At 39.2% G+C, this 72,089-nt stretch overlaps 1 pseudogene; it reads right to left on the bottom strand.

Moving 5' to 3' along the window:
- Positions 1–25,716: 25,716 nt before the first annotated feature.
- LOC101087317 lies at positions 25,717–55,970 on the bottom strand (annotated as a pseudogene).
- Positions 55,971–72,089: the final 16,119 nt, after the last annotated feature.

The raw sequence follows: 72,089 nt of genomic DNA, 5'->3' as shown, positions 1-72,089 counted from the left end.
AATGCTAGATCCTGTGTGAACTATATTGTGTGGTTTTGTGAGGAACAAAGTGTGAGTAGTTACTCTATTATCTCTTGGCTCCACACCCCCCAGTCTGTGCTCTGTTGGGACTCTGCAATTTACGGTTCTCCTTTGCCAGCTGGATCCTTGTAAGGTCTGAACATTGGAAGACTGAGAGGGACACAGGAAGGATGGAGGGGAAAGGGACACATTTCATGCTGTTTGCCTGTTCTTACTGTCAGCGTTGCCCCCAAAAGGCACTTTGGCTCCAGTGGTTTTTTTCAGCAATCCCAGAAGCAGCCTCAGTCATACCTCTCAGAGGTCCTGGTGCCAGTGGACACGACTCCTTCCTCAGAGACTAAGCTCCAACTCCTCTGTGTCCCTCCTCTGTGTTCCTGGCAGGCAGTGCCCCCTTAGAGGTCTAAGTCTCAGGCTGGCAAGCTCCTCATCCGAAGTAGCCATTCCGAACATCAAAACTTCTTTCCTTTTATCCCCAGCCCTGTGGTTATTACCATGGGCTCTCCCTCAGTGTTTCCTTTTTGCGTCTTTAATCCCCCAAACTGTTTAACCAATTCCCTGTATTAAAGTCTCTTTGTTGAAGTATCGAGGGTCGTATTTATTTTCCTTCTGGACCCTTGCCAATATAAATCGCTTGTTGGGTTTTCTCTCTCATTTTCCATTTGGAGAAACTGAGGCTCAGGGAAATTAAGCAAGCTGCCCAAAGTAGAATTGTAGAGAAACTTTTAAAACTCTGATATATATCATTCCAGATTCCGTCTTCTGCTTACTGTCTCATACTATCTTTCTTAAGTATATGCTGCTCTTCCTTTCCAATCTTGTTTTTCTCTTCACTGTGAAACTCTCATACTCTAGATATTAATTAATTTTCTTCCAAATACCTTTCTTAAACTCCAAGAATTTTCAAGAAAGTTTGTGTGAATTTTCAGTCTTTCTGCAGAACTGGAAGAAAGGTTTTATCATAATGAAGTTCTGGAAGGAAGCCAAAGTAAAACAAACCCAGGTCTTGAAATTACATTTGTCACTTTTGGTGAGGAGAGAGTGGCGCTAAGTGTGAGGGGCTGGCAGAGCCATGCCTTCATCTTAAACACCAGCTGCCGTTATTGAAGATCTATGAAGCGCCAGGCATGGGAACACCTGCTTTACGTACTTGGTCTCGTTTACTAACATGGTGCAAGGTAAGTGTGGCAGAATTGCAGCATACAATCCTACATGCATTTAACTTAGGTGCATTTAAACTTGCATGGGAGAAGGAGAGGAAGACAAAGTGGCAGAGGAGGAAGAGAAGGAGGAGGGAAAGGAAGGAGTTTGCATAGTGTATATTTCAATAGTGGATTCAATTTTGGTTAGCTTTCTACTAATCAGTATTTGGCTTAGAGTAACCCAAAATGGACACGTGAAACCGTTACTCTCTGAAATGTCCTCTGTTTCAAACGCTTCTCATTTGAGGAGCGTCAGCTATGCTGAGTGCAATCCTGACGTTTAAACAGTTCCCATTCAACACACCCCTCAACTGCAAGCCAACGGCTTCATCTGGACTTTGAATGAAGAAGCAGACACCTCTTTCAACCCTGGGAAAGAAACTGGCTCTGCTCTGCTGGCCTAAATGAAGTATATAGTGGCACATGGACTCCAAAGTAGCAGCCTTCCTAGAGATTTAAAAAAAAAAATCTGACTTTTGCCTGACAGTCTGACTAGAGTCAAACTGCTGAAGGTGCCCCATGAGTATTGTTTTCTGTAATCCTGAACTGCTGGAACTGATGCCCAGAAAGGGAACAGATCCACTTCCCCGAAGTCACACAGGGAGTAGCGGCTGATTTGGGCTGAGAGCGGGATTCGAGCCCGTTTCCCTCCCTCCAAAGCTCTGTTCTTCTCTGTATCTGCTGCCTCATGCGGACTATAGAACAAAGGTTGACAGGTGTACTTTGGTTGCCAGAGAGGGGAGAAACCATGCCCAGGTTTCCCCAGGGTCTGCTAGCACCAAGGTGCTGAAATGACCTAACAAAGCTGGATTCAAAACCAACATCACTCATGTAAAACTCTTGAATTTTAATCTTTGCAAAACCAATCAATTTCCTTAGATAACGCTATTCCCTTGATGGAATATCTTCTAAGGACATGTTTCTCTTCCCTTAGGGAAGATAGTGAATCCCCTAGAAGTAAAATCGGCATATTTGTCACTCGAAATGACCTGGTGACTTAGAATAACAGTGCTTATTTTTGCAATTTGTCTTTCCCTTGCCTTCACCATGGTCATCTGGGTTTAATATCCTGGGTGGTGGGAAATGAAAGGCAGTGTGTATTTTTCCTTGATATTTTTGAATTTGAATTTCCTGCTGTGAGTGCTCTTACTGCTCAGTTGAAATTAGAGCAGGATGAACTTCTTGAACTGTCACCAACTTGGCCACAGGCTGACTCCAGGACCTCCTGCAGGGAAAGTTCCCTGAAGGGACAGCATGAAATGTCTCTGCAGGAGAGATTAAATGGTTTAATAATGTCCTATTAAACCCACAGCTTTCGAATAAAACTGAGTCTTTCAATACCACTAGTCACTCTAAAGCTCCTATTTAAGTGATTTTAATCTCAGATAAAGTTTTTACTATTAGAAAAGAAGACACTGGCAGTATTATCATTTTTTTAGGTTTTTTTGGAGTATGGGATGGTGAACTTTTGTCAAATTCTTACAAAGCATGTTACAGTGGTTGCCTATGTGTATAGGAGGAGAAAGGAGTTGGTGTTGGTGAACAAACAGGTATAAATCATAATAAGGGGTGAATCCAGCACCAATGATAACAATATGCCATGAACTGAGAAGTTGGATTGCTTTGCCTCTGTTCATAAATTAAAGGAAGACACAGAACAAAATGAAAGAAAACAACAAAGCAGATACCACCAGAATAGAGCACATCTGCATTGTTTCCATTCCCAGTGAACAAATGAAGTTTCAAAATTAAGTGTGTAATTCTATCAGGGAATCAGCAGAGAGATTCCAAGTCAATTTTTGATGTTCCTTATTCCCACTGTCTTAGAGTGACTGGGTATCACAGTCTTCTTTAAACTACCATTTTTGTTCTTACTTTAGCCAGATTACTTCTTAAAAATAAAAACTTTTAATTTATTTTTTTAATAAACTTTTAGTTTTAGAGTAGTTTTAGATTGCAGAAGAATTTCAAACGTAGTAAAGAGTGTTCCCATATGCTGTACCCTGGTTCTCCTACTATCAACAGTTTAGGTTGTTTGTCCATACTTCATTCCTATTTCCATACATTTTACCTCATGTCTTCTTCTGTTCCAGTATCTCATCCAGGATCCCACATTACATTTTGTTGTCGTGTCTCCTTAGGCTCGTCTTAGCTGTGACAATTTCTCAACCTTTTTTAAAAATTTTCCTTTTGATGACCTTGGCAGTTTTGAGGGATACCTGTTGGGTATTTTGTATAATGTCCCTCGACTGGAATTTGTCTGATGTTTTTCTCATGATTAGATTGGGATTATGTGAATTTCAAAGTAAGATCACAGAAGTAAAGGGCCATTTTTACCACCTCTTTATCTCTCTATATTGATCTCTGTCTCTATATATGTGCATATATATGTGTGTGTGGAGGCATACCTTGTTTTATTGCACTTTGCTTCATTGTGTTTTGTAGATATTGTGTTTTTTATTGTTGTTGTTGTTGTTTTATGTTTTTACAAATTAGGACTGTGGCCACTCTGTGTTGAACAAGTCTTTTGGCACCATTTTCCCAATAGCATTTGCTTACTTTGTGCTTCTGTGTCACATTTTGGTAATTCTTGTAGTATTTCAAACTTTTTCATTATTATTACATCTGTTACAGTGATCTATGACCAATGATTATTATTCACTAAAAGCTGAAATGATGGTTAGCATTTTTTAGCAATAAGGTATACTTTAATTAAGGCATATGCATTTTTTAGACACAATGCTATTGCACATTTAATAGACTATAGTATAGTGTAAACACAACTTTTATATGCATTGGGAAACCAAAAAAAATTTGACTCACCTTATTGAGATTATTGAAATACTTTATTAATATGGTCTGAAACCAAACCTGTGATATCTCTGAGGCATGCTTTTATATATATATATATATATATATATATATATATATATATATATATATGATTATGTCTATATCTATCTGTCTATATAGTTACAAATAGATACCTTTGCTCACTCTATCTATCTACCCACCTACCTATCTAGGGAAGAGACAGATTTTAAGGAATTAGCTTTTACTATTGTGGAGATAAAAGTCCAAAATCTGCAGGGCAGGCCGGCAGGCTGGAGACCGAGGGTTGAGCTGTAGTCTGAGTTAAAAGGCATTCTGCTGACAGAATTCCTTTCTGCTCAGGGGAAGTCAGTCTTTTTTATATTAAGGCATTCAATTGATTGGATGAGGCCCACCACAGTTTCCAGCATAAGCTGCTTTAGTAAAGAGTCCACTGGTTTAAATGTTAATCTCATTGAAAATAACCTTCACAGAAATGTCCAGAATAATATTGACTAAATACCTGGGCACTGTGGCCCAGCCAATTTGAAGCATAAAATTAACTATGAGAAGCAGACTCATGAAAAGATGATAATAATTTCCTCTTGTAGCCCTTCTCCAACCACAGACTTGTATTATAAGGGCCCAAGGGAGAATTCATAGGACTTTGTTTCCATTAAGAAATAGAGTTTGATTTTTTGATGAGGAGCAGGGGGGTGGTCTAAAGATAGAGAGTTGAAAGTTACCTGAGTTTACAAGTAGAGCAATGTGTTCCCCAAGACTGAGGATTTGAACATCTTACAGTTTCTCAGTGTGGCAAGAGTCTATGCCTCACTCCCATAAAGCTCCTGGAGGTGGTCAGATGGAGTGAGAAGGTTGTGTGGGCTGGAAATAAGATATCTGGTAAACACTGAAAGAATAGACTGTCACCCTTCTGGTGGAACACAAGAACATGGACACTGAGTACCTCAACTGCAGTCAGGATGGATTGAAAGCCAGAGGCTTGTTTTCATTTTCTAGATGCCATTCAAATATCTTATAATTCTTGTTGAACCTTGGGGAGCCTGGGTGGCTCAGTCAGGTAAGTGTCCGACTTCAGCTCAGGTCATGATCTCGCATTTGTGGTTTTGAGCCCTGCGTCAGGCTCTGTGCTGACAGCTCAGAGCCTGGAGCTTGTTTCATTTTCTGTGTCTCCCTCTCTTTCTGCCCCTTCCCTGCTCACGCTGTGTCTGTCTATGTCTCACAAAACAAAACAAAACAAAACAAAACAAAACAAACCCCACAATTCTTGTTGAACCTCAGGAGGGAAGAAGATAGTGAAATAGGAAAAATGATTGCAATTGCCTTTCTTGGTACCCTGATGAATGAACCTCAGGTTAAGCAGGATAGCTATAATTCAGAATAAGTAATGGGCTGTGCTTTGTATCTCAATGTATGGAGCAAACCATTCCATTATAATAACTTTAATCTTTATAATTTTTCTCAGTGGTTTTAAATGACTAATTTCTATTGAAATAATATTGAATTTTTAAAACATAAGGAATTTGAGAAATTCTCACATGCAAAAGACCTTTCTTCAGTGATGAGAAACATGACTTGATCAGTCACAGAGTGAAGAGCAAAGGCAAGACTACCACTCAGGTGTCCTAGTCCTCTGTTGATGCTTTCCCTCTATTTCGCTGTCAGAAATCTGGTACTTTATACTATATAGCTCAATTATTTCATTATTTAATAGAAACTAGTTTTTCACTTTTAGAAACTGTTATGGACTGAATAGTGCTTCTTCAGAATTCATATATTGAAGCCCTAACCCCCAAAGTGACTATATTTGGAGACAGGGCTTTTAAAGAGTTAATTAAGGTCAAATGCAGTCATAATGGTGCAGCCCTAATTCAATAACACTTATGTTCTTATAAAATAAAAAGGAAACATTAGGGACATGCACACCCAGAAAAAGCCAAGTAAGGACACAGCAAGAAGGCAAGAAGCTTGCAAGCCACGAGGAGACACCTCAGGAGAAACCAAACTTGCCAACACTGTGATCTTGGACTTCCAGCCTCCAAAACTATGAGAAATAAATTTCTATTGATTAAACTACTAATCCTGTGAGGATTTTTATGGAAGTCCTAGCAAACTAATACAGAAAACATTTTCTGTATCACATTTATTTTAAAGAAAATTTGATTAAAGAGAAAAAAATCACCCATAAACCCATCACCACAGAACAGTGTTTCCTCTTTGCACGTTCCCTTCTAGTGATGTGAAAAGTTGGGGTCCAGGAGCAAGCAGTCAAGAAAGAATTCTTGAGATGTCTTCAGTGAAAAAAAAAAGGCGGTTTTATTAAAGTACAGGGACAGGACATGTGGACAGAAAGACTGCACTGAGATTGTGAAGAGTGACTGATTATATACTTTCAAGTTGGGGGAGGAGGTTAGGGATAGCATGAATCTCTAAGAAATTTGGAAGCAAGGTTTCCAGGACCTGAGGGGTCATTTACTACTGTTCAGTAAAACCTTAGTCTTGAGACCCTTCAGATGTGTATCAGTAAGCTATATGTTTAGAGGATGATTGATAACATGTATCTTGGGGGCGTAGAGATAAAGGAAGTTTCCAAAGGGATTTTCATAAGTGAAAGGAGACTATCAGGATCCTGGAGGTCTGGCTATTGGCTTTCTGCCTCTAGCAAAGTATTAACATTGAGGCAGCTAAGTTCCTGGAGGATGGTCACCCTTTCTGTCTTAAATACTTGTCAATGGGCTGTAATGGAAATTTAAATTTTTTCTATATTTCTTTTGCCTTTGTTCTCCATATCATTAGTAGTCTCTGGTAATACCTATTTTATAGAGAATTTACTTCTAAAACTATTTATTTGTGCTAGACACTGATCTCCTCAAGGGCCTCCTTAAAATATTTTTGTTCTTCCAGCTGCATTGTTTTGTTAGTTTCTGCTCATGTTCCACGTTCTGTTCAATCTTCTCTGGATTTTTGGGGAGTGTCATTTGCCCCCCAACTTGCTATTTGGGGCTAAGGTCCAGCATACTAAGGTGTATAAGTAGCAGTAGTCCCACTGTTCTGGGCAGTCTAGGCACTGTTCTGGGCAGTCCAGGACCCCTGTCAATAATCAGAAGGAAGTTTCTCTCTTTCCTGGTTCTTCATGTGCATGAGCTAAAATCTCGGGCACCCAGCCTTATAGCCAGAGAGAACCCAGTGTTCCAATGGTTTAGCTGCCCTGTGGCTACTGCAGGTCAAAATATGTATTTTTTCATATTCTTCAACCTAGGTGATCGTGTGAAGCTTTCCAGGACAGGACAGGAATGTGGATACTGTGATTTATAGTAAGAAAGATATATTTGCTCTTTGTTCCATTTCTGGCACAGAGTTCCTAAAACCCTTGGAATATCCTAATGAGAGCAAGGCAGTGATAAAGGTATCTTTTGTTATGTTAATGAGGTGACTTTCAGACCCAGAAGGGGACTGGTTGCCAGGAGAACCAATCTTGCGATTGGAGGGTATAGGTTCATAAACTTGGGGGCTTACCTGGGTGACATCTGAAACTGGCATCTGTTTGTGGAGGACAGGGAGAGACTGAAGAAATAGGCCACTCCCGAGTGGTAGGTGGCAGGGAACTTACATAGGAGGCAGTAAGATGTATTGTCATGAGTGGCAGTAAGATGAGTAGATCTCTGCACCTATCCACCAGAATCTTAAAAGCTTATAAAGAGACCTTAAATGGATTCAGCCATGTATATCACATGTAGGTGTTCTCCACCCCACATCACTATCTCAGTGCTATGTCCTTGAAAACAGTGAGGGAATGGGGGACTGCACATCCATTTCAAGGACAAGGGAGGGGCTGAGGAACCTCTGATTGCTCTCTTCAGCTCTCAGGCCAGTTGGCAGGTTACATCCTCTCAATGACTTCTGGCAGAGGAGGTTGGGCACTGTCATTCCCAACCACCCCCCTCCCCCGCCCCGATTTCCAGGGAGGGAAGAGGGGCTAGAGGTTGAATCAATTGCCAGTGGCCAATGATTTAATCATTCACAGCTATGTAATGAAGCTTCCATAAAAACCTAAAAGGACCTGGTTCAGAGCTTCTGGGTTGGTGAACACATAGAGGTACTTACTGGGAGAGTGGTGCACTCAGAGAGGGCATGAAAGCTGTATGTCCCTTCCCACATACCTTGCTATACACACCTCTTCCATTTGGCTGTTCCTGAGTTATATCCTTTTACAGAAAACCTTGTGCTCTAGTAAGTAAAATGTTTTTCTGAGTTCTGTGAGCCACTCTAGCAAATTAATCAAACCCAAGGAGGGCATCTGGGAATGTCTGATTTATAGCCAGTCAGTGACAAGTACAAGTAACAGCCTGGGCTTGTGACTGGTGTCTGTGTTCAAGGAGGGGGCTGTTGGAACTTCTACGCTATAGCTGGTTTGTCAGAAGCATAGGTAATAATCTGGGCTTGGTACTGATATCTGAGGTTGGTGGGGGTGGATCTGGGGGAGGTCTTGTAGGACTGAGCCCTTAACCTGTGGTTCTGATGCCACCTCTGGATAGACAGTGTCAGAATTGAGTTGAACTGTAGGACACCCAGCTGGTGTCCAGAGTATTGCTTGTTGGTATGGGAGAACCCCCTTCCCCCATTGGGCCCAGGAACCTATAAAGAGAGTGGGAAGGACATTTCAGGCTGGGGAAAATATACGAGCAAAGGTAGGAAAAAATCAAAGATATCCTCGGAATATGGAATAAATTAATCTGGCTATAACTAAGGCCCATATACTCATAAAATCACAACCCATCTGTTCTACAAAATATATCATAAGGAACAGCTACTTTGAAAAATCCTTGCATATTACCTAATTATAACTATATAAGTACACATAAATTATATACACATACATAAATACACATAAGTTTATATTATATATTAAAGTGTCCATAAAATTCTTGTGAAGTTTGAATTTGTAATAAATTTGTTTCTACATAGGATGTGAGCAATCTGCAAAATGAGACAGAGGGTTCATTCAGATTTAAAATATAGAATGTTGGGGCGCCTGGGTGGCGCAGTCGGTTAAGTGTCCGACTTCAGCCAGGTCACGATCTCGCGGTCCGTGAGTTCGAGCCCCGCGTCAGGCTCAGGGCTGATGGCTCGGAGCCTGGAGCCTGTTTCTGATTCTGTGTCTCTCTCTCTCTCTGCCCCTCCCCCGTTCGTGCTCTGTCTCTCTCTGTCCCAAAAATAAATAAACGTTGAAAAAAAAATTAAAAAAAAATATCGAATGTTAATATATAACAAGTCTACCACCATATTGGATACAATTGGAAAGAGCCATTATTATACATAGGGCTTATTACCTATAAAATGGAATAAAGATATTAAAACAAGTTAAGAGTTTATTTAAATCTTGAATAATTATCCTCTGTTCTATTTTGCAAATTGCTTTATGTTATATAATTGCTTTATATTTATTTATGTAAATAAGTCACAGACATGATTTATTTACTATTCAGACTGAGCTAGGACTTTATGTACACCTTGTACTTATAGGGCGTGCGTGTGCGCGCGCACACACACACACACACACACACACACACCATTAGTTCTCAAACTTGAGTGTGCACCAGAATTACGTGGCTGGCTTGTTAGGGACACAGATTGCTGAGTTCCATTTAAGAGATTCTGATTTAGTTGACCTTGGGTATGATCTAAGAATTTATCTTTCTAACAAGTTTCCAGGGATGCTTATGCTGCTAGTAGATAACCACACTGAGAGAACCACTGGTTTAAAAAATCCATTGAACAAAATACACTGGGGGTGATAGGAAAGGATCCTAAAAAGGATCCTTTAAAAAATTTTTTTTAATGTTTATTTATTTTTAATGGAGAGAGAGAGATGGGTGTGAGCAGGGGAGGGGTAGAGAGAGAGAGGGAGACACAGAAGCTAAAGTGGGCTCCAGGCTCTGAGCTGTCAGCACTGAGGTCCACTCGAACTCACAAAGTGTGAGATCATGACCTGAGCTGAAGTCAGACACATAAGCTACTGAGCCACTCAGGTGCCCTGAGAGTTCTTCTTCCCTGTCTCTTCTCTTTCATTCCTTCCCTCCCTCCCACCTTCTCTCCCTTTCTTCCCTCACTCCTTAACCTGCTTTTGCACTCTCTTTCTCCTATGTATGTATGTATGTATGTATGTATGTATGTATGTATTTCAGCCCTCCTCAGGTAGGATTGATTTGGTACGATGATTGTTGCCAATTTTTGGTGACCCTAGATAATGGGAATGACATGATCACTTATTACCCTTTGTCCTATAGGTTGCCATGGTCTCTTTTCCTTGCCTCCCATGTCTGTTTGTCTGATTCTTTCCCTACAGAGTTGCCAGTTGCAACTGTCTGAAAAACAAGTCACTCCTCAAAACATCCAGTGACTTCCATTGATACTCACCATGGAGCTGGAATTCAGACTCAGCTCTACCTAACTTTGAAGCAAGTAACCCTTTTACCTACTATAGCTTGTCTTCCTCACATGTGTGAATGGAATGGATAATTGAAACATAGGTCTTCCTATTTCAGGAAATAATTTTGACCTTATTTCTCATTAAGCTCTTAAATTCTGATCTCCAAAGATATAGTTTGTTTGAAGCCCACAAACAATTAATAAGCCCTTATGATGGACTCAGCATTGTGTGGATAGAGATATCTTTCCTCTTCTCTGAACATGCCTTTGGGTTTGAATAATGTTATGACCAAACAAACAAAAAATCCAAAGTAGGGGAAAAAAACCAAACGTCTTTATAAAACACAAAAGTCAGCACATGAAAGGGAGATGGGGTAATCATTCCCTGAGATTGCAAAGGATAAGTGCTTTAAAAAAATTCATGAATTCTATCTCTTGTAAACTCAGGCACACCTATCCAAAAAGAAACTCCGGAAAACTAGAAATTATTTTATTATAGAAATGCCCTCTATCTAGCACTGGCTCTTCTTAAAACAGTCTGTGTGTCTTTAATTAATTCACCTTATTTCTCTGTTCCTTCATCTGTAAAATGAAGGGCTGGACCCAGGTGATCTTGGGAGTTCTTTGCAGTGCCAATATTCTAGGATTGCAACGTTCAGTAGACAAACACACAAAGCAGTCTTTAATTATAAGTTTGCAAAGGCATCTAGGGGGCCAGCTCCATCTGCTCCTGAAGTCTTAAACCTTTATTAATTGCTTGTTTCTCAAGGCCACCTCTGTTGGTGGGAGGGGCAGAGAAGCAGAGAAACCCCTTGGACCACAGGCCTCCCACTCTGGTTTCTCACTGCAAAATATTCCCCGGGATTTGGGGGCCAGATGGCAACATTTTTGAAGATGCACTAAGGATTTGAATTCTGGTTCATATTAAATATCACATGTAAATTATTAATCTGTAGCAGATGTAAATGTATATTATTATACTGCATTAAACATTAATGTTGCAGCGACAAGCCTGTGGACCACGTGCAACTACTAGGGGACCACCATTGGTCCTCTGACTAAAATCCAGATTTAGAATCCAAGTAAATTAGGCACAAGTTTTTAGAAGAAAACCAAAGAATATGAGCATTGTTCCAAAATAAATCATAATAGCTAGCATTTATTGAGGTCCTATTATATGCCAAGTAGTCTTCTAAATGTCTAACATATACTGATAAATTTAATCTTACTAACAAATCTATAAGGTAAGCATTATTACTTACTGTTAGGGAACAACCTTTATTAGACACCAACTATGTACCAGGAACTGTTCTAGATGGTGGGGATACAGAGGTGTGATAAGACATTTTATGGAGCTTACTTTCTGGTGGGATTAGACAGACAGTATAACCCCAAACTAATAAATGAATAAAAATAATTTCAGAGAAGGTTAAGTGTCATAAATTAAATGCAATGGTTATGTGATTGCAGTAGAGTAGGAGGGGGTTATTACAGATTACCTAGTCTGAGGAGGAGACATTTAGGCTAATAGTTCTAGGTTAATTGGCTTAACAGCAATTTCCTAAGAACAATTGGACACATATCAGTTCTTTAAATGACCGTTGTGTTGAAATACCAGTTTGCCAAAAATGTGTTTTAATCAACTATTTATCAATTTGATATAATTTCTTGTTTCTCCAAGGTCACTTAAGGTACAGTGTGTTTTTAGAATGACAATCTCCTGAGTATTGTGTACTTTAGCTTTTGGTTGTGCCACTGATATGAAGAATGTTATAAACAGTAGTGTGGGTTTCTGTTTTCGAAAGCATTTTCTATACAGGATGCAGCGTTTTTCTTCTCTCAGTTTCATCTCTGCTTAGGTTATTCCATTTTCCTGTTAGGCCTAAGCTTGTCTATGAATGGCTTGAAATAGTTTGTGGAGAGACAAGCTGGGCAGCTCCAGTGTAAAAATGAATATAAATTAACTGGAATAGATATATTGTTTAGAAATGGCTGCTGTCACTTTAGCCTCTCTTCAAGTCAGCCTCCCCTCCTCTCCCAGGCTACCACTACTAGGAGAATGACCTTGTTATTATCTCTTGAGTATTTACCGTCTTTGGAGCCCTCTGACCCCTTTCCATGCCTTCGAAGCTAGTCAAGCCCCTACCCCAGCTCTCCTCAGTTTTTATCTCTGTTTACTTGGTAACTACTAAAGATCAAAAGCTCTTAGTTTGTTCCCTCAAAACTCATTCCAACCAACTTGGATATTGGTTTCTTGTATTATAGAGCCTGAAGAGCCCAAACCAACATTGCTATAAACTTCTTTGTGGCTGGGGTGTAGGCACATGACCTAGGATCTGCCAGTCAAAAGATCTCCTCATTTGGAGGTGAAACTAAGTGAAGGGAAGGGGCAACATGCCATGAAGAGGCCAAAATTTCTAAAAGTTGTGCAGAAGTATCTAGGGCAGCTGGTGTGGTATTTCTAGTATCCAGTTCCGAGTATTATACATGCATTTGGAACAGTGATGGTTTCTGTAGGATAGTTCCATGGTGGGCTAGAATGGGTTTTCTAGATGCATTTTACCTAGTTGCATCTATGCTGGGTTAAGTAGCATAAGTGTGGTAATTTGGATCTCACAGAGATTCTATGAACCACATAGTATCTTTTACCAAATTACTTTATTCTTAAACTAGCTGGAATGGATTCTCTTGTCTTTGAGTAAGAATTCTGATTAGCATATCTGATGTATTTACATTTTATTGAATCTTTGATGATGGTATGGTGCCTTAGTCCGTTTAGTTATCTGCTATAACAAAATACCATGGACTGAGTGGCTTATAAACAGCAGTTTGTTCCTCACAGTTCTGGAGGTTGTCCAGGATCATGACACTGGCACATTCCATGTCTGGTAAAGGCCTTCCTTCTAGACTGCTGTCTTCTTGCTGTGTCCTCACATGATGGGTGTGGCCAGGGAGTTTTCTTGGTCTTTTTTTATGAGGGCATTAATCTCATTCATGAGAGCTCTGTCCTTATAACCTAATTACCTCCCTAAAGCCCCACTTCCTAATATCATAACCTTGGGAATTAGAATTCAGCGTAAGAGTTTTGGGGGATACAAACATTCAGACCACAGCAGATGGAGAAGCATGGGAAGAAGGATGCTATAATGGTGGAATGACTTGCACTGAAGTCACTTGGGGGATCTAATTCATAGATCATGTTCAGGGGGGGAGGGGTCACTCACTCTTTCTCCTCATAAGTTTAGTTGCTTTTTCCTTCTTTCTTACATTTCCATTCTTAAACATATGCTAGTTTCCTCATTTATAAATTGAGAATCATAACTGTAACTATTTCACAGGTGTGTCATTTTGAGTTAAATAAAATATTCTATGGACCTAGAATAGTACTTAGTCCATAGATGTGTTTAGGAGTAAACATTGGCTAACATTTTTGTTGGTATTAGGAGGGACTGATTAGTTCTGCCTAGGATAGCACCAGAGTCGATGTCTTCAAACAAAGAATAGCAGGTCTGGGAGAAAGGGACAGGGAGAGGGAGCAACATCCTCTGAATCAGATGCACAAAAGAACATAGCATGTTCTGGGAGCCAGAGGGTCTTCTGTATGACTAAATCCCCTAGAGCAGTGTAGGGACTGTTGGAGGTATATTGCTAGTCCCTGTGGTGGGACTGGGAGAGTCAGGTAAGGGCTGGACTGTGCAAAAACTATAGACCCTTTTCATAATGAGCCAGCCCTGACCTCAGCCCCTTCATCCCAGTTCTGGTGAAAGGACTTCCTCCTTCTACAACATGAACTCATTTAATCACCTCCAATTTCAGGCCATGTGCATAACCCCTAGTTAGCTACCTAGGGGGCAGGACCCTAATCTATTGACCGAATTTGCTTCCCTGAAACATTGATGAGATGGGGCTAAATGTGTGCTAAGGCTATAGCAGGGATAGGAAAAATTATTTTTAAAACTCTTGGATAAATATATGATTGAAAAACTTTGGTAACTGAGAGAGGTTGGATCACTCTGGTAAATTCCCTCATGCATTTATGCCTTAGTAAAACACACACACAGACACACATACAGACAGACAGACAGACACACACACACACACACACACACACACACACACAGATATACCCCCCCCCCCCAAACCCAACAACAACAAAAAACAAAACAGAAAATACACTTTGGGAAAAACTGTGAATTCCACAACAAAACAATCTTTCTGATGCCAGAGTCCAGAGAGTCACTTTTGGACTGATTAATTCATTGATTTGGTGTAATAGTTCTAGAATTTTTTTTCTTTCTTACTTTCCTCTTCCTTCCCCTGGTCCTCCTCCTCCTCCTCCTCCTCCTCCTCCTTCTCTTTCTTAGTTAAACCCAAATTCTCTCATGAGATTTAGAATTGACATCTTGGTGCTTAATCTGGAGTTAACTTTTGTCAGTTTCTGGAAATAATCTTTATTCCAGATGATTTGTAAGGAACTATTTACTTTATCTGAGGCTTGCCTTGCCTTGTAAAATCAGCCCATTTTCTGCAACTGCTCAAGTACAATTAGCATGAAGAATAATTATTTCATATAAAATAATAAGAAAAACTAGTAGTCATCAGTGACAGGAAAAATGGTCACTTTTATGGGGCAGGACAAATCCAGCCATGATTTTTGTTTTATTTATTTTGTTTTTGTTTTTGTTTTTTTAATGTGTTAAAACTGAAAACATATTTTGCCAGCCACCTCCTCCCTTGCCTGTTTGAAAGTCCATATGTTATTCAAGAGAAAATTGAATTCAGCTTTATTTGAGTCTTCGCAAAATTTTAAAGAGCCATTTGATGTACAAGATTTCTAGGTCTTTAGAAATCAGATCTAAAGTCAATTGCTTGGAAAAAACTCAAACTGTGTTTTTTCCAACACTCTGAAAAAAATATTTGGGTCAGATTCAAAAGCTCAATCTTCTGCTACTTGGAAGTAGATGCACACACTGCGGGGCACATTTACACATTGCCTATTTTCCAGTAGACTTTAGGAGGTCATAAATTTTGTCCACATTCGGTATTCAGTTATCTACATTCACATTCAATAAACATATTTTTCTTTGAACTAGCATCTGGGTGTAGTAGCTTTAGGCTTCCCCTCTTTTATGGGTAGAGTGGGTTCTTTTCCATAGTAGAAGAATGCATTGCTCTATGTGAGTCAAGCAACTTTGAGAGCAAATAACCAGTTGAGGATTGTCAAAAGGATGGGAGTCTCTTCAAATCTATTTACACTTGCTTTGAATTGAGCAGGAGCATGATTATCACAGTGTTTGAGTCCAGAGAAGGATACCATTCAACAGGGTGAGGCTAGTGAGTTGAATTGGCGGTTAGGAGGAAGTTGGGTTCTAATCCTTGGCTTTCTCACTGCCTGGCTGTGTAACCCCATGAAGGAATTTTTTCCCCCTTGGGACTGAATTTCCTTATTCTAAAACAGCAGAGGATAGACCACAGCAGTATTTTCAAATTGGGCTCTTCAAACCCTGTGGTTCCAGAAAGCTGTCTCCAGAGCTCCCTGGCTTTTATAGGCTTTATATATGAAGATTTTTTCAGAAATTGTTTTAGATTAAAAGGATTCTGCTGCTATAAAACAAAGAGATAATTCTTAACTCTAGTGTTTTAAATTGTTAGGTTTATTTTATTTTCGGTTATTTAACTTAGTGAGCAATTATTATTTGTTGTTATGGCTTTTAAATGAACTAGAGGAAATTATACCTGGATCTTGGCTGAGGAAATGGAAATTTGGTTTTACTCATTGACACTGATCTCTTACATCCCAGGGAACATGAACCTAGAGTTGCTTCTCTGGCGTTCAAAACAGACTACTGGGTTTAAAAAGTGACCTATGTTACAAGCACCTTGGAAAATCTGGGTGATAGTATCTCTTATGGCTAAATATATATATAAGCTATGACCAGAAATATTATTCCTAGATAAATACCCTTAGAAATGTATGTGTTATGTTCCCCAACAGACATACATGCACAAGAATGTACATAGCAGCACTGTTAGTAGTAACTCTAAATTAGAGACTCAAATGTTCATCAGCAATGGAAAGGAAAATAAATTTGTGTTGCACTGTCATAATGGATATTTACTCAGCAATGAGAATGATGTATCTACAACTATATAGCATAGATGAATCTCACAAGCACAAAAGAATACATAATTATGAGTTCATGTATAAGACACAAAAACAGGCAAAACTAATCTCTGTTGTTAGAAGTAAGGATTATGGATATCATCATAGGGGGAGAAAATGGGAAGGGATTATGAGTGGGGAATTCTGGAATCCTGATAATGGACTTTCTTAAACTGGGTGCTGGTAATATGTATGTGTTCAGTTTGTGAAAATATACTAAGCTGTATCCTTATGATATATACTTTTTTATATGCACATTATAGTTATTAAATGTTTTTTATAGTTACTAAAATTTTTTAAAACTTCCTTTAGATTATCTTCTCCAATCTGTTTCCTAAGATTAGTTAGTGCAAAAGAAAATAACAATATCAGTTCTGGTAGTGCTTTATATCATGGGCAAAAGGACATGTTTTCCACTTCAAATTATTAAGTTGAAATAGTACTTGGCTAAAGGGATTTATCTAATCATGCAAATGATTACATGCCACCTTTGTACCTGTGGATGTTGGTCATAGTGCTTCCGCCAGTTGTATGCTTGGAAGGTGCTGGTTTGAACTCTTTTATGTCACACAGAAAGACTGTGTTTTTCTTATTGACTGTTTAAAACCCAATTCCTAGAGTCCTCTGTTTCCTCTTCTGAAAGATTACCTGCAAAAGGATTTTCTCTCCTGCCATAAACAACTATAATTGGGAAAATTATATGAACTAATGATTTCCAGACATTGGGCAACAGGCAGTGCAGGACTGTGATGCCTTAGAGAAGGGAAATAGACATGGGAAGCCGAATGACTGTCCCAATTTACTATCTGAAAGAGGAACAGAAACAGGATTGGTGGCCTCACTGAGTTGAAGAGACAGAGATTGAAGTTCAGGGTAGTTGGAGCAGCTAAAATCTGAGGAACAGAGATGAAGGAGTAAGCAAGTGTGGGGGGGAAGAAAGAAAGAAAATGAGAGAGTGAGATCTACAGAGGAGTCCCTCTAATTTTTTACTAAGTACTAATAGGTACATGTATGAAAGGAAAATACTTGAGGCAGGGAAAGAACCTCTAGAAAGCAATAGGCTGAAAAATTTCTGATGCTCGCACAGGACTGAGAATAGTTCATATTTCCACAAACCATAGCTTGTCATTCTAGGGCATTTGGTAGAGTTCTTAGAAGGATTGTACCTTAGTAGTGGGGTTAAATTGGACCAAGGTTACTCTGGACCTGCCATAATAAAATTTAAAGGCAAGGATTGTAAGGATTAAATTTGCTCTTTAAGTAATTAAAAGGGCACTGTGGTAGGCTAAATAATGGTTCCCAAAGATATACAGGCCTTGATCCTTGGAAACTGTCTAAATATTACCTTATATGAAAAAAGGAACTCTGAAGACATATTAGGGTCTTGAGATGGGAACATTATCCTGGATTATCTAGATGATGTCTAAGAGGGAGATTTAACTTTAGACGAGGAGAAGGCAAGGTACTGATGGAAACAGAAATTGGAGTGATACAGCCACAAACTAAGAGAATTCTGGCAGCTACCAGAAACTGAAAGAGGCAACAAATGGATTCTCTAGGAGGAGCTAGACTTGCCAACACCTTGACTGTAGCCTTGTAAGACTCATTTTGGAATCTGTCTTTCAGAACTGTAAGATAATAAGGTTTTGTTGTTTTAGCCACTAAGTTTGTGAGGATTTGTTATAGCATCAGGAGGAAACTAATACAGGGGCTAAAACAAAATTCAACAGTATTTAAGGAACACAACATAATTAAGCACCCAACAATGTAAAATTTTCAGTCTGCCATCTAAAAAAAATTACTAGTCATGTGAAGGCCCATTGATATATGACCCATAACCAGGAAAAAAAAGTCAATCAATAGAAACACATTTCTAAAATGAGAGAGTTAGTGGAATTAGACAAAAACCTTAAAATAGCTATTATAAATATTCTAAATATGCTCAAGGATATAAACATTTTAAAAGCCTGAATATGCTGAACATAGAAATGAAAGGACTAGAAGAGACACAAATGGAACGTTTAGAGATGAAAATACAATATATAAAATAAAGTATTCACTAAGTAGGATGAAGAAATTAGGTTAAGACTAACCTAATTAGGTTAAGCCCACCAATGGGCTTCAAATATGAAACTTGTCAGGACTCCTGTTGGGAACAGTAGATGGCTGTGGTGACTTTATTTGGTTCCTGTGCTTCAGCTCAGTGCCAGGTGAATTGAGAATACCCTTCAATTCTAGAAAATGCAAACTAACTTATGATGATAGAAAGGAAATGAATGGTTACCTGGGGATGGTGGTGGGTGGCAGGGCAATATCAGAGGGAGGGATTTCAAAAGGGGATGAGGAAACTTTTGGGGGAGATGTATACGTTCATTATTTTGATTGTGGTGATGGTTTCAGAGATGTATACATTTATCAAAACCTATCAAATTGTACACTGTTAGCACATATAGTTTACAGTATATTAATCATACCTCAGTGAAACTATTTGCTTTCTTATCCTAGTTGCTTAACCAATAACCAATTGACATTGCAGACGTGGCTGATGATGCTTTCGTTTCATCTTAACTTTTCTGAAGTTGAACTTGGAAAGTTGCAGGCAGTGAGATGGTTTAAGTGACAGAAGAGGCAAATTAGTAATTCAATTTAGGAATCCCTCAAATTCCAAAAGGTAGGGGGAATTTTTTTTTTTTGAGAGGGTGCAAGTGAGTGAGGGACAGAAAGAGAGGGAATCCCATGAGGGGCAGAGAGGGATGGGGAGAAGGAGAGAGAGAAGTGGGGCTCACCCGAAGCAGGGCTCGGGCTCAAAGCAAGGCTTGAGCTCACCAGATGTGGGACTTGAACTCACAAACCGTGAGATCATGATCTGAGCCGTGACCTGAGCCAAAGTCACAAGCTTACCGACTGAGCCATTCAGGCACCCTGAAGTTTGAGTTTAGATCCTCACATGGGGAGGGGCAGCTTCTGTTGTCCAATTTTCTGTTCACGTCTCTATCTAGGACTCTGGGCACTCACACTCATGTTTCTGGCATCTAGCTGGCTGGGCCGCCGCCCCTCCCGGTCTCTACCCTTTGTTGACCTAGAATGAACACATGCAAATCACATGCAAATGAAGAATATTCACACATTTAATTATTTTCCAGTGAAATATGGAGTTGTTTACTTTTTGATAAGACTATTTATTATAGTAATAAAAATTCTCAGGCTTGAATTTGAAATTTATTATTTGCCAGAATACTATCCTATTATTGAAACATTCACTGAAACAAGGATGGAAAACTTTTTAAAATTAATATCGCTTGGTCCCTTTGGAATGTGAAACATTGGAAAAGGCAGGGACTTTTAAATCAGATGGAAGTTCAAATCTTTCACAGATGAAATTTATAACAGTGGGTAAATTGTTTAAATTTTGTATACTGCAGCTTCCTTCAGTGCAAAACAGAGATAATAATAGCTTTCTTACAGGTTTTTGTGTGTGTTTGTGAGGAGTAGATAATGTTTGTAAAGTGCCTAGCATAATGCCTGAATGAACACTCAGTAAACAATAAATAATAGTAGACTACTAGTTTGTAAACACAACCAGATTTCATTAGCGTTTTGAAGGTACTTTTTAATGATAAAATTAAGGCCAGGTATTTTGACTGTGTTTCACCCTCCACACTCACATCTATATGCATACCTGTTACAATTTCCTCAGGCCTTTTTCACTTTCCAAGTGGAACATCAATTTTAGCTTTCCTAAAGTTTCTGGTAAATTCCCCTTGTCCTCCTCCCCAACCCAGGTCTCCCTTTCCTTTGTTTCCAAGCCAAGACAAAAATGTTGGCTATGGGAAATATTTATTGGGTGCCATTTAGACAAATATAAGAATCTGATTGAATACTCTCCACAACTGTCGGTTGAAACTAAACATGGAGTTGCCATGGATACTGGTTGCTTGGCCTCTGCTCTAACACATTAGAGCCTTTTTAGTTCAACAATGTGCAAACCACAGATGTTGCCATGCATTGTATTCATAATCAGCTTGGATCTCTTCGCAGAGGAATATCTTGGGTTTGCTTTAGCAGAGAAGGATCTAAATACTCAGAAGGAAAACAGAATGCCCTGTGCCCTTCATTGTGCTTTCAGGATAGGTACTAACCTCTGCACACACCATTTTTACCTTTCTCTGCTTCATTAAATCTAAATAGACTACTCCTCTCTTGATATTTATGTGGAAATAAGAATCTCTACTGCATATATTGTGAAACACCACAGAGCATCTGCTAGGAAAATTTTACAGAGCTTTGGGTATAGGACTAAAAACAAGAAATAATCAAAAGAGAGAGAATATAAGAAACTCCCAGGTTGTATTTCAGAGCTGGAGTGGAGTCACATAGAAGAGGTCCCAGGTTGATTCAACAAGTTCTGGCTTTGCCTCTCACTAGCTATGTGTCCTTGGGCAAATTAAACAATGTAAACCTGAGTTTCTTCATTTCATGTCTCTTCCACTTGTAAGGACTTTTGTGATTACACCGGTCCTTCTGGATAATCCAGGATAATTTCATATTTTAAGGACAGTTGATTATCAACCTTAATTCCATCTCTACCCTTAATTTCTCTTTGCTATGTAACATATTCACATGCTCTGGTGGATCCAAAGATGTGTAGACATCTTGGAGAGGGGGACATTATTCAGTAATCCTGTGGTACAAAAATGTCTATATTTTGTTCCTGAATTCCTTTTCCACTGTTAGCAAAAGGAAGCAATTCTAACTATCTGTTTTAGGTTTTCCCAGCCTCTTTTTTTTTTTAATTTTTAACGTTTTTTATTTATTTTTGAGAGAGACAGAGACAGAGTGTGAGTGGGGGAGGGGCAGAGAGAGAGGGAGTCACAGAATCTGAAGCAGGCTCCAGTCTCCAAGCTGTCAGCACAGAGCCTGATGCAGGGATTGAGCCCACGAACCGTGAGATCATGACTTGAGCTGAAGTTGGACGCTTAGCCGACAGAGACACCCAGGCACCCCCTGCCCCCGCCCCCAGCCTCTTTTTGATAAGTATTCAGTTTAATTCCTATCCAGGGCTGTTTGTCTCCCTTCAAAGATTCATTCATTTCCTGTCTCCCTCTCAAGTTGGTCTCTGGGCATTTAAAAGCTTAGGTGACTTCATGATGATGGTGTGGGCATTTGAGCGACAGCACTGAAGCAAGCTGGGGAGCACTCTCACCCTATCTGTGTATAGCCAACACTACTATCTTTACTCTGCTGAGACTGCCTGGCCTTATTACAACTGAGAAGCATTTTCTCTTCTAATGCATATGGTGTGTAAAAACTACTTTATATTGTTGAGCATCAACTTCTAAAAAATGCTTCCAAAAATAATATGCTCTTAGCAACAAGACATTAGACCCAGAAATATTTTGTGCAAGAAATATTTCCCTTGCCCACTCCCATCCAGATGGAGTTTGATGTCTACAGTCCAAAATTATGGTCTTGTCCTAAGCCTGCTCTAAATCACTAGATATGTCATGACTAAAAACAATGATAAGATTTTCCACCTTGTTGCTGAAGTAGACAATTAGGCAAATAGAATTCCAAACTGAACAGTATTTACAGGAAAAACTGATTGCTCTCCTAAAGAAATATTTGTGGTTATTATAAAGAGAAGGGACAGCCAATTCCCTTTACTGAAGTCAAGCGGTCACAGGCATACTGGAAACAACATGATCCAAACATCTTCTCTTTCCACAAATTTCTGGTTGTCAAGAATAATTACAAGTGAAAGAGTTGCCTCAATAGCACTGTGAGCCACTTTCATTTGATTTTTTCTTCCCCATCGAGCTGCCTCACAGTGAATAGTGCATCATTTATTGTTAGCCATAGGCAGAGCTCATTGTTGAGGAGAGGTAAACAGAAATCAAATTTGTAAGTAGCCCTGGGTAAAATATGTGGTGAGCCAAGTTTTGTGATTAGTGACTCAGGCTCTCCTACTCTGGTCCCCCACAATGATGAGACAATGGTATAATTTGAGGAAAATGTAATTGTTGATTTCAGCCCTAGGACAGTGTGGCAGTGATGATGTTGAAGATAGAGGGGAAAGGAAAATGGGAGCTAACTTTGAACCCTGAGAGGGTGATGTGCTAGATTCTTTCACAGAAAAGCTTTATCTTCCCCTACAACTCTGTGGGCTGATAGTACCATTAGAGACACAGAGATAGTAACCGACTCTCTTTTTCATACTCCCCACGCTCATCCATTGCACATTTTTTGAAATTTATTTATTTATTTTGAGAGAGTGCATGAGAGAGAGTGGGGGAGGAGCAGAGAGAGAGAGAGAGAGTGAGAGAGAATCCCAAGCAGGTTCTGTGCTATCAGTGCAGAGCCTGATGAGAGGCTTGATCTCACAAAGTGTGAGATCACGACCTGAGCCGAAATCAAGAGCAATACGCTCAACCGCCCGAGCCACCCAGGTGCCCCTTGTCCATTGCAAGTTTAAATGATTTCTGTCCATTTCTACTTTCAGTGTGCTGGTCCAAGCCAACATTAACTCTTTTCTGGATATCTGTAACTACTCTTCCAACAGTTCTCTCTCCCTCTGCTGCTCTTCTTTGCTCTTTGAAAACATTTACACATTTTTAAAACCATATGTTGGGGTGCCTGGGTGGCTCAGTCAGTTGAGTGACTCCTTATTTCGGCTCAGGTTATGATCTCACAGTTTGTGAAGTCAAGCCCCATGTCAGACTCTGTGCTGAGCGTGGATCCTGCTTGGGATTCTCTCTCCCTCCCTCTCTCTCTGCTGTTTCCCTGCTTGGACGTGCGCTCACTCTCTCTCTCTCTCTCTCTCAAAATAAATAAACACTAAAAAACACACATTATATCAGGTCATGCCCCAGATTAAATCCCCACGATGTCTTTTCAAATACCTTAGAATAAAATATTTCATCATTCAATATGGGTTAATCTCTTGTGTGGTAACAAAAATAGTGTTTATTTTTCATTCATGTTGCATATCCACTGTGAGTCTGTACTGTGGACTGAACTGTGTCCCTCAAAATTCAGATGTTGAAGCCCTAAAGATGGGGCCTTTGAGAGGTAATTAGGTTTAGATGAAGGTCATGAAAATGAGACTCTATGATAAAATTAATAGCACTATAGGAAGAGACACCAGAGGGCTTGCTTCCTTTTTCTCTCCCCACCCACACCATTTGAGACACAGTGAGAAAGTGGCCATCTACTACAGGCCAGGAAGAGAGAGGGCTGTCAGTGGAAAACTTGATCTTAGACTTTGCAGCCTTCAGAATGCTGAGAAATAAATATCTGGTGTTTAAGTCACTCAGTGTATTCACTAGTCTGGTATTTTGTTATGGCAGACCAAGCAGATTAATACAGTCTGCTTAGGGGCTCTGGATACCAGAGGCCAATTGAGGCTCTATTTTATCCAAGGCTTCCATAATCACTGAGGCAAGGCAAACAGATGCATTGAATCCTATGCTGGTTCTTCAAATTTCTGTGGGGAAGTGACCCATATCTTTGGCCTCTCAGCTTTTATGGGTCAGAGCAAGTAATGGCCTTTCTTGCATTCAACTGGGTGGAGAACAGCTGTTGTATCACATGTCACTGAATGAGAGAACCAAACATTTCAAGCAGTCCCAATGACCACCACAGATAGAAACCTTTATTGGTATTGATAGGGTTTCATTTGATTTGATGCTCTTCACTTCTTGGATAGCATCTCCATTTATCATCTATCTTCTTGCTATGTGTTGAGGCATTTGCACAGCTCTTTCCTCTGCTTGGGTGCCCTTCTCCTTGGCTGTTTGCTTGACTGTCTCTTACTACTCCTTAAAATATCAGTCAAAATGTTCATCTTTAGATCAATCTTAACAGAGGTTTCTTTCCTTTGTCTGAATTTTTCCACTGTGTTAGTATATTTGTTTTCTTTCTATATCTTTCCTTTTAGTTAACTCATGAATTAACTTATTTATGTATTTATGTATGTATTAGTTACTTTAGCAGCATGGCCTTTTGGAATTCCTCAAGTCTTATGTCCTTTTGTTAGTTTGTTCACTCATCTGTTTATTTCAGTTTCTGGGGATTCAAAGACAAAACGACACTGTATTTACTCTTGAGGAACTCATAATATAGGGGAGAGACAGACATAAACACAAATCAATTTACAACCTGGAAAAGTAAGAAGTAAGCATGAACGCATCCAAAATGGTCCACATCATTAGCCATTAGGAAAATGTCAATCAGAGTCACAGCGAGATACCACTGCATACTCACTAGCATGGCTGCAATAAAAACAATGGACAATAACTATGGTTTGTGGGAATATGGCAAAATTAGAGCTCTCGTTACTGCTGGCGGAGATGGTGCAGCCAACTTAGCAAACAGTTTGACAGTTTCTCAAAAGGGTAAACAAAGAGTTACCATATGATCCAGGAATTCCACTTTTAGGTATATATCCGAGAGAAATAAAAACATACATTCACGCAGAAACTTGTACATGAGCGTTCACAGCAGCATTATTCATTGTAGCCCCAAAATGGAAACAAGCCACATGTCTACCAGCTGATAAATAGAAGAGCAAAATGTGGCATATCTGTACAATGGAATGTTATTCAGCCATAAGAAGAGATAAAGTGCTGACATAATCTACAGTATGGGGTGAACCTTGAAAACTGTATGCTAAGTGAAAGAAGTCAGACACAAAAAGTCACATACTGTGTGGTCCCTTTGGTATGAAATATCCAGAAAAGGCAAATCCATAGAAACAGAAACTAGATTAGTGATTGCCAGGAGGTGGGGTAAGGTAGGAATAGGGAGGGATTGCTAACAGGTATAAGGTTCTTTCTGGGCTGATGAAAGGTTTTGGAATTAGATAGTGGTGGTAGTTGCTGTTCGAGGAGGACATTGAGAGGACGTGACCACCGGTTGACCCTGGAGCTGGACCCAGGCAAATCAGAAGCTTTTGACCCCCACCTTGTGCTTAGAATATATGTTCTGTGCACCATTCCCACAGTGGGGTCCTTTTCAAGGATGCAGCCTTAAGAAAGTAAGGTGTTGTTGAGACCATCTGGATGATATACCTGACTAAGCCTCATTAAGGTCTCTATCAAATTTAAAGATTCTAGCCATTGCGGCTGTCCAAAGCAAGCCGAGTAAGTTCCCATGCCTATTAAAACTGCTACCTACCAATCTGGAGTAGCCTCTTTGTTTGGTCTCTCCTTGCTTTTCAAGTACAGGGACCAGTTTGCAAACAGTTGCAGAATTTGTGAAATACTAAAAACCACGAAGTTTTACACTTTAAAAATGTGAATTTTTACATGTGAATTATGCCTCAGGAAGAAAGGAAAGAAAGGAGGGAAGGAAGGAAGGAATGAAGGAAGGAAGGAAGGAAGAAAAGAGTTAAGAGCAGAGTTGCTTATACACTGCAGACTGTAGTGTGAAGCATCTTGCACTTTGGGAAACCATTGGTGTTTACTTGTCCACACAGCATTTTCCTCTCCTGACAGTCCATCTGATAGCCATGCTTTGTAATGTGGATAAATAGTACTCTGCAAATGTTAGCTTCCTTTTAACTTAAAGTTGTATTTGCATAAGAGCAGTAGGAGGATTATATTTATATATTTTTTCATTTTTCTCAGTATTTTTTCAGGAGATTATAAAACTTTTATAATAAAAATATACACAATTAAAAAGAAATCTCCAAAGCTCAGAATGGAGTAACTGTGCCTTGGAGTATCAGGGCAGAGGTGATGCTGGTCACAATCTTAGATGATAGGACTTGCCCAACAGGACAAAGAGAAGTAGGAAGTAGAGTGAGTGCTTCATATAGAGTGAACAGCATGTACAAAGAAAGGCCCAGAGGTGAGAAGGGCCACCATATATCTAAGAGCTGGTGTCATCTTTGTGATGGAGACAGAGTGTGGGAGAGAAGTGCCAGCCAGGTGAATTGGAAAATTAAGTGACCTGGTCATTGGTTGGCTCACTCAGCTAGTAAGTGGTGGAGTAAGTAAGGGGAAGGAGAGTATGTCCGGGAGATTATTATAAAAAACATGAACAAATTCTGCTTAAGGTCCTCCAGTGACTTCTCATTACCGTTGGAATAAAATCCAAGGACTTGAGTAAATAGTGATGCATCAGCATTTATTTTAAATTTATTTTAAATACATTAATAATATCAAAAAGTCCTCCGTGAATTTGTAAATTAAATCCCAGTGATTGGAGGAGTTAGCTGACATATGGTGGTAATCATATTGCACTGTATAAGAGTATCAAGTCAACATGTTGTACACCTTACAGTTATAAGATGTTACATGCCAACTTTATCTCAATAAAGTTGGGGGTGGGGCAGCAGGCAGAGGCTTACTTTAAGTTTTTAATAGTCCCCACATAACATAACTAATAGCTCAAGCCAAAACTGATTTACAGTGCTGAAAGTGAAATTTTTTTTCTGACCTGAATATAAAAATATAATAATCATATTATACTGATATGCAGGCTAAATCCCTTATAAGGTGTTTGACGTAATATCTTTTAATCTGTAACTCTTGGCAATGTTTGCATGAGGGTAGTGGGTTCTTTACGACCATATGTTTTACTTTTTACATGACAGCATGTTGTTGTGGGACTAGGTCCTGTCTGTCTCCAACCTCAGCTCCCACCACGCTCCCCTTCCCATGCTGTGTTCCAGCTGCCCTGGCCTTGCTTCTGTTCTTCGGACCTCCCAGCAGGTCTCCTGGGCATGGCTTTTCAGAAGACTTCGCCTCCAGGCCTCTCTTGTCAGGTGACTTTCTTGTTCAGGACCTGGTTTCAATGTCACCTCTCCAGTGTGGGTTTTCAAGAACTGTGCATGGGAATTGTCAGCTGCCTTTATCTCTTACTCCTTGGCTCATCATCCTGTTCCTTATAGCACTTATCACCATCTGCAGTGATCTTGTTCATTAGTTCATGTATTGATTTTCCATCTGCTCCCAAAAGAATGTGTTTGAGGAGGGCAGAGATTTCGCCTTTCTTGCTTAGTCCTCTATCACCAGAATCTTGAACTCCACACAGCACTTCAGAGGTCTCAGTAAATACTTGTGGATGAAATTACTGAATAAATACAGTCAGGAGTATGTAGTTTTGAAAACTTTCAGAGAGATAATGGGCCTAAGTTCTCTATTTTACCACTTACTTGAAGTGAGATTCTTACTCTTAGCCACTACCTTAATCTCTCTGCGACTCAGTTTCCTTTATTTAATGCAATTGTGCATTTAAGAAGGACCAGTGTACTGTAAAGGGCTTAGTACTATACTTGGCAAATAATAAACCTTTAGTGAGTGTTACCTATATGGCAAGTAATGTTAGGCTATTTCATCTCCCTATAACTTTTAGCCTGACCAATGGGACATCTTGTTCAACTTGTAAACAGTTCATGTATAACATATAATTTTGCCAAATGTCCTTCTGGGAGCCTAGAAACATGATTAGAAAATTACATTAAATTGTAGTATTTTGATTTTACCTTTTTATTATTACTTAAACCATAAAAAATTTAGTTTGAGTACAGGAATTTAATTTGATTTCTATTTTGATTAAATCAAAGCATATTAAAGATACTAGATACATGTGTTTACTAATTGGTTTCATCAAAGTTTTTTTTAACACCTAAAATTTTTCAGCTTGAAATAAATCTCTGAGATCAGACCCATGCCAAGATAATGATAAATACCTTTTAACATATGGTTGTCTAATTGTACATATATATTTTTTAATACTAGAAACATTCCTTATAAGGAATTGTGAGATGGGGGATATTTTGAAGGGAAGTAGAAATTTATATTAGCACTTGTATTAATCATTTCCGTCTAAATAAATTATAGAGGGGATGTAATATATGTACAAAGAAGAATCAAGTTGTGAACGAATAAAAGAAAATGGAAGAGAAAACACATGGGACCTGAGTACCTAGGAGATTTGTCCAGGTGGAAACGTGTTCAAGTATAAAGTCAGAAAGACCTAGAGGAGGCTGAAAGGAGAATAGACAGGATATCAAAGGACGAGAATCTAGCTCAGCTTTGTTACCAGCTGGCTTGTGCCCTCGGGCGACTCTAAATAACCTCTCTGCCTAGTTTTCCCATGTTAAATAGGCTTAATTTTATCTATCTACTTCACAGGATTGTGATGATAAAGTAAAATAATAATAATGAAAGGGTTTGGGAAAAGGTAATGCACGTCATAGATGCAAAATACATCCACTTTAAGTTCTAATGTTTGGAATAAAAGTAACATTTATTGATTCAGAGTTGGTTTATGCTAATTTAATCTCTACACAATCCTGGGAGATAAGTGTAACTCTCTCCCTTTTACCCATGGCAAAACTGAGGCTCATGCAGACAAAGCAACCCCTGGCAGCTACTAAACGGCTGAGTCAGAATTTAAGTGTAAGTCCGTCTGACCTCAAGGTCCCTGCACTTTGCAAGACACAATTCAGCCTCATAATATGAAACAGCAGCTGGGGGGAGTGGTCACCTGTGCATCAGAGAACCGGCCCTACATGGGTGGGCTGGCATCCCTGAGACATTCTGCAGGGGATGTACATTCCCCTCAGTGAACATGTATTTCCCACATTTATATATATATATGTATACACATATACATATATATTTGTATTTATATGTGTGTATATATATATATATATATATATATATATATTAGAATTAATGATCTAATAATTTTTGACAATTTATAATCAAGTCCCCTTCTAGTTTTCTCAGGGCTTACATCAGGTATGGCTGGATTCTGGTGCAGTGTAAAAAGGGAGTATCTTTTATTCTCCTTTATTTCAAACCCCTAATTCTGCCTGCATTTTGCCCATCTTGTGGGCTCACTCAGTAGTTGGATTGTTTTCCCACATGAAGACATAAGCGTCCTCGATTTCTTAGGTGTGGCACTTGTGTCTCTTGGCTGAGCTTCTTTTCCTGTTACTTTCATGAATCTATGGGTCATGGTTATGTTTTGTACTTAGATGAAGAATCTCATGTTGGGTGACAGTAGCCCTTAGGCAAAGAAGTCCTTCCTCACCCAGTGAGGACTAAACGTGAAGAATTCATGAACAAGGTCACACAGAGATAGAAATTTGAGAAGTTCTTAAATACAGACATTGGAAACACATCCCTAACAGAACACTAAGGAAGAGGACGATGCTAGAGATGTGCCCAGCTAAGGGTGGCTCTCATTGGAGGATAAGACCTATGACCTGTGTTCCCACTGCAAACCGGTTGGGCCCAGAGCAGAATCTCTTACCTTCTTTACTGATTATAGTAGATTCAAGAATAAATATGAAACAGCAAGAGTGTGTGTGTGTAAAAGCCAGCAGGAAGTTGGGCAGAAAATACAAGGTGCAATGGAAAATGATTCGTATTTGGAATCAAAAGACGATTTAAGTCTTTGTTGCTGCGTATGATCTTGGTGGTTACTTTATTTCTTCAGGTTGTCCTTTGTAAAATGAAGATAATAATAATTATTCTTTATTTAACGTTTACTACATGGCAGGTACTGTGCTGAGTTCCCATAATAGCCTATGAAGTAGACACCATTATTATCCCCATTTTACAGATGGAGAAGATGAGGCTTAGAGAGGTTAAGTAACTATCTCCAAGATATTCTGTTAATAGGTTGCTGAGCAAAGATTCTAGCCTGGCTTTTTTTTTTCTTTTCTCTTTTTAACGTTTATGAGAGAGAGAGAAAGACAGAGCATGAGCAAGGGAGGAGAAGAGAGAGAGAGAGAGAAAGAGAGATAGAGAGAGGGAGAGACAGAATCTGAAGCAGGCTTCAGGCTCTGAGCTATCAGCACAGAGCCCAATGTGGGGCTTGAACCCATGAACTGCAAGATCATGACCTGAGCCAAAGTTGGATGCTGAATGAGCCACCCAGGTGCCCCATAGCCTGGCTTTTATTTTTAATCTTTATACTTTATTATTCTACCCTGTGTGGAGGGTTGGAAAGAAAAAATATTTATAATTTTGTATGAAAGGTTTTTAGATGTGAAATTCAAATTATTATTATTATTTACTCCATTGTCCAGCTCCATACGGATAAAAATCATTGAAATACTAAGAAATAAAACACACAATGAGTAATTTCTGTTATTGTTTTGAATGTCATTGGCTCACAGGTATGAAAAATCTGCAAGGAGGGCACAAAGCCTTTTCTGATCAGCATCCTCCTCCGGTCAAGCTGGTCTCCATTGGTGCTTGGCAGATAGGAATCATAAATATTCATGGCACAGGGAGCTTCAGCATCTTGGGGCAGTGAGGTTCACACAGCACAGAGACAATAATGCACAGCCTCCTCCTTCAGGGGTGGGGTACAGCTTCTGCAGCAGTGGGCAGTGTGCATGCATGCCCATGTGAGACAATGCTGTTTCCCACTTTTCCTCTGTGTGAGCCACAGGAGGAGACACCTTGCATTGTTTTCACAGAAGAAAAAGGAGACCCTGATTTTATTTCTCATCAGTGTCTTCCTCTTACGTTGGTTTGCAAGTTGTTTTGGTTTTTTTTTTTTTAGAGAGATAGCACAAGTTGGGGAGGGGAGCGGAGGGAGAGAGAATCTTCAGCAGGCACCACGCTCATGGCTCCAGCATGGAGCCCAACTCGGAGCTTGATCTCATGACCCTGGGATCATGACCTGATCCGAAATTAAGAGTCAGACGCTCAAGGACTGAGCCACCCAGGTGCCCTTACAAGTTCTTTTCTTATTTGCTATTTCATTCAGCCCTGGGCTCAGTGGTTAAATCAGTTTATATGGGAGCCAGCTGAATGGTGTGGAAAGATCAAGCCAGACAGACCTGGGTCATAGTACTTAGATGTATAATCTTTGAAAAAGGCACTGAATTTATCTGAGTCTCAGTTTCCTGATCTGTAACAGTGGGCATAACAACTCTTCACCTTCTTCTCTGGCATATGGGCCACACCCAGTAGCTAGCAGCAACAGAATTAACATTTCTGGCTGCTCAGCATCTAATCCTTTCTATTTTGAAAACACCTTACCTGCTTCATCTCTGTCCACAGAATCTAGAGAGAAAGTGGTCTCTCTTTCCGTCACCTGGTGAAGCCGGGGCTTGGGCAGGGAACCTAGTCTGAGCCAATACATACATACATACCTGACTTCCATACAGGACTTTGCATACAGGACTTTGCAAGTGCTCCTAAGGCCAGGAGAAGTTGGGAGGTGTCATGGTGATACTCACAGTGGGAGAGAAAACAATTCCTGTTCACAGGTGTTCGTATTCTTGATCCCATGCTCTCTCCTTCTTTCATGTATTAAAGTTATTGTCTGACACTTGTTAAAAGGTTAAGGAAGGCTCTATTCAAGATTATTGCAATAGAGGTCATGGCTGTTGAAATAGAAGGGAGAGATGGGGCTGGACTCTGAATACAACAAAGACAGCTGGGGATTTGTAGCCAAGGAGCAGGATCAGATGGGGTCAGTGGATGGAAAATTACAAAGACGAGACATCAAGGATCAGGAGTTTTTCTTGCTAAACTGACCTACCAGGATTCCTGACATAGGCAAGCCAAAGACGGGACAGGGACCAAGGTTGAGGACTACTTGACAACAGGACCGAGAGGAGCCTTATTAAAGTTTGGTCCAGGAGAGTCTGTTACCTGTCACATCTGAAGTCTGATTTTGACAATTTTAAATTTTGTGTTTCCTTGATAAACTTCTAGTACATCTTTTTGTTTTAAGAATAGCCAGTTTCTTTCTGCCAAAAACACAGATAGGTACGCTGTACTCTCTAATAGTATTATCTGGAGTGAACTGGGGATATTTAGTGAATTAAAATGTATTTTATCTAGTCTGTAGTCTGGCTTATTTTGAAGACAGGATTAATTTATGATACAAAAATCCCATTTCACGATTTTACATAATCGTTGTTATTATTTTTTAATGGGCTACCATCAGGGTAATCTTGGTTTGAGCATCCATTCAGTAAAGTATCAGTTTGCTTCATGCCTTCCAGTGTGTTTGAAATACACTGCTTAGGCTGATGCCTGTTCTACTCCTGTGAGGTAGGTCCTCTCCTCATTATCTCTATGTTTGGAGATAAGGTTCCATTGCTTGGGTGACTGGCCCAGAGTCATTCAGTCTGTGGTGGAACTGGGATTCAAACTCAGGTTTCCTGATAGCAAGCCCCAACTCATCTAGGAATATATTTAATGGCAAGTCTAGGACTCCGCCAAATTGAAATCATAAGCCTAAAATTTTATTTATTAAAAAAAAAAATTTTTTTTAACGTTTATTTATTTTTGAGACAGAAAGAGACAGAACATGAACGGGGGAGGGGCAGAGAGAGAGGGAGACGCAGAATGCGAAACAGGCTCCAGGCTCTGAGCCATCAGCCCAGAGCCCGACGCGGGGCTCCAACTCACGGACCGCGAGATCCTGACCCGGGCTGAAGTCGGACGCTTAACCGACTGAGCCACCCAGGCGCCCCTTCCTAAAATTTTATTTAATCAGGACTGTCTCTTCCCCTCAGGGAGCTGGTTTGTGGTGGGCCTTGTGTTTTTTTTGTTTTGTTTTGTTTTTTGTTTTTCGTTTTTTTAATGCCATCTACTGAGAAGTGCATCTAATACATTATAGAGATCGGGCCCAGGCCTAGATGGGGACCATCTAAGATTGCAGTTTGGAAGTGGCTCTTGTCCTACACTGTGTGACTGTCAGCTTAAACAAAATGAATCTGACTGGTGAAATGCTTGCTAAAGCTAATAGTTGACTGATGGCTTTCCACCCTCCTCCCCCAACCATTAACCCTGCCTAGGGGAGTTTGCTCATGGAGCTACAAGTAAGTGACTGGCAGGCTGGGGAATAGAATGGAGACATCCACAGAACCAGGCACCATGGGGTAATTTTTCTCATCACGACATGACTCTGACAGGTGCAGGGTAGATGTGTTTTTATCTCAATAATTTCCCAGTGACATTCTGCTCTGCAGAGAGAAAATGCCAGACGTACACACTCCTCCCATGGCATGCACACAGCGTTGTAAACCCAGGTTAACTGTTTCCTAAGATTTCTGTGTCAGGGTAACTCTGTTGTTTGAATTGATCTGGGAAGAAATCCCTAGTGGTGCTCTTGTTAATTCCAGCTAATCACCCTCTCCAGCAGGAGAACCGAAGGCCGGCTTGTTCCCTTGGTGTGTCTTAGATCTTTAAATGCTTGTGACTTCAAGTACTAACGAGCTAAAGGAAATCTTCCCCACACAGTTTAACCTACTGCTTCTTAAATGACAATCCTCGGGGTCTTTCCTTCACATTCAATCTCTGATAAGCTATTTTATAATTTCCTGATGACAGTTAAATTGAGTCTCGTTAGCGTAGTTACCCAATTTGCTTTCAATAATTCTGCCTTCAGAAACTTCTGATGAGAAGGTTGCAGAAGTGCCACCTCCAACAATCTCTGTGGGGAGGGTGGGGGAGGGGACGGGGGCGTGCAGATGAAATAGTTGGTTTTTAAAACAAAACGGAAAGAAGTAGAGGAAATCATTAAAAAAAAAAAAGAAGCATATCTGTAAATGCAGAGACCGTTTCCCAGGATTTTATATGGTTAATGAAAAGTCAGACAGCAGATGACATTTACCCTGCTAAATGTTGATGATTAAGAAGGAAAAGGTTATAGCCTGCTTTTTTCCTTCTGGAGCGTCTGTACGAGGGGGTCAACACAAATGTCTGCACAAAAGGAATTGCCTGTTTGTGAACAACCCGAGCCCAACTCCAGTATTGTTGCAATTGTTCTTGATGATGGTAATTACTTTGTGTCCCTCCCTGGGTATTCCCTTTTCTGAATCTGGCCGGTTGAAAGCCTTGCTCCAGCCTCCCAGCCTCTGATAGCCAGCTCCCTCCTGGACACATGCCAGCAGCTGATAATTAAAGTGTTTTCTGGAGGGAGCGTCTCCTTGTACTACCCATTGTGAATGATGTCCTTGGAGTCTGGCTATAGTAATTGAAAAGAAATGAGACCTTTCCAATTTGTCCCTCTTTCTACAGCTCCTGCCCCACCCCTTTCCCAGGACAAAAACATTGTGAAATGCCACACAAGAAAGGAAGGATCCATTTCTGTGAATTTGAAAGCTGAAGCATAATACATCCCCTTCCCCCACCCACAGGCCTGGATGTTTCAAGTGTAACCTTCCCATTACAATTATTCTTGCATGATTAAATAGAAACTGTCCTCCTATTATGCTCTTTGTTGATAGATTAAATGTTCCAATGAGACATTAGACTGTATTATAATGAAACATTTCAGGAGCATCAAATTAAAAATTAGGTATGTCTTTGAAGATTACCTTCAATGATTATGTGATTGTTAATTCTAAATAATAAACATTATCAGCATTTTCATATATATATATATATATATATATATATATATATATATATATATAATCTCACTTGATACTGATAATAATTTTATGAGGTATTCTGCACTGGTATTATAAATCCATTTTTTACCAGTCGGAAAACCTCAACTCAGAGGAATTAAATAGCTTCCCCTAGGTCCCCCAGCTAGTAAGTGGAACTGAGACATGAATCCAGGCTTTTGATTTCCAAAGTGAGGTTCTTTTCACCATACCATAAGATTATTTATAAAGTCAATGTTCAGAAAGCATATTTTGATTTTCTCAAAATTCTACAAATGTATCTCCAAATTTTAAGTAAATAAGATTGAAAAATTATAATGATTTTCAGAAGATAGAATTTTGATTGAGTTGTATTCTCTCCTTCCAAGTGGCCCAAACACACAGAGGGAGAGCAATTATATTACCAACCTTGTTCTCAGCAATGCAACTCATATACAGAACTTGGAAAGGAATTAAAGAGGCTTGTTGGCTTCTGTTCCACAATAAACATGGGAAAAGAGATCAGTGTTTGCTTAATGGAAACCTTAATTCAAATTTCTAATTGAGTATAATGAACAAAGGAGAATGTCCCCAATGCTTGAGAACTGTAAACAGTACAGTGTTCTTTTAATGATCACACACTGATTATCTTAGTGAATCTAAATTACATGGGTCCAAATACTGCTGTGGGAGGCAGAGCTCCTCCTTTGTGTTTCCAATAAGCTCTGGGCTGTCATGGCAAGGGAATGTGGGGATGGGCAGGGTTCTTGCTTAGCTGTCATCATGATAGAGTTGCAGACAAGAGGGCAATCATTTTTCATCATAACCTGAGCTATGACCTTGATTTCAGGATATTGGCTTTTGAAGCTCATATATTGGAAATAAGTGTAGATATGTTTAAATGAATAGGCTCCAGAGACTAGGCCACCTATACCAAAGATGCTCAGGAGTATTTTTGGAACCTATGGTGTGGTTTGTCTACTTAGAGTTTATATTGACTTCCTTTAACTTCCTCAGGAGTTGCAAATCTTTGTCCACAAGAGACAATTTGATTTTGGAAAAAAAGTAATACTTTTTGGAATCAGAGCAGGTCTGGACAATTAAATGAAGGGATGAGTGGGGGCAAAGCCATGTGGGGTCAAAATGAAGTGTGACAAAGTATGGAGAATCATTTTCTTGTCTGCCTCTTTCACTATCTCTGAGTGCAATTCCAGAGGAGACATTCTTAAGTATTTTTGGTGGTAGAAGCATCATTGAAATAAGTCCATTCCTTAGATTTTTTAAAAATAAAATTTTTCTCATTATAAAAAATATATATACATATATATATGCACATAGATATACATATATATGTATGTACATACATATATATATATATATACATACATTCATATATAGACATATGTAAAATACTTATATCTATATTTTTTGGTAGAAAATTTAGAAAGTAGCTCTGTAGAAAGGAGAAAACAATCATTGGGATTACCAAGTAGCCATGACGGACCTACTGGTATCCACTCTCTGTTCTAATTCTCTTCACAGACATATGGTAGAACATAGTGATTAGAAGTTTAGGTGGGAGAATCAGACACTTAGGTCCAAATACCAGCTTTATAGTTTCCTAGCTCTGTGATTATTGCTAAGTTATCCAAACGCACTCAACTTCTTGTTTTTTCATCTATAAAATAGAGTTGAGTTGTGCCAAACTTATTGGGTTATTATTCATTTCCTTTTCATGTATTTATTCATTCATTAAACAAATGTTTACTGAGTACCTTTTATGTACTTGACTCTGTTTTAAGTCCTGGGAACAATAGAGGAGTGGGCACAGTAAGAATCCTGGAACTCAAGAAATATACTGAGAAGGAGATGTAGACAAAAGCCTTATAAATAAATTAAAATATGTCATATATAAAGTGCTTATATCAGTCCCAGAGCCTTAATTCTCGCAGGGCAATGGCAGGAGGGCCAGATAATGCCTGTACAAAAAGTGGTTGGCATTAAAGGAGAAGAATCATGAGCTTAAGGAATCCTGATCATTTATAATGGACAGTAAGTTTTCCTGAACTTTGCCCTGGAGAACAACATTGTTATCTTTATTAAACAGGATATAAATAAACCTGCCTTTTACTGTCTATCTCCTAAGGCTGTTCACTATACAAAATCCTTGGAAGGTAGTCCGGAAAAAAGGAAGCCAGTGACTCTGCTTGCAAGATGTGAGGAAACGCTAGACTTGTGGAGAATTATCTCATAACACTTGCTAGAAATACAAATTCTTGGGTGAATGTAGACCTACTGAATCTGAAACTCTCGGGGTGGAGCTGAACAATTTGTGTTTTAACAGGCATCTAGGTGATTTTGATGCAACTGGAGTTGGAGATCACTGCCTGGGGAATGGACTGAGAACTGACCAGAGAATTTGGGTAGAGTGGATGGGAGTAGGACCTGAAGAGGCAATATCAATTAATGTGAATTGATCTAGAAATCAGGATACTGGGTTTCCACCATTACCTTTGCCATGGACACCTGAGAAAATAATCTAGTTTTAATGACTTTTTTACATCTGAAAAAGATTTTGAAGATCACCTAGACCTAGGATTCCAAATAAGGATTTTCTTATGTGACAAGTCTAATCTCCTGATCCACAGGCTTTAGAGGGATTTATAGGTGTCTGCCAGGTTGACAGCTGGCATGTGGGGATACTTTTATAGCTGATATCACCGGTCTATCCAAATTCCTTATTTTTCTTCAGGAAAAAAGAAGGCAATTATCTATCCTTTAGTAATTGCTAGTTCTCTGTTCTCTCTTTTCTTCAGGGATCATGCCAATGCTGGCTGTCTTTTACAAGCTTACTTTCTGTTACAATTTTGCATTGCTTTGGTGAATCATCATTGAGGTGGCTGGAGAAGTGTGGGGCACTTGGGTTCTTAGGCTGTGACTTTGTACTCAAATTCAGCCCAGATTGAGGATTTCTGGGGCAAAAGTCTTTGTCAGTTTACTTTTCTTTGAAGTATTGCTTGTTCACAAACCAAATGGATTTTTTTTTTAGTGCTCCTGCAATCAGTAGCAACTAGAGAAAGAGAGAGAAAAATGCATTTGAAGTAGTTTCTTGGAAATCATTCAAAGGTTTCAACAAGTTGGATATATTATTTACCACCATGTGAGTTCTCAAAAATAGCTTTTGAACTCTCAGAATCTTATCTATTTTGACATTTAAAAATGTTTTTATTATTATTTTTAATGTTTATTTATTTTTGAGAGAGAGACAGAGAGACAGAGTGTGAGCAGGGGAGGGGCAGAGCGAGAGGGAGACACAGAATCCGAAGCAGGCTCCAGGCTCTGAGCTGTCAGCACAGAGCCCGATGTAAGGCTCAAACTCATGGACCATGAGATCATGACCTGAGCTGAAGCTGGACGCTTAGCCAACTGAGCCTCAGGCACCCCTATTTTGACATTTTTTAATGAAATATTTTTAGTCAGCTAAGCACACTGGAAAAAATAAAATTTTCATTTGAATTATAGCCATTTCTTTAAGGTGAATCTTTAATTTTAAGTGCGATTAATACTTCAAAATGAATTTAAACAACATTGTGGATAATGGTTTTGATCTGTTTCCAAGAAAAATGAATACTTCATAGCTGCAGATTTGTTACAGTACTAATTAGTTCCTGCACCAGCAAGGACAGTATTCAGGATGAGGAAAAAATGTGGAACAGCAATAGCAGTAGCCAGGGGAGACAGAACAAGAGAGGACATGAGAGAGGAGACAGGAGAGAGGAGAGGAGTAAGGAGAGAAAAAGGAGTGAGAGAAAGAGCAAGAAGGAAAGGAGACCAAGTAAGAGTGTATGAAAGGCAGTGGTCAGGCTCTGTCTACTCCACCCTTGTTAAAATTGTGTCATTTCCAAGGGATGAGAAGCTGCTCTTCAGTTTCAAGCTAATGCTTTCCCAGAAAATGTTTCCTTTGTTCCCTAAATTATTGATTGGGCGATTAGGGATCTAAAATGATATTGTAATTCATTGTAAGATTCTTCCCAAAGTGTGACCTCCTGGAACACACTGATTGAGTTGCTACACTGCCATCTGAGTAATTGAAGAGAGGGTAGAAGTGCCCGAGAGCAGGAAATAGATGTCCATGGAAAATAGATAATTTCTGCAGGGTCCCCTGTGCAAGCCTGGCTCCAGGGGGGTTGAAGAATCCAATGGAAGGTTAGAAATTGTTCTACACTGTCCTTTCTGAGAAAGAGTATAGGGTCTTCCTGCCAGTTCCTGTTCGCAGGGTGGAAATTGTCACTGGACTCTCTGTTTAGGAGTCAAGAGCACTCGCCCCTACACATCTGTCACACCTGAACACAGAAATTGTTGACCCAGAAGCATGGGTTATCTAGTCATGAATCTGTCAAGGCACGGACTAGTTCTTAGAGTCTGGGAGGTGCAGTGGTATAGCTGTGGAAAGGGTGATATTTGGCATCATAAAGCCCTGAATTTAAATCCTTTCACCCCGCTTAATGGAAATTGTCTTGGAAAAGGTAATGTAATTGGTGTCTCTGTTTCTTAGTGTTCCCATCTGTAAAATGGAGATGATGAGAAAACAGTGGGGTGGGGCCAATACATGGATAAAAGGATAGAATATAAATAAAAGGCTTATTAGTATCATGCCCAGTAAGTATCTCCATAAATTTTAACTGTTAATTCATTTTGCAGTTATATTTATGTTGTCATCCTTTCTATTGTTGTCAGAGGCAGGATGATAAGGGGCAGATTTGGGTATTGGTTCACCAGATAAGGATCAAAGGATCCTTATCAAAGGATCTGGGAACCAGTGATGTGTACTAGGACAGAAAGCAACCAGGTCTTGAGAAAAAGATAGAGTATGGAGACCAGAAACTTAAGCTAACACTTAATTTAGTATATTACCAATACTGTTATCCATCATTTACTGATTATCTGCCAAGTGCTACTCTTCTATTGTACTATTATATACAATACTATAGTATTGTATAATCCTCATATCTACTCTCTGAAAAAGAGAGCATTATTTTCTTATTTGAACTAGTGAGAATAAAGGGCTCAGAACATTTACATAGCAATTGAGAACCCAAGTTCTCATTTCAAGGTCTGTAGTTTTTCCATTGCACCCACACTTCAGGTGAATGCTCTTCGGGTCATTGTAAATATCTGTGGATTCTGATCTCTTTTCTACATTTTTCTTTTCTATATCTTAATGGCTAGGATTTTTGGCCCCTGAGAAAGCTTCAGAAGTCTGCTCCTCCCCCCTATCTTTCTCCTCTCATCTCTTTAATTTCCTGGCTCCTGTTTTATTTTGTGTTATTGGTGGGTCTTATTGTACCTCTGATTTTATTATGAGCAAAATACTTTGAAGGGGGGAGTATTTCAGTCAGACATTGTCTTTTCCCCCCCATTACCTTCGATCAGGTCTTTATTCAAAATTAGCAGTCCAAAATGATTGGACTTTTATGGGATACACAAATTTAAGTTTTTATGCAGCAGGCTTCTTTAGTTCCGTGGTGGGCTTCTGTTCTTTTCTTTTCTTTTTCATGGCTAAATCTGTTTCTTTTCCAGGCAACTTTGACCATGTCACAACTCATCTGAGCCTTAATGTCTCCACTTACAAATGAAATAATAGATAATAAAGTATCACTGATTGTAATGAGACATGTAAAGTTAGAGCATTTTTCTTGACTGATATTGGAAGCTTTTTTTTTTTTAAATTTACATCCAAGTTAGTTAGCATATAGTGCAGCAGTGATTTCAGGAGTAGATTCATTAATACTCCTTACCCATTTAGCCCCCCCCCCCAAACCCACCAGCAACCCTCTGTTTGTTCTCCATATTTAAGAGTTTCTTATGTTTTCCCCCTCCCTGTTTTTATATTATTTTTGTTTCCCTTCCCTTATCTTCATCTATTTGTATCTTAAAGTCCTCATATGAGTGAAGTCATATGATAATTTGTCTTTCTCTAATTTCGCTTAGCATAATAACCTCTAGTTCTATCCACATAGTTGCAAATGGCAAGATTTCATACTTTTTGATTGCCAAGTAATACTCCATTGTGTGTGTGTGTGTGTGTGTGTGTGTGTGTGTGTGTGTATATATACACACACACACACACTACATCTTCCTTATCCAATCATCCATCGATGGACATTTGGGCTCTTTCCATACTTTGGCTGTTGTCGATAGTGGTGCTATAAACATGGGGGTGCATATGCCCCTTCGAAACAGCATATCTGTGTCCCTTGGATAAATACCTAATAGTGCAATTGCTGGGTCTTAGCGTAGTTCTATTTTTAATTTTTTGAGGAACCTCCATATTGTTTTCCAGAGTGGCTGCACCAGTTTGCATTCCCAGCAACAAGGCAAAAGAGATCCTCTTTCTCTGCATCCTCGCCATCACCTGTTGTTGCCTGAGTTGTTAATGTTAGCCATTCTGACAGGTGTGAGGTGGTGTCTCATTGTGGTTTTGATTTGTATTTCCCTGATGATGAGTGATGTTGAGCAGTTTTTCATGTGTCGGTTGAAGAAGTGTCTATTCATGTCTTTTGCCCATTTCTTCACTGGATTATTTGTTTTTTGGATGTTGAGTTTGATAAGTTCTTTATAGATTTTGGATATTAACCCTTTATTGGATATGTCATTTGTGAATATCTTCTCGCATTCCGTTGGTTGCCTTTTAGTTTTGCTGATTGTTTCCTTCGCTGTGCAGAAGCTTTTTATACTGATGAGGTCCCAGTAGTTCCTTCACTGTGCAGAAGCTTTTTATACTGATGAGGTCCCAGCAGTTCATTTTTGCTTTTGTTTCCCTTGCCTCTGGAGACGTGTTGAATAAGAAGTTGCTGTGGCAGAGGTCAAAGAGGTTTTTGCTTGCTTTCTCCTTGAGGATTTTGATGGTTTCCTGTCTTACATTTAGGTCTTTCATCCGTTTTGACTTTTTGTGTATGGTGTAAGAAAGTGGTCTGGGTTCATTCTTCTGCATGTTGCTGTCTGGTTTTCCCAGAACTACTTGCTGAAGAGATAGTCTTTATTCCATTGGATATTCTTTCCTGCTTTGTCAAAGATTAGTTGACCATATATTTGTGGGTCCATTTCTGGGTTCTCTATTCTATTCCATTGATCTGAGTGTCTGTTTTTGTGCCAGTACCACACTGTCTTGATGATTATAGCTTTGTAGTACAGCTTGAAGTCTGGGATTGTGATATCTCCAGCTTTGTTTTGTTTTTGTTTTTGTTTTTCTCAATATTGCTGTGGATATTCGAGGTCTTTACTGGTTCCATACAAATTTTAGGATTATTTGTTCTAGCTCTGTGAAGAATGCTGGTGTTATTATGATGGATATTGTATTGAATATGTAGATTGCTTTGGGTAGTATTGACATTTTAACAATATTTCTTCTTCCTATCCAGGAGCATGGAATATTTTTCCATTTTTTTTGTGTGTGTGTGTCTTCTTCAATTTTTTTCATGAGATTTCTATAGTTTTCAGTGTATAGATTTTTTTCCTCTTTGGTTAGATTTATTCCTAGCTATTTTATGGTTTTGGGGACAATTGTAAATGGGACTGATTCCTTGATTTCTCTTTCTGTTGCTTCATTATTGGTGTATAGGAATGCAACCATATTCTGTGCATTGACTTTATATCTTGTGACTTTGCTGAATTAATGGATCAGTTCTAGCAGTTTTTTGGTGTTCCATATAGAGTATCATGTCATCTGCGAACAGTGAAAGTTTGACCTCTTCCTGGCTGATTTGGATGACATTTATTTCTTTGTTTTGTCTGATTGCTGAGACTGACTTCCAGTACTATGTTGAATAACAGTGGCAAGAGTGGACATCCTTGTCTTGTTCCTGACCTTAGAGGGAAACCTCTCAGTATTTCCCCATTGAGGATGCTATTAGCATTGGGTTTTTCATACATGGCTTTTGTGATCTTGAGGTATGCTCCTTCTACCCCTACTTTCTTGAGGGTTTTTATCAAGAAAGGATGTTGTATTTTGTCAAATGCTTTCTCTGCATCTATTAAGAGGATCATATGGTTCTTGTCCTTTCTTTTATTGATGTGATGAGTCACAGATATTGAACCAGCCCTGCATTCCAAGTGTAAATCCCACTTGGTTGTGGCGAATACCTTTTTTAATGTATTGTTGGAGCTGGTTGGCTAATATCTTGTTAAGGATTTTTGCATCCATGTTCATCAGGGAAATTGGTCTATAGTTCTCCTTTTTTGTGGGGTCTCTGTCTGTTTTTGGAATCAAGGTAATGCTGGCTTCATAGAAAGAGTTTGGAAGTTTTCCTTCCATTTCTATTTTTTGGAACACCTTCAAGAGAATAGGTGCTTACTCTTCCTTAAACATTTGGTAGAATTCCCCTGGAAAGCCATCTGGCCCTGGACTCTTGTTTTTTGGCAGATTTTTGATTGCTAATTTGATTTCCTTCCTGGTTATGGGTCTGTTCAAATTTTCTCTTTCTTCCTGTTTCAGTTTTGGTAGTGTATATGTTTCTAGGAATTTGTCCATTTCTTCCAGATTGCCTGTTTTATTGGTATATAATTGCTCATAATATTCTCTTATTATTATTTTCATTTCTGCTGTGTTGGTTGTGATCTCTCCTCTTTCATTCTTGATTTTATTTATTTGGGGCCTTTCCTTTTTCTTTTTTATCAAACTGGCTATTGGTTTATCAATTTTGTTAATTCTTTCAAAGAGCCAGCTTCTGGTTTCATTGATCTATTCTACTTTTTTTTTTTTTTTTGGTTTCGATAGCATTAATTTCTGCTCTAATCTTTGTTATTTCCTGTCTTCTGCTGATTTTGGGTTTTATTTGCTGTTCTTTTTCCAGCTCCATAAGGCATAAGGTTAGGTTGTGTATCTGAGATCTTTCTTCCTTCTTTAGGAAGGCCTGGATTGCTATATACTTTCCTCTTATGACTGCCTTTGCTGTGCCCCAGAGGTTTTGGGCTATGGTATTATCATTTTCATTGACTTCCATACACTTTTTAATTTCCTCTTTAACTTCTTGGTTAGCCCATTCATTCTTTAGTAGGATGTTCTTCCGTCTCCAAGTATTTGTTACCCTTCCAAATTTTTTCTTGTGGTTGATTTCGAGTTTCATAGCGTTGTGGTCTGAAATTATGCGCAGTATGATCTCGATCTTTTTGTACTTACTTAGGGCTAATTTATGTCCCAGTATATCGTCTATACTGAAGAACGTTCCATGTGTACTGGAGAAGTACTGCTTTAGGATGAAATGTTCTGAATATATCTGTTAAGTCTATCTGGTCCAGTGTGTCATTCAAAGCCATTGTTTCCTTGTTGATTTTCTGTTTAGATAATCTGTCTATTGCTGTAAGTGGGGTGTTGAAGTCCCTTACTATTATGGTATTATTATCAATGAGTTTCTTTATGTTTGTGATTAACTGATTCATACATTTGGGTTCTTTCACATTTGGTGCATAAATGTTTACAATTGTTAGGTCTTGGTGGATAGCCCCTTAATTATGATATAATACCCTTCTTCATCTCTTATTACAGTCTTTATTTTAAAGTCTAGATTGTCTGATTTAAGTATGGCTACTCCAGCTTTCTTTTGTCGACCATTGACATGATAGATGGTTCCCCATCCCTTTACTTTCAGTCTGAAGGTGTCATTTAGGTCTAAAGTGGATCTCTTGTAAACAGCATATAGATGGATCTTATTTTCTTATCCATTCTGTTATCCTATGTCTTTTGATTGGAGACCTTAGTTCATTGACGTTTAGAATGAGTACTGAAAGATACAAATTTATTGTCATTATGTTGCCTGTAGAGTTGGAGTTTCTGGTGGTGTTCTCTGGTCTTTTCTAGTCTTTGTTGCTTTTGGTCTGCCTCTCTCTCTCTCTCTCTCTCTCTCTCTCTCTCTCTCTCTCTCTCTCTTTGCCTTTTCTTCCCCCAGAGAGCCCCCTTACAATTTCTTGCAGGGCTGGTTTAGTAGTCATGAACTCCTTTAATTTTTGTTTGTCTGGGAAACTTTTTCTCTCTCCAGCTTTGCTAAATAAGGAATTCTTGGGTACATATTTTTCTGATTCAGCAAATTGAATACATCCTGCCACTCCATTTTGGCTTGCCAAATTTCTGTGGATAGGTCTGCTGCAAACCTGATCTGTCTTCCCTTGTATGTTAAGGACGTTATCTTCCCTTGCTGCTTTCATGATTCTTTTCTTGCCTGAGTATTTTGTGAATTTGACTATGATAGGCCTTGCTGATGGTTGGTTTTTGTTGAATCTAATAGAGTCCTCTGTGCTTCCTGGATTTTGATGTCTATGTCTTTCCCCAGGTTAGGAAAGTTTTCTGCTATGATTTGTTCTCATAAACCTTCTACCCCCTTTTCTCTCTCTTCATCTTCTGGGATCCCTATGATTCTGATATTGTTCCTTTTTAATGAGTCACTTAATTCTCCAATTCTTAAATTGGGCTCTTTTGTCTTAGTCCCCCTTTTTTTCTGCTTCGTTATTCTCCATAAGTTTGTCCTCTATAGCTCTGCTTTGCTGCTCTGCCTCATCCATCCTTCCTGCCATGGCAACATTCAAGATTGCAGGTCTGTTATAGCATTTTTTAAATTTCATCCTGATTAACTTTTACTTCTTTTATCTCCACAGAAAGGGATTCTAATCTGTTTTCAAGACTAGTTAGTATTCTTATTATTGTGATTCTAAATTCTGGTTCAGACATCTTGCTTGTATCTGTGTTGATTAAGTCCCTGGCTGTCATTTCTTCCTGCTCTTTCTTTTGGGGTGAATTCCTTCCTTTCATCATTTTGAAGGAAGAAAGAAATTAATAAGGTAAAAAAATTAAAATTAAAAATTTTAAAACAACACACACACAAAAATCAAATGATGCTAGATCCTAGGTGTGTTTTGGTCTGTTTGTTGAAAGGGGCTTACTAGAGTAGAGAAAAAGGAGAAAGATAAGAAAAGACAAAAAAAAAGAAAAAGAAAAAAAGAAGAAAAGGAAAAAAAAGGAAAATATTTGAAAATTTGAAAAATGTATGCAATGAAATAGAATAAAATTAAATGATGGAAGCAAAATATAATTTGAAAAATTTACAAAGAAGTAAAAAATATATTAGAAAAAATTAAAGAAGAATATTTTTAATAATAATTGAAAATAAAAATAATTTTTTCTCTTTCTGTATTCAAGAAAAAGAAAAGAAACAAAAAAGAAAAAAATTGAATAAATGGACCAGTGAACAGACTGCGATACAACTGAAATTACCTTGTTTTCCCCTAGCAGTCAAAGTATGAAGCACTTTATAGTCTGTAAACTAAGCAGGCAGAGAGACTTGTGGTGTTCCTGAAGAGTGAGGTTGTTCCAGTTGGGTGGGGCTTAGTGTAATGGCTCCATTATCCACTAGATGGCGCTGCTTAATTTACTGGGGTGGATTGTTGTGGTACTTGTAAGTGCGTATGCGCTTGTGTGGGAGGGGTGAAAATGGCACCACCCAGCTACCCAGTCTCTAGTATGGGAACTCTGTTCTCCCCGATCAGCAATCATGCACCCGTCCTTTGTCTCTCGCTTCCATCCACTCCCTGCTTGTACCCTGTCCATGACCAAGCCATCAGATTGCCAGGTAGCACCTCCCTCCTGAATTTTATCTTGGATGCGGATGTGTTTCCTAACCCCTCACTTCTGAGAAACTGCGACTTTGACCCACTCAGACCTTCGGGGGAGGGTCTCACCAAGCAATGGCTAGGTGCCAGCCTCACCCAGGAACATTAGCAGGACTGTGCTGCTGCTAATTCCCAGAGACTGTGGCTGGGTGCCAGCTTGCCCCAGAAAAAGGTGATGCGATCGTGTAGCAGCAGCCTTTCAGGGATTATGGAAAACCACAACATACATCTGGTGCCAGGCTTCACCCTTAACGTCTTTGTTCCAGAACCATCAAATGTGGTTGTTCTCTGGGGTCTGCTGTGACCTTTGCCTGTGGGATGGCCGCACAGCCTCTATCAAATGTCCTTCCAGCAGGGAAACCACCTCTGCCTGTGTGGCCCAAGGACCCCAAGGACTTCACTCTCTGCTCCTGGGGATTCACTCTTCCCACCAGAGCTCCACCAGGTGTCAAGCTGTGGAGTTTTAGACTCTGCACTCCCCTGTTTATAGAGTCTTAATGGAATTTAAACCCTCTCCTTTCTCCTTTCTCCCTGTTTTGTTCAGTCCTTGTGGCTGTTTCCACTTTTTCCACTTTCTCTCCAGCTGCTTTTGGGTCCTTTTCCCACACTCTCCCCTCATCTCTGTTCTCTCTCCACAAGCAAAAGCAGCTCCCTGCCCTCCCTCCACAGCTTCTCTCTTCCTCATTTCACCTCTCCATGCCATGTACCCGCTGAGTTCCGTGGTCAGATTGTGCAGATTATTGTGTTAATCCTCAAACAGTTTTCTAGGTGTGCAGGATGGTTTAGTGTTGATCTGGCTGTATTTCATGGATGAGAGATACAAAGCAAACCTCCATGCTGTTCTGCCATCTTGGCCCCTCTCCCATGGTGGGTTTCTTTTCTGCAGGCTTCCTCTATGCTTCTGGTTTCTTGGTAGCTGCAGGCTTTTTTCCTGCCAAAGGTTTCTTTTTCCTTTTTTTTAAAATTTTTTCCAAAAATTTATTCAAGTTATAACCTATAGTGTAGTATTGGTTTTAAGAGTAGAATTTAGTGATTAATCACATATAACACCCAGTGCTTATCCCACAAGTGCCCTTTTTAATGCCTATCACCCATTTAGCCCATTCCATACCCACCTCCCTACAGCAATCCTTAGTTTTCTCTAGTTAAGAGTTTCTTATCATTTGTCTCCCTCTCTGTTTTTATTTTTCCTTCCCTTCCCCTATATTCATCTGTTTTGTTTCTTAAATTCTACATATGAGTGAAATCACATGATATTTGTCTTTCTCCGATTGACTTATTTCACTTAGCGTAATACACTTTAGTTCCATCCACATTGTTGCAAATGACAAGATTTCATTCTTTTTGATCACCAAGTAATATTCCAGTGTGTGTGTGTGTGTGTGTGTGTGTGTGTGTGTGTGTGTCTGTGTGTCTGTGTATCTGTGTGCATGCCATATCTTCTTTATCCATTAACCAGTCAAAGAACATTTGGGTTCTTTCCATAACTTGGCTATTGTTGATAGTGCTGCTATTAACATTGGGGTGCGTGTGTCCATTCAAATCAGTATTTTTGTATCCTTTCAATTAATACTTAGTAGTGCAATTCCTATATCATATGGTAGTTCTATTTTTAACTTTTATAGAGCCTCCATATTGTTTTCCAGAATGGCTGCACCAGTTTGCATTCCTACCAACAGTATGAGAGGGTTCCTTTTTCTCTGCATCCTTGGTAACATCTCTTATTTCCTGAGTTGTTAATTTTAGCCCTTCTGACAGGTATGACATGGTATCTCATTGTGGTTTTGTTTTGTTTTGTTTGTTTGTTTGTTTTATTTTTTAGAGAGAGAGAGATCAAGAGCAAGTGAGCAAGCAGAGGGGAAAGGCAGGGTAGAGGGGAGAGAGAATCCCGTGGCCATGGGATCATGCCCTGAGCCAAAATCAATAGTTGGACATTCAAGTGATTGAGCCACTCAGGTGACCCCTCACTGTGATTTTGATTTGTGTTTCCCTGATCATGAGTGCCATTGAGAATTTTTTTCATGTATCTGTTAGCCTTTTGTATGTCATCTTTGGAGAAATGTCTGTCATGTCTTGTGCCCATTTCTTAACTGGATTATTTATTTTTTGGGTGTTGAGTTTGAGAAGTTATTTATAGATTTTGGGTACTAGCCCTTTATCTGGTATATCATTTGCAAATATTTTATTCCATTCTGTAGGCTGCCTTCTAGTTTTGTTGATTGTTTCCTTCACTGTGCAGAAGGTTTTTGTCTTGATGAAGTCCCAATCGTTCATTTTTGCTTTTGTTTCCCTTGCTTCCAGCGACATGTCTAATAAGAAGATGCTGCAGCCAAGGTCAGAGAGGTTGCTGCCTGTGTTCTCCCTTGGGGATTTTAATGGTTTCCTGTCTCACATTTAGGTCTTTCATCTATTTTGAATTTATTGTTGTGTATAGGTAAGAAAGTTGTCCAGTTTCATTGTTTTGCATGCCACCGTCCAGTTTCCCCAGCACCATTTGTTGAAGATACTGTTTCTTTTCCATTGGATATTCTTTCCTGCTTTGTCGAATATTAATTGACCATATAGTTGTGGGTTCATTTCTGGGGTCTCTATTTTGTTCCATTGATCTAAGTGTCTATTTTTGTGTCAGTACCATACTGTCCTGTAATTAAAGCTTTGCCATACAGTTTAAAGTCTGGAATTGTGATGCCTCCCTCTTTGTTTATCTTTTTCAAAATCACTTTTAGGGTCTTTTCTAATTTCATACAAATTTTGGGATTGTTTGTTCTGGCTCCGTGAAGAATGCTGGTGTTATTTTGATAGAGATTGCACTGAATGTGTAGATTGCTTTGGGTAGTATAGACATTTTAACAATATTTGCTCTTCTAATCCATGAGCATTCCAAAAATGGAATATTTTTCCATTTCTTTGTGTCTTCTTTAATTTCTTTCATAAGTGTTCTGCAGTTTTCAGAGCACGGATCTTTTACCTCTTTTGTTATGTTTATTCCTAGGTGTCTTATGGTTTTTGGTGCAATTGTAAATGGGATCAATTCCCTGATTTCTTTTCTGCTGTTTCGTTATTGGTGTATAGAAATGCAACAGGCTTCCTACATTGATTTCATATCCTGAACTTTGATAAATTCATATGTTAGTTCTAGCAATTTTTTGGTGTAGTCTTTTGGGTTTTCTACATAGATTATCATGTTATCTACAAAGTGAAAGTTTGATTTACTTCTTGCCAATTTGGATGCTTTTTATTTCTTTTTATTGTCTGATTGCTGACGCTACGACTTCCATTAATATGTTAAATAGTAATGGTGAGAGTGGACACCATTGTCATATTCCTGATCTTAGGGAGAAAGATTCTCAGTGTTTCCTTATTGAGGATGATATTAGCTGTGGGTCTTTTATTTATCACCTTTATGATACTGATGTATGGTTCCATCTATTCCTACTTTGTTGAAGGTTTTTATCAAGAATGGGCGCTGTATCTTGTCAAATGCCTTTTCTGTATCAATTGAAAGAATCATATAATTCTTATCCTTTCTTTTATTAAGGTGGTGTATTATGGTGATTGATTTGTGAATATTGAACCAACCCTGTAGCCCAGGAATAAATTCCAGTTGATCATGGTTAATAATTGTTTTAAGTACTGTTAGATTTGATTTGCTAGTATCTTGTGCAGATTTTTTTGCATCCAGATTCATCAGGGATATTCATCTATAACTCTCCTTCTTAGTGGAGTCTTTGGTTTTGGAATCAAGGTAATGCTGGCCTCACAGGATGAATTTGGCAGCTTTCCTTCCATTTCTATTTGTTGGAACAATTTCAGAAGAATGGGTATTAATTCTGCTTTAAATGTCTGGTAGAATTCCCCTGGGAAGCCATCTGGCCCTAGACTCTTATTTGTTGGGAGATTTTTGATTACTGATTCAATTTCTTTACTGGTTATGGGTCTGTTCAAATTTTCTATTTCTTCCTCTTTCAGTTTTGGTAGTTTCTAATCTTTCTTGGAATCTATCCACTTCTAGATTGCCCAATTTATTGGTATATAATTGCTGATAATATTCTATTATAATTGTGTTTCCATGGTGTTTGTTATAATCTCTTCTCTTTCATTCATGATCTTACTTATTTGGCTCCTTTTTCTTTCTTTTTAATAACTCTGACTAGGGGCTTATCAATTTTGTCAATTCTTATAAAGAACAAGCTCCTAGTTTTGTTGATCTACTATTTTTTAAAATTTCTATATCATTTGTATCTGCTCTCATTTTTATTTCCCATTTTCTTCTGGTTTTAGGTTTATTTACTGTTCTTTTTCCAGCTCCTTTAGGTTTAAGGTTAGGGTGTGTATTTGAGACCTTTCTTGCTTCTTGATATAGGCCTTATTGCTGTATACTTCCTTCTTTTGCCCTCCTTTGCTCCATCCCACAGGTTTTGGATTGTCATGTGTTCATTTTCATTTGCTTAGATTTATTATTTTAATTTCTTATTTAATTTACTGGTTAGCCCATCACAGTTAGTAGGATGTTCTTTAATCTCCATGTATTTGTGGTCTGTCCAGTTTTGTTTGTTTGCTTGTTTGTTTTTGTGTTTGACTTCAAGTTTCATAACATTGTAGTCTGAAAAAATGCATGATATTATCTCAATCTTTTTGTCCTGGTTAAGGCCTGATTTGTGACCCAGTGTATGATGTATTCTGGAGAAGGTTCCACGTGTACTTTAAAAGAATGTGTAGTCTGCTGCTTTAGGATTAAATGCTCTGTATATATGTTAAGTCCATCTGGTCCAGTGTGTCACTCAAAGCCATTGTTTCCTTGTTTATCTTCTGCTTAGATGATCTGTCCATTGTTGTAAGTGGGTGTTAAAGTCCCCTAGTATTATTATATTACTATCAATGAGTTTCTTTGTTAATTTATTTGTATACGTGGGTGCTTCCAAGTTTGGCACATAAATATTTACAATTATTATATCTTCTTGCTGGATAGACCCCTTTATTATGATGTAGTGCCCTTCATCTCTTATTACAATCTTTGGTTTAAAATTTAGTTTGTCTGATATAAGTATGGTTACTCAATTTTTTTTTTTGTGGTTTTTTTGATGTCCATTGACATGATAAATTGTTCTCCATCTCCTCACATTCAATCTGGAAGTGTCTTTGGGTCTCATGTGAATATTTTATAAACAGCATATCAATGGATCTTGTTTTTTTATGCATTATGATACCTTATGTCTTTTGATTAGAGTATTTGGTCCATTTACATTCAGAGTAAATATTTATCAGTATGAATTTGGTGCCATTGTATTACCTGTAAAGTTGCTGTGCTTATAGATTGTCTCCATTCCTTTCTAGTCTTTGTTGGTTTTGGTCTCTCTTTCCTGATCAAAGTGTCCACTTTAATATTTATTGCAGAGCTGGTCTAGTGTTTACAAACTCCTCTAGTTTTTGATTGTCTTGGAAACTCTATCTCTCCTTCTATTCTGAATGATAGCCTTGTTGGATAAACTATTCTTGGCTGTGGGGCACCTGGGTGGTTCAACTGGTTAAGTGTCAGACTTTGGCTCAGGTCGTGATCTCACAGTTCTTCAGTTGGAGCCCCACATCAGGCTCTGTGCTGACAGTTCAGAGCCTGGAGCCTGTGTAAGATTCTGTGTCTCCCTCTCTCTCTGCCCCTCCTCTGCTCACACTTTCTCTTTCTCTCTCTTAAAAATAAAGAAAAACATTAAAAAAATTAAAAGTATTCTTAGCTGAGTATTTTCTCCATTTATCTCATTGAATGTATCATGCCACTCACTTCTGACCTGCCAACTCCCTGGACAGGTCTGCTGCTAACCTAATATGTCTATCCTTACAAGGTTAAGGACCTTTTGTTCCTAGCTGCTTTCAAAATTCTCTTTTTCTTTGATTTTTTGCAAGTTTTACTATATGTCTTGGTGTTGACCTGTTTTGGTTGATTTTGAGAGGGGGGTGTCTCTGTGCCTCTTGGACTTGAATGCCTGTTTCCTTTTTCAGATTATAGAAGTTCTCAGCTATGATTTTTCAAATAAGCCCTCTGCACCTTCCCTACTCTTCTTCTGGGACTCCTATGATACAGATAGTATTGTGCTTTATGGAATCACTTAATTCCCTGGGTCTATAGTCTTGATCCAATAGTTTTCTTTCCCTCTTCTTTCCAGCTTCAATATTTTCCATAACTTTATCTTTTATATCACTTATTCATTCCTCGGCTTCTTCCATCCTTATTGTGATTACAATCGTTCAGTTTTGTATCTCAGGTATAGCATTTTTTTTTTTAACTTCAACCTATTTTTTAGGTCTTTTATCTCTGCAGCAAGGGTTTCTTTGGTGTCTCCTCTGCTTCTTTCAAGCCCAGCTAGTATTCTTATAACTGTTGCTCTAAATTCTTGTTCAGATATATTGCTTATATCTTTTTTGAGTAAATCCCTGGCTGTGATTTCTTCTTGATCTTTCTTCTGGGGAGAATTATTTCATCTTGTCATTTTGTCCAGGTTTCTGTGTTTTGTGTGTCATGAAGTCTTGTTATGTTTCCTGATCCTGAGAGTAATGCTATATTGAGAAAGGGTTATACACTTTACAAAGCCTGGTGTTCAGGAAATGGTTAATGTGTATGCTCTGTACACTCTACTGTTATGATTTGGCTGCTCTTTGCCCCAGTTAAGTTGTGTGCAGAGTACCTCCTTGCTTGTAGTGGAGAGTGTTTGGACCTTTAAGTAGGTGTGCTTTAATTTGTTTGTTTAAATAAGCCTGATTAAATATAAAAAAGTGCTGATCCAAAGAGAGAGAAAAGGAAAAGGAAAAAAAATCCCCAGATAAGCAAATAAACAAAAAAGTATAAGCCTCATTCCAAAGAAAAAGAAAGAAGGAAAACAACAACAACAACAACAACAACAACAACAACAACAACCAAACAAAGAAATCCTAGTCCTATTTCCACCAGAACTAAAGCTGACACTTTGGAGCACTCTATGATCAGTAGACTTGGTGCATACAGGGGGCCTGTGCTGGTTCTCTGGGGGAGAGACCTGCCATGCTGGCTTACAGTCAGATCTGCTTTAGAAAAGATGTCCCTACAGGGCCCAGCATGGCGAGGTTTGGTGTAAGTGGCTCCACCCTCCACTGAGGGCGCTATGTTGTTCATTGAATGTAGGTGTTCCAAACATGCTGGCTGTCAGGGGAAAATGGTGTCACCCCACTCTCTTATCCCTGTTTAGGGGAGCTCATGCCCACTGCTGTTCAGGAAGCCCTCACAGAAAAGTGAACAACCTCCCTTTTTGTATCCTAGGCTTCCATCAGATCCCTGCCCTCAACCTGTCTGTGCCTGGGGCCAATGAATACCCAGTGCCACAGTAGTCCTGTGTTTTATCTCTGGCCTGTGGCTGGGATTCAACACTCTAAATCGTAAAGGATCAGCAAGGCACAGACCAGATTCCCTTCTCCAGAGAAGGAGGTCTGTGCTGTGTCTGGTGCTAGCTTTTTCCCAGTGAAGCAGTTGCACAGCTGTGTAGGCACTTGGAGTTTATGGTGAAGCACATCAAAAAGCTGTGATCAGGTTATCTGTCCTCCATATGCATTTCTGTCCCTTGCAGATGAATGGCTGCTCACTGGTGCCCACTCAGTCCTTTGTCCTTGGAGAGGCAGTATACCCTCTTCCAAATGTACTCCAGGAAAGGGAACATTCTCTCCTAGTGCTACCCAGGGGATCTCTACACCACACTGTCCTCTGTCCACTCTGTCCAGTGTTTGCCTTTCTCCCTAGGAGCACTGCTGCCCACCTGGCTTGACTCCAGCAAATGGTGCTGACTTCTAAAACCTCAGAATTTGAGTTCCATTGTTTGTAAAAACTTGCAATAGTCAGTTCCTGTTGATTCCCCAGTCAGTGGTTTGGGGGGAGTGTATTTCTTGCATGAACCCCACACACTGCTCTCTCCCCCTCTCTTTTTCTCTGTCTTCTCCCTGTGTAAAGGGCTCCCTCTCCACTGCAACACCACAGCTTTTCTCTCCCCCATTTTACATCTCTGCACCTGCCACCTTCTCTTCTCTAATTGTGAGGATCATTCTTTTCATCCTCAGATCGATTTGTTAGGTGTTCCAAATGATTTGATGTTGATCTAGCTATGTTTGAGGGATGAGGCAAGCCCGGGGTCCCCCTACTACACTGCCATTATAACTCCTCCTCCTCTTCTGCTTCTTAACACTGACAGCCTTCTTTCCTTTCTTCCCTACCACAAGCTTCTGGCCTGGAACCCTTTTATCTGATTTGGCTTCTAATACTGCTCCTGCCTTATCCATCTGGAATTTGTGATTCTTGGCCCAGTGAAGAATGGTGTTCTGGTGCATGGTCTTTTCACATGGGTGTAGCTTCAATATGATTCTCAGGTTTTTCAGTGAATACTTCTTCAGAACTCTGCACTGAATCTTCTTATGTGGTACTTGGAGGGCTCTTGGGATCTCTGGGCTCTTCAAGATTCTGCTAAGGTCTGTATTAAGCATCTTGTGCATGGGAAGATTGTAGTCACTCCTGAGGGAGGCATGCTTACCCCTAGTGCCATACAGAGTGTCTAGCTTGCAGAAAGCAAGCATTTCAATCCAAATGCAGAAAGGCCCCACATGCCCACCAGGAGTAAGTTTCAAACTGTTCTATGTGCTTATATTAAGTAAAGTAATTCCATGGATGTTTCTGAAGGCCTTAATGTTTCTTCATTATAGATGATGCAGGGGCCCCTGTGCTGGATACAATGACAGCTGCTCATTTTGCCCTTGTCAGCTCTAATTCTCTGAGAAGCATAGACCTTTTTGATATCATTCTTCCTTGGTCTTTTTATAGCCTTCAACCACCAAAGAAAGTTCAGGAACTTGCTCAATACGAAGACTTTTAGACATGACCAGCACTAGTAAGGCTGAGGCAGCCAGGGCAGAGTGATGGCATATTGCTTCTGTGTTGTGTTCATTCTGTGGTGCCAAAGGCACCAGGTTTTGGTTTGTGCAAACATGTGACCCCTATGACACATATTTCTAAAAGCACCCTGGACAGAATGGTGAGTTCCACCACTTCGAACTCTGGAAATTTGAGTCATGGCTCTGCCAGTCTCTCTAAGACTCAGCACTGGTTTGATGACCTGCTAATTCACTGACACCAGATGGCTGTTTGCTGTTTTCATGCAAGTTGGTGTGAACAAAGTTCATGGTATTGGGTCGAATGGGAGCCTTGAACACTGCAGACAAAGTAACATTAATTTCCAGATGACTCCTCCTTCTTGGAGTATACGGATATCAGTGGAGGAGCACAGTCCATCATAGGGAGAGGAGAGGGCCATCCTCCTGTATCAGTTGGATATTGTGTGTAGCAATTCATCCCCAAACACCTATTTATTATTTCTCAAAGTCTGTGAGTTGACTGAGGGTTGACTGATCTTGGCTGGGCTTGGCTTGCAGGTGGCTGTGTTCCATCCTCCTGCTAGGATCGTCAAGCCAGCCCCAGTTTGTTCTTGACAGTGGCAATGGCAGAGGTTCAAAAGAGCAAGTGGAAGCATACAAGACTTTTCAAAGCCATCTTATTCTGTGGGCTAAAGAAAATCACATGTTTGAGCCCCAAATTAGGAAGTAGGGGTACCCTCATCTACAGTGGATGACACTACAAAAATATATGGCAAAGGATATAGAATTAGGGAGAGGCAGGGAATTAGGACTATTGATGCAATTTATCACAGAGATGTGTCAACCAAGCAATCATTTTACAATCTACTGTTACTTGTTGGTTTCTCTTACTCTGACTTAAGGAAGGGTTAGCTCCCTTCTGAATCCTGACAACCATGGGAATCTGTTATCTTCTTGGAGGTGGTTGACTCTGAGTGTTGCTTTTTCCAGTTTCTTACTCTGCTTCCTCTCCCCTGTGAAATTGTAAGCCCTGGAGTATCTTCAAACTTGAATCATTAAGTAGGGCACATTTGTGAAGTAACAGGTTTTTTTCCTTAAAAAGTCTTTATTTCCTTCAATAAGTAGGGACAATATGAGTGTGTACATTCACATTATAATCTGGTATTCTTGTATTTTAACTGGTATTGTATCCCTGTAACACTTTTCCTGGTATTATGGTATTTTACTGAACCTTGTAAGACATAATACCTTTTGTTTGCTAATGGCAGAATTTTAAGCAAGAAATAATACTGACTGAGTAATGGAGGGGCTGTGAAATTGAAATCAACTCCTGTATTTGGACATGAATCCTGATTATTGCCCAGAATGGGTGTTCACACATGACCCTGATGGGCTGTATGAATAAAACTCTTATTTTTATTCTGCAAAATTCACCCATCCAAGGTAGGAATCTGAAACTTTTTGACCTTGTTCTTGGAAGGAGTTATAACATGCCACTTAAATCAACATTAACCTGGCCTCCAAAACCATGTGGAATCTGGGCTTTTCATTCTTTGCATTTTGCATTCTTTTTCCTTCTTTCCAACAACATTCTTACCAAACATGCCTCTTCCTTTCTTAAATACCAAGCTACTCCATGCCTCAGTTCTTTGTACCACCCATTCCATCTGCTGGAATGTTCTTTCCCCAACCTGCTGTCTTTCACCTACCTAAATTCCTGCGTGTGCATTGGGACTAAGTTAAATCCTAATTTATTTGAGAAGCTGTCCTGACCTCACAGTTGTGATTACCCAATCTGTCACCCTGTGCTAGAACTCTCCATCTTCCTTCCTAGAACTTTTCACATTTCTAGTGACTGAATGAATCATTGCATGGTTTTATTTTGTTTTGTGTGTGTTTTCCTTTCTGGCCTCTTAGTTCCTTGAGAGTTAGTATACCTTGTTTCCCTAGCCCCTGGCCTATGGTGTTTGGCACAGAGAAGGTTGTGAGTTCCCATTTGTTGAATGAATGAATGAATGAATGAATGTACGAGGCAAGTTTGCAGAGACATAGATACTCCGAACTGTAATAGACTGTAAAAGTTCCCATCTTATGGCTTCTACAGCAACTCTCCTGGTCTCCAGGTACTGATTGCTTCTGCTTGAATGCTTCCCCCAAATGGGAACGCATTCTTCTTGATGCTGTCAATTTCATCTTTTTAACAGTTATAAAATTTTCATGTTTCCATTTCCATTAAACTAGAATGTGTCATCTCATAACTCTTATCTATTGATTTTATGTCAAGCCCCTTGGGATTTTACAAAACAACCTTAATTTATCCATTATTTGTCAGTGTTTTGTGTATTTGAAAATAATGATTGTAATTCCTATGCATTTTTAATTGAAATACTCAATCTTTTATATGCACACTTTATCAACATTATCTAATTTAATTGTTAACATGATCCTCAATGAGTTGTATTATTATCCCCATTTTACAGATGAGAATACTGAGGCTGAAAGAGTTTAAAGAATTACCCAAAAGCATGGAATCAGTAAGTGGCAGAACCTGGATTTGAAACCAGGAACCATAATTTTTGTAACCCAGATTCTTGTTATGCTGAGGGGACTAATATAGATATTATATTTAACAAATGTGAAGGACTTTGTAGAAATTAACACACTGGGTTGCTGTTCCCTTACTTTTTGACCTTCATACTCTTGTGAATAGTGCTATAAGATGCTTTTGTTCATATTTCATTCACGTTGGCAATCTTTCATCCCTTTCTGCATTCACCTGATGGCCACCATATAGGGCTGCATGTTTAACTAGATATCCATTCCTGTATGATGAATCTAGTACCCTGAACCTTGATAATGACAATGACAAGCATTTTTAGCCCTACGACATTTTTACTCCATTTTGCCATCTCTTCCGGTGTTTCTCAGTACTTGATCTCTGGCTTCATCCAAGCGTCTTTAGCCCTATACTTACTTTCTCCCTTCTATAATATCTAACACTGATCTTGTACTGACATTGATTCTCCCTTACTCTTTTTCATTCATGCCTGCAACATCTACCTTTTGTACCACTGGGGAACATCCTAAAATAATCTCTGTGTCAATTTAGTTACATTATGCTGCTGTAACAAACAACACCAAAATATTAGTGGCTTTCATAGAAAAGGCTTATTTTTAATTCATGCTTAATGTCCTTAGTAAGTTAATATGCAGACTGTTGATCACAGTTCCTCAGAGACTCAAGCTAATAGAGCAGCTACTATCTTGAACATGACCTGTTATTGTGACATTAAAAAAAAAAAAGATGAGTCCTATTGTCTCTTATCAACAATTGAGTGCTTAGCCTGGAAGTGACACTAGTCATATGACCCACCCAATCATAAGGGGGCCAGAGAGGACATTTCTGACATATGAGCATACATTGGGGAACTAAGAAACATTTGGTTTATATTTGATAACTTAGTTTGTAAGACTAAGATTTGTCTTAGGGATAATTAGGTTATATTAAATAGAAACCTACTCAGTGTAGCTCATTGGGAATTTAAAATAGAAATTTATTATAAGGAATCAAAGGATTTTAATGGAATCCAAGAGTTGAAGTACAGTAACTGTACTTCATAAAGTATGAAGTACATAAATATGGATCTTCATAGCTATCATAAGCTATAGATTTTGAGAACTGGAAGGCTTCCAAAAACTAGGCAGCAATTCCATTGCTCTCTTTGTCTTTAGAAACAAATGACCTCTCATCTCTCTTTACTTGCACATTGGATCCATTCTCTCTCTCTTTTTTCCTGCAAACTAGCCTTCCCTGTTTATTTTTTAGCACATGCGACCCTAAAATTGACCATCTCAGAATGGGAGGCTTAATTCTTAAGTCGATTTGACCTTATAATTTCAGGGCCTACAGCTTACTAACCCAGATTCTTTCTTCTCCTTGGGTTGGTATGCTTCCATGGTTCAATTAATAACTATTATTGGCAGGGCAAAGATGATGTTAGATAGTAGTAAGTAGTCCTGTCTCTAGGGAGAACGGAAGAGGAATTGATTGGAATCTTTATCACTTTAGCCTTTTCTATTACTAGTTTAAATGACCAATAATACAGTTCCTCAGAAAAGGGATTAGACATCATCTTTCCAAATAGTGTGGAACATCATGAAAACCCCAGTGTTCTTTTGTGTTGTCTTTTCTGAATGTCTTCTCTTTTCTGATGACTTCTGAAATCCTACATTATAATTTTACCTCTTAAATATTAAGATTTAAATCTCAGTTACATTTAACATTAGGGAGACCCTAACCATTCCATATATTCCGTCAACTAGTTAACTAATTAGTTAAACAAATGATTATTAAGTGCCTATTAGGTAGAATGTGTGCTTTGTGTTGGGTGTAACCAAAAGGAACTGCCCTCAAATTGCATGCAATCAAGTATTGACAGGTTCATGTGAATTAGGATTTTAAGGTCAGGTTTCCAAGGTTAACAGACCAGAGGCACTTGTGGATGGAAAGATGTGAGCTGACTTCTATAGAATATCCACTGTGTACCATGCACCATGCGCTGGGCCCACTGTGAATAATTTCTTGTAAATCCTTACATTACATTACAGAGATCAATGTCATTCCAATTTAAAGAGAAGCAAGATTGAAACTTAGGTCTTTTAGATTCCAAAGGCTGTTTTCCTTTCTAGGTCAAGCTGCTTTCAGGAATGAGGTGGTGATATCATCCAGAGTTGACTAAATTGGGCTGGTCTTTGACTCTGTTCATTCTCTTTCTGTCTTATAGCACTACCTTAACAATTTCTCTTTTAAATCTCTTCACGAGGAAACTTGCTTCTCATAGTAAATAACTGGGTGGTTTTGATTTAGGTTCTTTGTTCAAATCCAAGTAAAGCTTTATGATAAGAGGAAGAGCCTGAACCAGTGTGAGTTGATCATTAAAGCTGGAAGTAATAATTTCTGACACAGGTGGGAAATAAATTCTTACTAGCAACTAAGTTAACAATTGACCAGGTTGTCCCAGTATGAATGCCTCTCTTGTGAGGAAGCTAACCCTCTGGGAGGATGTAAGATCTGTTCACTTTGATTTCATCTCAGAATTGATAATTGTCTTTTTTCATTTCAAAGGTTCATCCAGTAGTTTATTAAATGGTGCCCTCATGGCCTCCAAGAGCTCTGTCTTCTTCTATGAGTTCCTATCTCATTGTAGGGAAATTGCATAAGTTCCGGTAGAATACTACAAACTCTAAAAGCTTCTCAACTTCCTCTACTCTACAAGGTATTCACTAACAAGCAAAAAACTAAGAAGAGGCACAGTGGAATGGTGGAAAAAGCATGGAGCAAGGCAAAACTGTGTTTGAATCTTGTCTCCTTTGCTTAGTAACCGTGTAGACATGGATAAGTTATTTAACCTCACTGTTAGTCAGCTTCCAGATCTGGATAGAAGAAGGTAACAAAATCTACCTCAGAGGCTTGTTGCTGGAATTAAATGACATAGAACCTGTATTGCGTAGGAAATACTCAGTGCAACAATGCAATTATGATATATTTATACAGGCCTGCCATGAATGACTATGTAGACCGGGTACTGCATGACTCTAGGGAGTACCATTCAAATGTGGTCAGTACTGTGTGGCTAACAACCTTTATGACCATAGTCACCCTACTGAAGGACTTAGCATACTGCCCAGTACAAAGAGAGTATTTTTAAAAAGGCAATTATCATTGTTATTACTCCTCCTGTGGAATTTTCAAATCTGGTGCTCACTCTTGACTTCTTCTTTTTGGACTATTGGTTTGGTTGAGCAACCTACCTGACTTCAGCTTCTTTTTACTCCAGCTGGACATTTCTTCTTCAATAACCCACTTCCATTTTGTAAACAGCAGACTGTAGGCAAATGATAACCTGGAATCTTGGGATTCTTTTCCCCATCCTGGACCTAGAGCTTAGCTTTTCTGTTTGCCTGGGAAGTGGAATCAGAGACCATGGACAGAAAAGTAGGAACTGGGTTTATGATACAGAGAACATGCTTTTGTGGGTGAGGGTACTGGCTTCAGACTGTTAGAACTTGAATTTGAAAATTGTGGTGATCTTCATAAACATATGTTTCACTGTCACAGAAGCATAAAAAGATCTCTGAAAGAGGTGACAAAGAGAGTTAAAGGATTAGGACAACTATGTGACTAGAAAAATTTGCACTTCTGTAGAGAATTTCTGTGGCACAATTTAGAATTGGATTGTGAAGCATTAATATAAATTTATGAATACTGAGCCATAGCTGTAATGAGATTCTGTTGTTACCTGAAGGGAAGGCATTTTGTGGACCTTAAACTGTATTGGTTTTGAATAACTTGGTGCCACACCTACATTTTTAACATGCTGATTTGCTTTTACCTTATAGAGCAATGTCTTACCCAAACTTGTAGATGTGCAGATTGCTCCATTCCTTTGAAAGTGCATCAGGAGAAAGGAAGGTGGGGAAAATGAGAAATTACACATATATGAGGATCATAAGAAGCCTTGGTTTTATCCTTTACATGCCAGTGAATTTATTTGAAATAAGTATTTTGTAGATTGAAATTGTACTGCTCAAGAGAAAGTGAATGAGTTGTGTGTAGTGGGCAAGGGAGGAAGAATGGAAACATTAATATCTGTGAGGTATACTCTGTTCTGAATTCTTTGCACATTCATTTAATCCTCATAATATATCCATGAGGCTGTGGTTATTATTTCCAGTTAAGAATGAGAAAAGTCAGGTTCAGAGAAGATGATTTGTTCCTACTGGTAGAGTTTGGGTTCTAACCCATATCTGCTGACTCCAAAGCAATTCCCCTTTCATTAGACCAAGATCAGCATGCATTTTTGGAAAACAACTTTGGTAAATAGGTTTTGTGGGCTATAAGGTCTCTGTTGCTGCTACTCACTGTGCTCAGATGGTACAAAGTCAGCCATGGAGAGTATGTAAACATAAATGAGCACTGCTGTGTTACAATAAAGCTTAATTTGCAAAAAGAGAGAGGGTGAAATTTGATCTGCAAGTCTCGTTTGCCAAACCTTGAAAGCCTTAGAATGAAAACCAAGGCAACAAATCTTTAAATGAAAAGAAGAGAAAACAGTTAAATGAAGGTAGAATTTGGACAATGACACCGTTTTGTAAGGGACATCATAAAATTTACATACAGTTTTCCTCATATAGTAAGAGCAAAGGCCATTTCATATACACTTTACAACTGTATCAGCTACATGACTATGTCAGTCCTGGAAGGCAACGAAATTCTTCTTTAAAGAGATATGTGACTAGTGTTTTATGTATAACATCTCAGTTAACCACAAAAGACTGGGTCAGAGCAATACCCATGAACTTTTACAGTCCCTCTACCTCAGTTTGGTTACTGGTTCCTTCTCTTGTCATTGACTAAATTTTAATGTAATTCTTAGATTTCTATAAACAGATCATCATGTTGTTGGAACAATTCTAATATCATAAAGCTGGACAGGTAAAATTTAAGGTAAAACTATAATGTTATTTTCTCTACTGAAGATAGAATGAATAGCACATTTCTTTAAAAAATCTTTATCATTTGCTTATTAATTTTTGCATGTTAAATACAGACTGGGAGGCCCCAAAACAGGATACTAAGTAAAAAATGATAAAAAGATATTTCTCTTCAAACAGCAACATAAATATTTGAAAAAGGTGAAAAGAACAGCTTCTCAACTCTCACTGAATTCCATAGAAAATCACCAACTTGTTCTGTTAAGAGTTGTGGGACACCTAATACTTGGAAATTACCAAAAACAGTAAGTAAACCAAATAATATTAACTGAAGAATACTAAAAAAAAGAAACATTTTGACATGAGGCCCAGTCTTGTGGCTCAATACTCTGGTTCAGAAGTCCTCTTGTAGTGGTTCAGGCTGAGAAGGATGGAAGTCCAAGTTGAGACAGTAACTCCAACCGTGGCAAGGAAGGGATGAATATGAGAAATGTTTGTACCTAGAAATGACAAAATGTGTTGTACTATTTAGAGCTCATTATAGTTGTTGTTTTTGTTGTTGTTGTTGTTGATGATGATGATGATTATAATGATGATGATGATGATTTTTGATGGCAGATAATGGAAACTGGCTGGTGGACTTGAGCTGAAATGGTGATTTATTGGCAGGATTCTGGAGTATTTACATAATTGAAGAAGGCTAGCACATATAATTGATCAAATCTTGGGAAGGCATAAGTCAGGGAATCTCTGGGGACATCAGCATTGAGCCTCCATATATCTTCTTTCTGGGGTGTTACCATAGTGTTATTGACTTCCAGCCTGTGGTTAGTGGCATTAATAGTCCTAATTAAATACCTTGTTGCATCCATGCCATTTGCTCTGTAACTGTATGGGCCTCTCTCATTCTGGTTCTGAAAATTAGCCCTGAAAGAGTAGCAAATGTGATGTAATCAGAAACCTGAATAGGCAGATTTCCACTTCTTTGTTTGTTTGTCTTTGCCATGAGAATGTGCCTGGGCTAGCCTTCTGGATAGTATGGCACATGGAGAAAAGCTGAGTGATCCCAGCCATCTAAGCTGAGCCCCCAGCTATGGGAAAAGCTCATTTGAGAACTGCCTATCCTACTTGTAGCTGAGATGCATAAATAAATCTAGCATAGATCAGCAGAACTGTCCACCTGACCCATAGACTAATGAGAAATGATAGGTTGTTGTTCATCATGTAAAATTTTGTGGGTATTTATTACACAGCAGTAGCTAATTAATACACAACAATGTGTCTTGGCTCAAGTTTTAATTTCTTTTTTTTTTTTTCAAGTTTTAATTTCTTGAATAAGAGGACCTATTTGATTCAGCTTGGTTCTTGGAGTCACTTAGCTGTGACCACGGGGCAGGTGGCATGGCTGAAAGGAGAAACATAGTGAGCTGTAAAAACACCACAATTGGTAATATAAATTATGTATGGATAGCATGGGGGAGGGATTGGGATAAAAATGGAGAGTCAAAAACTCTTGGAATATTTGTAAACATTCTGAGTTTCATCAAACTCCTGAAAGGAAGGGCTTTTGGACTCCCACTGATAGTAGCTGTGAGTCAGCATTAGGGAAATTGCTTGTTCATAACAAGTCAAAAAGTGATCAAACCCATGGAGAACTTGATTGAGTGGGCAACATAAAATGGACTTGGTTTTTGTCTCTGTATCCTCAGTGCCTAACAAATGATCGTGCCCAGGAAAACCAACATTTTTTTTTAGAGAGAGATTGGGTATCAAAAGAATTTTCCAGAGTAAAATATCAGCTGTTGATATTAAAAAGACAGTGGCGGTAACTAATCTTTGATAAAGCAGGAAAGAACATCCAATGGAAAAAAGACAGTCTCTTTAACAAATGGTGCTGGGAGAACTGGACAGCAACATGCAGAAGGTTGAAACTAGACCACTTTCTCACACCATTCACAAAAATAAACTCAAAATGGATAAAGGACCTGAATGTGAGACAGGAAACCATCAAAACCCTAGAGGAGAAAGCAGGAAAAGACCTCTCTGACCTCAGCCGTAGCAATCTCTTACTCGACACATCCCCAAAGGCAAGGGAATTAAAAGCAAAAATGAACTACTGGGACCTTATGAAGATAAAACGCTTCTGCACGGCAAAGGAAACAACCAACAAAACTAAAAGGCAACCAACGGAATGGGAAAAGATATTTGCAAATGACATATCGGAAAAAGGGCTAGTATCCAAAATCTATAAAGAACTCACCAAACTCCACACCCGAAAAACAAATAACCCAGTGAAGAAATGGGCATAAAACATGAATAGACACTTCTCTAAAGAAGACATCTGGATGGCCAACAGGCACATGAAAAGATGCTCAACGTCGCTCCTTATCAGGGAAATACAAATCAAAACCGCACTCAGATATCACCTCACGCCAGTCAGAGTGGCTAAAATGAACAAATCAGGAGACTATAGATGCTGGCGAGGATGTGGAGAAACGGGAACCCTCTTTCACTGTTGGTGGGAATGCAAATTGGTCCAGCCACTCTGGAAAACAGTGTGGAGGTTCCTCAGAAAATTAAAAATAGATCTACCCTATGACCCAGCAATAGCACTGCTAGGAATTTACCCAAGGGATACAGGAGTACTGATGCATAGGGGCACTTGTACCCCAATGTTTATAGCAGCACTCTCAACAATAGCCAAATTATGGAAAGAGCCTAAATGTCCATCAACTGATGAATGGATAAAGAAATTGTGGTTTATATACACAATGGAGTACTACATGGCAATGAGAAAGAATGAAATATGGCCCTTTGTAGCAACGTGGATGGAACTGGAGAGTGTGATGCTATATAAATAAGCCACACAGAGAAAGACAGATACCATATGGTTTCACTCTTATGTGGATCCTGAGAAACTTAACAGAAACCCATGGAGGAGGGGAAGGAAAAAAAAAAAAAAAGAGGTTAGAGTGGGAGAGAGCCAAAGCATAAGAGACTGTTAAAAACTGAGAACAAACTGAGGGTTGATGGGGGGTGGGAGGGAGGGGAGGGTGGGTGATGGGTATTGAGGAGGGCACCTTTTGGGATGAGCACTAGGTGTTGTATGGAAACCCATTTGACAATAAATTTCATATATTGAAAAAAAAATACCCCCCCAAACAAAATAAAAAATAAAAATAAATAATAAAAAGACAGTGGCGGGGCGCCTGGGTGGCTTGGTCGGTTAAGCGTCCGACTTCAGCTCATGTCATGATCTCACGGTCTGTGAGTTCGAGCCCCGCGTCGGGCTTTGTGCTGATGACTCAGAGCCTGGAGCCTGTTTCAGATTCTGTGTCTCCCTCTCTCTCTGCCCCTCCCCTGTTCATGCTCTGTCTCTCTCTGTCTCAAAAATAAATAAACATTAAAAAGACAGTGACCAAATTCTGCTGGCTTTAGATGTGTCAGTACCTGATAATGTGGTGCCTATATAATATTAATTATTAAAAAAGTAGTAATTTGTGCCAGAAACAAAAACATTAATGTTATCATGTAATAAAAGTGTTTTTCAGGCAACCAGCTCACTAACTGCCTGCTTGTGGTGTTTATGGCTGTGCTTTTCTTCCTTGCCATAATTGTAGAATTCTAGAACTGTAGGGAAACTGAGACCCTCTGGTCCAGAAGGCCTATGGCATGGTGTGGGTACTTCTTGATTTACTGCCTTGGCACAGCCCCACATATTCTTCTTTTGTAGAAGGTTCTCAAGTGGCTTGTCTGAACCCCCATTCACTAAGTCACTCACTCATCCTCTGCTCAGTCAGCACATAGTTACTGAGCTCTAGCCATACTCCTGTGCACACAGAAGGTGCAAGCAAGCAGGGGCCAAGTGCTTCCAGCTCTGGTCAGTCTGTGATTAACATGATAATAATCACAAGGAACACATTAATTTCCATATTTTTATTTCTCATACTTTATAACCTTCGGCATGCACATCTAGGCTGTCTGTATATCCTAGCAGCTGAGCTGGGAGGAATGTATTGGGAAGAATGGCATGTGGGAGCACTTTTCCTCATGTGAGTTCTAGAAGTTAGTTGCATTTTAACTGTCATTCCCCTTCCTTCCTTCCTTCCTTCCTTCCTTCCTTTCTCCTTCCTTCCTTCCTTCCTTCCTTCCTTCCTTCCTTCCTTCCTTCCTTCCTTCCTCCTTCTCTCCCTCCCTCCCTCCCTCCCTCCCTCCCTCCCTCCCTCCCTCCTTCTCCTCCTTCCTTCCTTATTCTTTTCCTTCTTTTCTGTTTTTGCCCTTGAATAAATACTGATTAAGTCCTGGTGTTCAAAAAGTGGCACATAGAACTAAAGACACTTTGCTAACCTCAAGTTGCCCACAATCTAAATATTTTGTGAAAAAAAAAGTAGAGGTTTTACTTAGTTGTTGGCATGAAAGATCTCACTTAATCTATACAGCTGTTCTATAAACTAGGTATTCTTATTCCTATTTTTAGATAAAATAAAGCTCAGACTGTCAGGTAATTTTCTCAAAGTCCTACAGCTAAGGCACAACAGAAGTGGTATTTGAATCCTAGTTCTTCGAGTTGTGACTTCAAAACCTGTGCTCATATCTGCACATTGTGACAGTCCCATCACCCTTCAGCTACAGTCCCTCTCCCCAAATCAGACATAGTCCCTGTACTATTCAGCTGTTGTCAGAATATTGCTGCATAACAAACAACCTCAAGACCTCAAAACTCATTGGCTTATAGCAGCAAGTATTTAGTTTTTTCACTCATGGATCTGCAAGTTGCCTGGACTTTGATCTCAACTGGATTTGGATGGATTCATCTGTATTTGGCTTCCACATGCAGGTTGGATGCAGGTCTACCCTAAATGTCTTCTCAAACTCCTGAGCCCTGGGCATCTTCACATGGTAAATGATCACAAGAGAGTCATTCAAGCCATGCAAACATTTTAAAGCTATTGCTTACATTATCTTCATTAGCTTTCATTGGCCAAAGTAAGTTACATGGTGACCCAGACATCAAGGAGGCAGGGAATTATACCCTCTCATAGTGGGAGGAACTATATAAAGTTATATGGCAGAGTGTTCAGATGTATAATTCTATAATGGAGGGCAGGTGAAAAATTTGGAACAACAATTCAGTCTACCACATCCCCAAATCAGCAAGATGGCCAAACAGGTGTGTATAAGTGGTCTATCCTTTAGTGGTGGTTAGAGGTTGAAGTCCTGGCTTTGTCACTCCCTGACCATGAAGCATTTGGCCTGTCACTCAACTCTTTGAGCCCTCACCTGTGCTGGAATTGTCATTATATTCTCAGTCTCATATTCCTTTTAGACTTATATAGATCTGAGAGAGCAAATGTGAACTTCTTTATAAACTTTACTGCAGTATTCAAAGTTAATTGTTAATATTGTTATTTATTATTTTTATCAATATTATTACCACCTTAATTAGAATATTTTAAGTCTTTTGGGGGACCACCTGACATTCCACATTTGGAGAACCAGGTGGTCTGTGGGCTGTGGCATCAGTGCTTATTTATTTTATTATTGTATCCATGGCTTGGTTTCTGGTATTATTAAGTCATTTGTTTATGATATTTAATAAAAGCAGGCACTGTCTGGTCTGCAGCTCATCAGAGGCAGTACAGCCTTTCACTTCCTGGGGAGTGGTTTTCATTTGGGGCAGCCCCAAGTGGGACTGAGGATGGTTGGTGGTTTGTGGGCACCCTCTGTTTCACCAAAGTGGTCTGCAGTCTGCGGAGCTTGAGAGCCCTACTTCCCATAAGTGCACTGTTTCTTGTGCTGAAAGCATTCACACAATTTCTATTGCTTCATAATGGGCTGAATTCTCTCTCCATCAGACAAACACAAATAGTGCTTGAAGCAAGAAAGGGCAGGAGGTAACCTCTGCCAGAATCAACTAGCTGTAAGTATGGATGCAAAATAAGATTTCCCTGAAGAAGGAAACCATAGCAATGAAGGGAGGAGGGGGAGGCAGAAGTTGCTATTATAAACCAAATATAAAATTCCTAAGATAAATCTAAACATATTTTTATAAGGTTTGCATGTTTGCTCAGTTCAGCTCAAATCTAGGAAATTCGATTCTCTGCAACTCAATTCAATCAATATTTCTGGACACTGTAGTACCAACAATCCAGAGATAAGCTCTAACTCAGAGATGAATAAAATATAGACTTTGCCCTTAAAAAATTCCAGCTAGTGGTGAACACACACACATGAACAAAACATCAGCAGGTAGCAGCTAGGGTTTGGGAGTTAGGCAAAGCTGGGTAGAGTCCTGAAAAAGGTTTTGATCTTGCTGAGTCTTCATTTCCTTATCTGTAAAATGGGGACAATAATAAATATTTTGTAGAGTTCAATCTATATCCATTGATTTATTTAAAAAATATTAGTTAAGTAGGGGCACCTGGGTGGCTCAGTCAGTTAAGCATCTGACCTCAGTTCAGGTCATGATCTCACGGTTCGTGAGTTCAAGCCCTGCATCGGCTGTGGGTGCACAGCTCAGAGCCTGGAGCCTGCTTTGGATTCTGTGTATCTCTCTCTCTCTTCCCTTCCCCACTTGTTCTGTCTGTCTCTCTGTCTCTCTCTCTCTCAAAAATAAACAAAACATAAAAAAATTTAACGACATTTAAAAAATATTAATTAAGCCTTCTTTTGGAGTTGGAATGTGATGGTCTTCAAGGAGCCAACAGACATAGAGGGGAGGCAGATATTAAACTGTGCAATAACTTTGAAAAGTTTTACCAAAATCAAATTCAGGATATGTGAGATATGGGGTAATGGAGGAGTAGGGTATAGAGTGTGGGGTATTTAGGGGACTTAACTCAGGCTAGACATCGTGGACTGCTTTCCTTTTTTATTTTATTAAAAAATTTTTAAAAAATTTTAATGTTTTTATTTATTTTTGAGAGAGAGAGAGAGAGAGAGAGAGAGAGACAGAGACAGAGACAGAGACAGAGTGTGAGCAGGTGAAGGGCAGAGAGACGGAGACGTAGAACCCAAAGCAGGCTCCAGGCTCTAAGCTGTCAGCACAGAGCCTGACATGGGGCTTAAACTCACGAACCATGAGATCATGACCTGAGCCGAAGTCAGACATTTAACCAACTGAGCCAACCAGGTCCCCTGTTTCCCTTTTAAGCAGAATGAGGAAGAATGCTTGTGACATAGCAAGGCACAGGCATGTGTACATGCATGCACACACACAGCTCAAGTGGTGGGTTTCAGGAAGCAGAATGTTTCAGAGAGAGGTGATTACATATGAAAAGACTTTTTGGTGGGAGGGAGAGTAGCACTCCAGGGAGAAGGTCAGCATGGTGGGAGTGGAGTTGGGGGCTGTTGAAGAGAGACACAGGCCATGTGTGTAGAGATCATATTAAGGGTTTGGACTCTGTTGCGAGAACAATGTGAGGGTATTGTAGGGATTTAAATGGAGTGGTGATGTTGGTGGCAAGGATAAGACATGTTTCACTGTGGGAAGTGGGTGTGAGGAGGCCAGCTGTAAGTATACTGCAATCTCCCAGGGTAGAAGTGGGGTTAGCCTCCCAGCGGTGGGAGTAGAGATGAAGAAAAAGACAGTCTAGAAACAACCTTAGGAGGTCACCGTGTCAAGGTCACTAATGATTTCCATGTTGCCAAATTCACTGGGCTATTTTCTGTCCTCATTTTGCTCTACATTTGATACAATTTGATCATACTGATCATGCCCTTCTTAAATCACCTCTTCTCTTTGTTTCTGGGATGCCATTCTCTCTTGGATCCCCGTCATGTACTGGTCACTTCTTAATCTATTTGGTTACATCTTTCTAATCTTCAAGGCTTATAAATTATGTTCTCTTCTGCAGTGGACTTAATGTTTATGTCCCACCCTCCAAGTTCATGTATTGAAGTCCTAACTCCCAATGGGATGGTATTAGGAGGTGGAGCCTTTGGGAGGTGATTAGGTCATGAGGGTGGAGCCCTCATGAATGGGATTAATGATCTAATAAAAGGGATCCTGGAGCACTCTCTCATCTTCTTTCCACCATTTGAGGATATAATGAGAAGTCTACAAACCAGAAAAGGGCTCTTACCAGAACCTAACCATTTTGACACCTTGGTCTCAGACTTCTGGTCTCCAGGACTGTGAGAGATAAATTTCTGTTCATAGGCCACCCAATCTATGGTACATTGTTATAGCAGCCTGAGGTGACTAAGACATGTCCTTTTAGTCGCATACTTTCAAATTACTATTTCCAATCTAACTCCCCCCACTGATTTGTACATCCAATTGCTAGCTTTAGTTTAATATCTAATAGGCTTGCAAGGTATCAAATCCAACATGGAATTGTTAATTTTACCTCTTGTCCTCTACATTTTATGATGCTGTTCTTAAAGTTTCTTAGAGGAAAAGCACTTGCAGTCATTCTTGACTCTTCTCTCATATTTTACATTCAGTGCCTTAGCACATTCTGGAAGCTTGTTATCAGTTGACTGCCTTACTGAACTCAGTTAATGATGATCCTGTATCCACATCCTTTATAATATAGAATTGCAGCTTCTCCCATGAAAATATAATCTATTTCCCCATCCTTGCCTATGGGCTAATTTTGTGACTTGTTTTATCAACAGAAATGAGCGACCAAATACACAAATGGACAATGGCCAGATTATGTATAAAAACAGAACTCTGACCCACAACTGGAAGCAACCAGCCCAAAAAGCCAACCTACTATAAATAGTAATCAGAAATTCAAACTTCTTTTTGGAACAAAGAGTCCTGGAAGCCCAAACAATAACCTCTACAACAATTGGCCCCAAATGACAAGACTTAATAACTGACAGATTTCCTAATTTTTGCTCCCATTTCCAAATTAGGACCAACCAGAGAAATCTAAATAGGTACCCCTAACGAATCACATGGGATGTCCCCCTTCTAGTTATCCCACCTATATCTTTCCTATGCCAGCAGCCTCCAATCAGAACATACTTGAAATCATTTTTTTCCCACTATAATGCTTTCTTCCTCTTCTGCCTGTCTTTGAATCTCTACTAAATGCAA

This window comes from Felis catus, chromosome B1, assembly GCF_018350175.1.
Source record: "Felis catus isolate Fca126 chromosome B1, F.catus_Fca126_mat1.0, whole genome shotgun sequence".
Classification (NCBI taxonomy): domain Eukaryota; kingdom Metazoa; phylum Chordata; class Mammalia; order Carnivora; family Felidae; genus Felis; species Felis catus.
This window is presented reverse-complemented; position numbering and strand designations above follow the sequence as displayed.